General features: G+C 38.5%; 3 protein-coding genes across 3 annotated transcripts; 1 reads left to right on the top strand and 2 right to left on the bottom strand.

The window, feature by feature from the left end:
- Positions 1 to 31,033: 31,033 nt before the first annotated feature.
- LOC138907414 (uncharacterized) lies at positions 31,034 to 31,546 on the bottom strand. Its single transcript, XM_070198012.1, has one exon. It carries the CDS (start codon positions 31,544 to 31,546, stop codon positions 31,034 to 31,036), a length of 513 nt encoding a protein of 170 aa, XP_070054113.1.
- Positions 31,547 to 31,921: 375 nt separating this feature from the next.
- Positions 31,922 to 32,566, bottom strand: LOC117280320 (uncharacterized). The gene has a single exon (XM_033660024.2). The coding sequence runs from the start codon at positions 32,564 to 32,566 to the stop codon at positions 31,922 to 31,924; it is 645 nt and encodes a 214-aa protein (XP_033515915.2).
- Positions 32,567 to 47,148: 14,582 nt separating this feature from the next.
- LOC138907413 (uncharacterized) lies at positions 47,149 to 48,383 on the top strand. The gene is made up of 3 exons (XM_070198010.1): positions 47,149 to 47,412; positions 47,554 to 47,891; positions 48,083 to 48,383. Exons 1-3 carry the CDS (start codon positions 47,149 to 47,151, stop codon positions 48,381 to 48,383), a joined length of 903 nt encoding a protein of 300 aa, XP_070054111.1.
- The last annotated feature ends 23,706 nt before the right edge of the window (positions 48,384 to 72,089 follow it).

Raw genomic sequence — 72,089 nt, 5'->3', positions numbered from 1 at the left:
TTTTAGTTTTAATTAAAGATCGAAACTTTATTATCCGGAATTGTTTTCTATGAGTTTTATTTATGATTTGAAGTTATTTTGGCTAGATTTGAGCAGTCCGGAGGTTGTTTCACTCGAGAAGGTCATTTTAGAGTAACAATTTAGCTTCTTTGAGGTAAGTATCTTGCCTAACTTTATGTGGGGGAATTAATTGATTCATGTTCTACCCTTATTGCCGATTAAACTCTTGTGTGCCTTAACTGAAGTTCTTGCCTCTTTTATTGTCATGCTATCTTTTTCGTAATTGTCTATCCTTAATTGAAGTTATTATTATTTTTTTCGTAATTACTTATCCTTAATTGAACTTGTTGTATCTCTCCCGTAATTGCTTAACCTTAAATGAAGTTTTGTTATCCCTTTTCATTGTTGACTTATCCTTAGTTGGAATCATTGATTCATGTTATCTTTCTTATTGTCAAATTGTACTTTTGTGAAATCCTTGCTACACATTATCTCATCCTTGTTGATACCATTATTCCCTGTTGTGTCTTTCTTTGTGAGCTCGTTCTACTGTTTCCTTGTGTTCTAAAGTTCGTGAGTTGATTTACTTGCCGTATCCTCATGTTATTATTGTTTGTTGCTATTGTATTAAGTGTTGTTGAGACGAGGGCTATGCATGGTTGTGATATTGAAACTGTTTTGAGGAAATGTTATGGTATGTGGGCATATATTGTGAAAGTCATTTTGTTGAGTTGTTATGTTTTGGCACACATGATATTGTCGAGAGGATTGTTATGATGTTTGCATGAGGTTTCTGCTGTGCTGTTGTTATGATGTGTGCACGAGGTTTCTGCGGTGCTGTTGTTATGATGTTTTCACGAGGTTTCTATCGTGATATTGTAATTATTTATATGCATGCGGTGAGATAAGGTGGGCTTGATATGCGTAGCTAGTAGGGGAACTGCTAGAAGCCATGCGGTGTGATAAGGTGGGCTAAAACGCGGGAAACTATTTCGAAAAAAAATAATTTTTAAAAATAAATGTAAATGCTCCCGCGGTGATATAAGGAAAGATTGTGATTCATTTTATGATTTGAGACTACGAGGCGGTACCATGGTAGTGACTCTTGTTGACATTTTCCCATTCTTTTGTACTTGTCTTCAAGTTTCAGCAAGCCAACACCCTGACAAAAGTTGAAGTAGAGGGCATTTGTAGACATCAAAATTTTAACGGATCAAGCTAAATCCTAAATTCAAGATACTACAAGATAACTCTTGAAATTCTAGGAGTCTATTAGGGTTGCTTGAAGGTTACTCTACCAAAATCCTGACTTGGAGACTACTCTATCCTATACTAGGTTAGTCTTATAAAAAAGGTTACAGATTACCTTTGAAAAGATCTCAAATTTTGAGGTCATCTAAAAAAATCCTATAAATTCTTGATATATTCCCAAAGGGATCAAGACATAAAATAATGTCGTTGTCAATAGATGTTCTTCTTGATAATTAAATACTTCAAGAAGAAGATACACACAATGCTCGACTTTCATGGATATCAAAGACATCCAGAGAGGTCCGCATCATCCTATGTTCGAGAATACGTTGATCCAACTCTCGAATTATGTAGAACAATCAGGAGGAAGAATCAAGGAACAAACAGAATTGTACCCGCATTGTTTATCACTAAAATTATATTTCTTCATATTAATATTGTGATTATAATTTATTTTTTGTATCACAAAAAAATCTGTTGCAAACATATTGGAATGCCCGATGCGATAATCTCTACCTCTCATCTCAACTTTTCAATCATCAAAGTTCAAGAACATCGAAATGGTTTCACAGAAAATCAACTCCAGATCAACTTCCATTAAGGCTGCTTATTCCAAGTTCTATGATGATGTGGGAAGTATACTTGATATTAACTTTGGAAGCTTTGGGCCAGTTACAAGGAGCAAAGCAAGATCTTTAGGATAACAAGCACTCCAAGTATCATCCTCTAAAGGAGCAAGATATTCTGTTAGCACGACCAGAAAAGTGAACGACGTTGCATAAAGGATCGAAAAGGTTCTTGCCCAACTTAATTTGTCTAAGTCAAAAAAACCCTTCATGAAAGCCGATGATGATGATTTGAGTGCTGGATCTACTCTAATCTCCATTAATGCGACCTCTAAGCTCTATCCCAATTGATCTATATTATTCTTCATCCTCTATGGCGATCATGTAAGCAATGGTTATTGAAGCTTCTACTATAGAAGAACAACTTGAAAGATGCTAAATTTTTCAAGTTAATAAATAAATTGGATAGCATAGTAGAAGGAGAATCCACACAAATACCTTTATATATTAAAAGGTCATGAGAGAGAGGAGATTCCTTCGAAAATCAAGCAACGACAACCAATGATATCCAAGTTCCACTGAAGGTCTGATTCCCATTGAGAAATTGAATAATTTCATCATAGAGGCTATCAAAGATAAGCCTGAATCGTCGTCCAAAGTATCTCTCACATATGTAAAGCCGTATACGCAAAATATTGATAACTTGAAGATGCATGCTGGTTATCAACCTCCTAAGTTACAACAATGTGACGACAATGGAAATCTGAAACAATATGTAGTGCACTTTGTTGAAACTTGCAACGATACTGGAACGTATGGAGACTAACTTGTCAAACAGTTTGTTCGATCTCTCAAAAGTAATACATTCGGTTGGTACAAAGATCTCGAATCTGGTTCAACCGATAGTTGGGAATAGTTGGAACAAGAGTTTCTCAATCGTTTCTGTAGAATAAGATGCATTGTAATCATGATCGAACTTATAAACGCTCATCAACAAAAGGATGAGCCTATTATTGACTTCATTAACTGCTGGAGAAGTTTAAGCCTCATCTGCAAAAGATCGCCTTAGCAAAATTTCTAGCATCGAAATGTGCATTCAAGGCATGCATTGAGGTCTTCGATATTGAAGGTAGGATAGAAACCCGTATTTTTGTCATAGTATTGCACTCTAATTACTGCATTTTACATGTGTTTGAGCTTAAATGATAGTGAATTACACTTATTACATGTTTTATGCCTTACAGGAAATGATTCCAAGCTATTAAGGTAATTTGGAGCTATATGGAACAAGTTGAAGCTTTGAAGTTTGAGTAAAAGCCCAAGAAATTAAGCTGGGATCACGATCAGGGGTCAAGGACCAAGTCCGGATGTCAGAAAGTGGACGAAATGATTTACTCTGAGAAAATATCACTACCGCGCTGCATGGGGCACCGCATGGCATGGTACGACTATGTAAAAGGGATGCCTGTCAAAAGAGTATGCTCTCTGAATATCCTCATAAGCGTGCCGCATGGCGCGGCACAGGTGAACAAGTTTTTCAGAGTTATTTTCTGTTTCGGCTAGGAAAGGGTATTTTCATCAGTGCCCATTCCTACAAGGTATAAATACACCAAAAATATATTTTTGAAGGGGCTTTGGACCTATGAAAGATTGAATAAGAAACAAAGGCAAGAAGACTTAAGAATTCATCAAGATTTCAACTAATGATCGTGCAATACAGGAGTTTGTATCGAAGCATTATCATTGATGTCTTCTTTGTTTTTAAACCTTATTGAGATGCTTTTTCCATAGCTATGGAGTAATTTCTATTAGGGTGTTGACAAATACGGTGTTTTGATAACTTGATTAGGGATTCAATTCTTGATAATTGTTGGAATTAATTGATGAAGTTTTAATTCGTATTGTGGAGTTATTTCTTATTTTGCTTAATCGAAAGAGGAGCTTGATATTGATTTTATTTACATCTTATGCTCTAGTTTAAATTCGTGACTCAAATAGGTAATTGAAAGAGCCTCTTCTATTGTTAATCGAACTAGAAAATAGGAAAATATTCATGAGAAGTTACCCTTTAGACCACAACCATCATTTTTTTCGTTGCAATTGTTTACTGTGCTGCAATTGGATTAATTAATAAAATTAACGTTTAATCAAAAGAAGAACATTAACTTCAAGTGTAATCTAATTATCTGTTGAATTCATGAGAATCGACAGTATTATAGAGTGAACTAACTCAAGAATTGGATCCCGAGTCAATTATCTTGCACCTGCCTAGTCAATTACCTTTATTTCTCTCATTGATACTTCTTCGTTGCTCATATGTTGTCTTTTGTGATCAATTGTTAATTGCTTAATTTTTAGTAGTTAATCATAGTTGATAATCATCAAATCAAGTCTTAAATTTCCTGGATAGTAATCAACTGAAGATTATTCGAACACTATTTAAATCCAATCCCTGTGGAGATGATAATTAAATTATACTATCTTTGACTAGCGAGTAATAATTTTGTGTTGTATTTTGCGTTAGTCAAATTTTGATGCCGTTGTCGGGGATTGGCAATCAATAGTGTTCAAAATAGGTTTTTGGTGCTAATTCAGGAATTAATTTTATTTTATTCTTCATGGTTCTCTCTTCCGTGTGCAGGCAACATGTTAAGTTTTTCTTGTGTATGACTCGATCTTTTTCAAAGTAAGTCATACCTTACAAACCGGAGTTGGAAAAACACTTGCGACAACTGAAAAAAGAGAAAGAGCTCACCGGAAAATTCTTGGGGAAATCCTCAACCCAAGAGAACATGGCTAAGAATGGTGAGGAGACAGTTGATTTGGCTGCACGGGAAGCAGCCCAACAGGAAGCAGCCGAACGAGTAGCTAATGTTGCACCCTATTTTGCACTAGTCAAAACAAGATTCAACTTGTGGTTTCTCTGTTATTGATAAAAAAGAGTCGCCACATAATATTATAGGTATACTAGGGTACCTATTTAATTACTAAATCTTGTTCATTATTAGTTTGTTAACCAGTGAGATTATGGGTAAGGGTTCTTGTTCTTCTATGGGGGAGGTGTTAGACACCCCTTAAAATCTAGCTGAGGTAGCTCCATAGGACTTAGACTAGGTTTGGGATCAATTATTTATACTATACCTTAATCAGGATTTTAAAGACATGGCTTACCGTATATTAGGACATAATTCTTGCAAAAGGTAGGTGTAATTTAATGGGGGTATGAATTATAGAGAAAATAGCGTTTGTGTATACATATATACTTAAAAAGCCTTTGAAAAGAGATATAAGGATGTTTATACTTAAGAAAAGTATGTGAAAAGGAACTAACTTATTTTTAAAGCATGGAAGTGTGTATTAGTCTAACGAGATGGGATAAGCCTAAGATATACCTTGATTTGAGGATTTGAAGAAAGACTATTTTTGTTGAAAATCCTTTAAGGCGATAACACTTCATTTTTTGCGAAATTCTGATTTATCTCTTTGAAGATAAAGCTTGCGATTTGGATCTGTTTCCTGTTGAAAATGGGTTGCTATTTTTTACTAAGTACTGGGGCTTCAAAATCTTTTAAGAAAAAGGAAGGTGAGCGAAAATACAGTAATGATATAAGCAAATTTTAATTAGCGAAATGGGGATTAGTTACTAACTAATTCATTTTTTTTAAAACCCTATGTTGTTTAAGGCCTGCCTATGCTTTATATGACTTAAGGTGTAAAGTAAAGCATGTAATCCAATATATAAGTGTAAAATACATGACAACGAAGATGCAACAAAGCAACATGACAGTAGATTAAAGGTAACAAAGCAGTAAACTAAATTAACCAAGCGGTAAACAATAGTAAAGGAATTTAGAAGGAAAGGATTGGACTCTGGAAATGGGCCTCAAGAAGGCATACCCAACAGTAAAGGGATGGCAAAAACTGACTTCAGACTTTCAAAAATGCAACAATACTGGGCTTGGGCTTGAGTTCCTTAAGAACTCAGCAGGCCCAAACAAAGATACATGTTACAAAAAGAGAAAGTCATTAGATACCTATTCTATATGTTCAGTCATGCACCATACATATAAACAAATGATTGAAGCAAAAATGTAACAAAACTATCAATACTATAATGCTATGAGAAAACTTATACTTATGTGGTGGTTATACATGGCAAATAATTTATATTGAAAATATTTCGTTGTCATTAAACACTAAACCCCTAAAAAACCAAAGGTGTCAATAAATTAAGGTCTAAGGAGGGAGTTCTACTCAAGGTCGATGCCCCCTTTAAATCCCCCGACACTTCAAAGTTCCCAAGGGACTCAAGGCCTAGAGCAATGCTTGTGTCGGGGAGAGCAGTCCAACCTAGAGTTAAACTCTACTGCCAAATATCCCTAACCACTAACGACTAATTTTTTCCTATGGGTTTAAGTGCCAATGAGGCCCTTTCAATGTAAACTAAATGCTATAATGTCCCCTACCACAAAAGTATACTTTTCTCCTAACAGAATAACATAGGGACACACAAACAATCCTTATGACTACATTTCTAATACCAAATGAGCAATACAAACATCAAGTAAATTGGAAGGACAAACTTCGAGCACACATAGGAGAGAAACAGAAACATCATGGTATACTATTAAATGTCTAGCACTGGGAAATACATTCAAAGGAAATAATACAGAATTCATGCGTGCAGTTGTAATGATCCGACCGGTCGTTTTGAGCTCTAACGCGTCGTTCGGCGGTTTGGGGCCTTGGGTTGCTTCACTTTATGTATTATGACTTGTATGCATAGTCGGAAATGAATTTCGGGAAGTTCGGATGGAAAATTCTAAATTCGTAAGCTTTAAGTTGGAAGAGTTGACTAAGGTTTGACTTTTGAGTAAACAACATCGGATCGGAGTTTTGATAGTTTCGTTAAGTCCGAATGGTGATTTTGGACTCGAGCATATGCCCTGAATTTCATTTGGATATTTCGAGAAGGTTTCGACACTAATTGGCGAAAGTTAGAAATTTGAAGGTTTAAAATGTTCGTAGGTTTCACCGAGAGTTGACCTTGATGATATCGGGTTTGTATTGTGATTTCAGAAATTTAAATAGCTCTGTTATGTCATTTATGACTTGTGTATAAAATTTGAAGTCAATCGGAGTTGTTTTGGTATGAATCGGCATTAGTTTTCAAATTCGGAAGTTTATAAGTTCAATAAGTTTGATTTGAGGTGCGATTAGTTTTTTCGGTGTTGCTATGTGTGATTTGAGGTTTTGAGTAAGTTCGTGTTGTGTTTTAGGACTTATTGGTATGTTTGGATGGGGTCCTGGTGACCTCGGCTGTGTTTCGGGTGAGTTTTGAACAAGTTTGGGCATTTCAGCACTTTGATGATGTTTTGGATTGAGTGAAGTGCGGAGGGCACATTTTGGTGTGCTGAGGCAAAGCCTCATGTGTGGTCGCAAACTATTAGAGTGAGGGGGCGCTGGAAAATGTGCGGACCGCAATGGGGAAATCTGCAGGTTTGATGGTCTGACTTCGGAAGCTAATATCTTTTAAGCTATAATGATTTTAGAGATAATCCAAAAATAAAAGTTGTATTCCTTTGAGTCTAGTTTACAGAAAGTTAAACTATTCATTATTTGGACATTTGTAGTAAAAGTTATGGTCAATTTACTAAAGCCTGTTAGTGCAGATACTGCTGAAGTGCGGCCTCACAATTTGGATCGCGACCGCAAATCCTGGAAGTGCGGATCACGCAAAAAATGTGCAGTCTGAACTGTGGGAGATAAAATTTTGTACTTTATAAATGAGGGTTAGAGCATTATTTCACATTTGGACTTTAGGAGCTCGGATTGAGGCGATCTTTCATGGGTGTTTCAAGAAATTCATCGAGGTAAGTGATTCTAACTCGGATTTGGTTGATATACATGAATATATCATTGTTTTCCTCATTTAATTAGTGTTTAGAGATGGAAATTTGGAAAAAATTATAGAAACTTCATAGGCTGTAATTTGAGGATTTGAAGGTCGAGTTGTGATCGGATTTGACTAATTTTGGTATGGTTGGACTCGTGGTTGAATGGGTTATCGGATTTTGTAAGTTTCATCGGGTTCCGAGAAGTGAGGCCCCCGTTGACTTTTGGTTTACTTTTCGAGCGGAGTTAGGAACTTTTATAAATTGTTAAAGTATTCACATTGGAGTATATTTTGATTGATTTGCACCTTGTTTGACTAGATCTGGATCGTTAACTTTAAATTGAGGAGTTAAAGAGGAGTTGGAACCGGTTATGGAATTTCGGAGCGAGGTAAGTTTCCTTTCTAACTTTGTGAGGGGGAAACTACACCCTAGGTGATGTAAATGTTATGTGCTATTAGTTGTGGGTGCTACATACACACAGGGTGACGAGCGTCCATATGTAGCTAAAGCATATTTATGTCCGGGTAGACTTAGGATTTTATCATGTAATATTTGAATTATTCAAACTCATTTTGCTGGCTTAATTAATTGAAATTATAATTAAACTTTATTTAGAAATTACATATATATTAGGCTGAGCCTTATTACCTTAAGTTGTTGGCAAGTTGTTTTAGAATCGGTAAAGTTTCTTCTCACTTGTGTTCATATACTGTATTGCAATCATGTGCCTCGTAATTCAAAAATTCCTTTTCTTTATTGTGGAGCGGGCAGAACACCTCAGCAAGATCATGTACCACACTCTTATGTGAGCGGGTCGTTCGCCTCGGCAGTATAATAGATGCATCTATGGTTCATGCCACTCGACCCTCGGTAGTGTACACGTTGAGATGGGATCGGGCCGATCGCCTTGGCAGTATCATATTCCTTCTGAGACCTAGCCGTATGACCTCGGCATAAACATACGTTATATCACTAGCAGTCCAAATATTCGCGGGATTTTCCTTCCACGGAAGCCTAGCATTTTATATGGAAATTCTTATCCGATTGTTATTGGCACTTGATAATTCCGAGCTGTCGAGATAGAATACAAGATTGAGAAATTGATATTGTTATAAGAAATTTTGGAAGTTTGTGTTAGTTACAGATTTACCTCACTACTATTGTTGTGCTTCTTATCTGTTTATGATTTACCTTATTAATTTATTGGACCACTAGTAAGTGTCTATGCCGACCCCTAGTCACTACTTCTCCGAGGTTAGGCTAGATACTTACTGGGTACGCGTTGATTTATGTACTCATACTACACTTCTGCACTAAATGTACAGGATCTGACAGGTTCATTTGGTGATCAACTTGGCACGTAGGTGCAGCTGTTAAGGAGACTTTAGTTGAGCTGCATTCTAGGCTACGCATCGTAGTACACAAAGTCTCCATCGTACTATTTATTTTATCGTGTCTCATTTACATTCTAAACAGATGTTGTATTATTATTGTAGTTCTTAGTAAATGCTCATGCACTTGTGACACCGGGTTTTGGGATGTTCTAGAAGTTGTTTGTGATTTTTCTTAGCATTTACACACTTTTATTATCTATTCTTTTAAAATTTTAAGTTTTCATGATTTTAATGCGTTGATTTCTTTATCTAATAGAATTCACAATTTTGAAAATAATAAAGCTCATAATTAAGTTGGTAGTTCACTGTTGGGTTGCTTAACGTCGACGTTGGGCACTATCACGGCCTGTAGTGAGTTTTGGGTCATGACTACTTGGTATCAGAGCTCTAGGTTCATTTGGGTCTCACGCGTCATGACAAGTCTAGTAGAGTCTGGCGGATCGGTACAGAGATGTCTGTACTTATCTTTGAGAGGCTGCAGGGCTGTTAGGAGCACTTCCCTTCTTGATTCCTCTTCGTGCGATTTGATTCTATTGAAGCTTATTCCTTAATTTCTTTCCTACTCAATTATATGCGACGTGGAGCGCTTGTTATCAATCGGGCATCGAAGAATTTTAATGGTACTGCAGATGTGGTGCAGGATGTTTCTCCCTAAGTATTTGATTGGGCTATTATCGTCGCCTTGTGGAGGGATGCTATGTCATTTTCAGCACAATGTTAGTGTCGCCTACGGTTTTGCGGCTATGCACGATGCATTATGATGTTCATGAGTGGGTATCATGCATTGTTGGTGTAAATGGTAAGGTGCTTATTTATGTGCCACATAAATGAATGACTCGAAAGGAGGATTTCTCAGTACTTAGTTTAGAGGTTCAACATTTAATTCCAACGGAGGAGAGGCAATTAGACTATGGATGTTGAGGCTTTGGTTGACAGAGTAGCAATACTTGATATGCTCGAGCGTGGTGGAATTCTCATTTATGATGTGGTGTCGTCGTCCTTATTTGAATGCATTAAGGTTTGCCAATGTTATGGTCTTCTTTGATTTGGCTTCGGGGTAGGGTGTGGTGAAATAGTGCCTAAGAAGCGATTGTTAGAGATGGAGGTATGTAGCGGTTTCAGAATCGAATCGGTGTTTCGAATGCTGATGACTCGAGAGAGATGATCTTTGAGGAGGCTTAGAGTTCGTAGCAATTTATTAGTTCAGGTGCTATAGAGATGGATTTTGATTTGATGCAACATTTGGGTATCGAAGGATGAGAAAGGATATGGTGGGAGGTGTCTCACGGTGGTTGAATTGATAGCAGGTCAAGTATGAAAAGAAGAGGTCGGGGAGTTGCTTAAAGGAGATGGTTTAACCGAAGTGGGAGTGGCAGTGTAGCATATGGATTCTGTGGCAGGATAGTCACATGCCTTGAAAATTTTTTTTAGAGTGATTTGGGAATCATGGTGGACAATGACACGGTCTACAGATTTTATTTGGGTTGGTGGTTACTGTACTGAGGAACATTGAATATCGCAGAGAGGAGTTTGCTTAAAATGAAGAGGGGTGTGAAAACTTGATTATCGTTTTTGGGATGCAACGTGACTTCGAGTTTGGAATGTATTATCGGACTTTCAGTTGATGTCAATGAAGAATGAACAGACTTGTACAACTGGTGGACAAGCATGGGCTAAGGAGGGTTTACTAATTTTGTTGTAGTTGTACCCAGTGTAGCATCGTTAGAAGATATCGGTATGGAATTCCACATGTGGGTTATCTCCTGTGAGCAGGTTCGCGGTTGCGTGATTTTGATGAAGTTCCTACGAATAGTTCTACTTACTACCCGACAAAAGGTCGAATATGCGATTATGGCTGATAATTTGGAATGTTCATGAAAAGTTTAACAAGGGACTACGAGAAATCTGGTGGATTAACGGTGCGAGATCATTGTAATTGTGAAGGAGGAATCTTTGTGAATTCTAGACTTATGTTCTTGTAGCTTAAAGCTAAGTGGGGGAGCCCACCATCTACGATTGGATCGCGTGGTTGTTAGCTTGTGCAGTCTGTCGTTATCGGTGTATTGGTGGACTAATTATGACTGAGAAGAGAAAACATCAGGGAAAATTTGAGTAAAGAACTTGATGAATGTGTGCTATATTTTGCCTTATCGGTTCATGGGCAAGTTTTGGAAAGACTCAGAGTTTATGCTTCTTGTGGATGTGATGTACAAGGAAAAGAATTCAACCGAATACTTCTTTAAGGGTGTATTCACGTGCTAGCAGAGCATTGGAGCTTGGTTATATTCGGGACCAGGTCAGAGTGGGTGACTCTCAAGAATGGTCCTAGTGGGTTCAACAATTAAAGTGCAGTGCCTAAGGATTTTAGTTTCGTTGTGTGGCTGAAGACCAGGATTTTGCAGCAGAGTGTGAATAATACTTGAGGGAGTTTCCTATGTTATCATCGGGTCTGCGGGGTAGTATTGGAGGAATTGAGAAACAACTTCGGATTCTCGGAAGGTCTTTTAGAGTGGGTGTACCAGTTGGAGATGCTATTGTGCGCGTGATGAGGGTATGGGATGGTTCATGGGTATCGAGACGATGTGGTCTCGTGATTTGGGTTACTCGAAAAGAGTGCTGATTGAGTTCGTTATGTTTTTGAATGGAGCTATTATTATTTCTAAGGCAAGTCAAGAGTAAATTGAAAGAAGTTGGGTCGGATAGTAATTGTTTGAACCAGCATGATTGTGGCAATGATCAGTTCCTTCGGCGTGTTAGTTATACAGGTGGTTTGTGGTTCTACATGCGGGCTTGACAGCCACCATAGTTTGATTGATTTGGAGATATTTGATTATAATGGCCTGTTATGTGTTGATGGATCCCGGAAGAGTTATGGTGGTTTAGACCACAACTTGTGGTTTGTATTTTCTGCGGTTATGGGAATTCGGTTGCGTGTTGCCATAGTTCCTCTGAAATATGTTGAGTGAAAGGGTTCTAGACGATGAAGTGTTTATTCTATTGGTGGTTCAGGAGTTATGATGAAATTCTGGTACTCTCGTGTAGGGACATGGTAAATGTAGCGGGCGATGTGGAAATTTGGAAGTTGAGGACCAAGGTCAAGGTTTGGTGTTGATAAGAATGTCACGAGCTCAAAGGAGCGTGAGAAGACTTCAGAGGTTTAGAGTGCTGGTATTTTCTTTAGTGTCACCTGAGAACAATGTCATGTGTAAGAGGCTTTATGTATTGATTTACTTTACGGAATTAGACGGTTGGTGGTATGGAGATGTAGACTTTTCTACCTGGTGTGGAAGGTCGTGGGAGCATATCCCACTAAAAAATTGTATAAGTGTGACATGTTAGTCACTTGATTGATAAAGATTGAAACCAAGTATGGAGATTGTGGTACTATCGCTAATGTGAGAGTTTATGCCTATAAGGCGCTCTATTCCTTTGGTTGTGGACTGGGGGAGTTTGTTCCGGATTGGACGACTGCCCGTGTGTGTCATGAATAGGGCCGTTATGGATCCTTGAAGGGTTGTTGGCCCAGTATGGTTTGATCAAAATCGGCTTGAGGTCTATTGGTAGGTCTAATGTGAATGTGTACTCTACGTTAGGTTGGGTGTGTTCATTCAGCATAGCACTGCTTACGGAGGAGTCTTCGGGGGTTGGATGTTATTCCCGTCGTCAGCTATTCCATGTAATACTCTATTGTGCCAGGTGGGTTGTGAGACAGGTTAATTATTCGCACATGTGTTGTGATCCCGTGTAGCTTGTGGTGTTATATGAGCAGGATGGCTCTAGAGATGTAGGTCGTTTATTGCACCTTAGTCATGCTTGGATTTTATAGTGTATGGCGCTATCCGTCTCCCCAGGGTTGTATTATGCACTTGGTGTGCTTGTGGTCGATAGTCGGACATTTCGTAAGTATAAGCATTACGGCTTGATGTGTGTTTCCTTATTGATTGTTATGTGTGGATCGAGTGGCACGCCTCTATGGGTATGTGTGTGGATCATTTTGCGTGCCCGACGATATCACATTCGGATCGGATTGCACGCTGCAACAGTGTCATGTTTGGATCGGGTTGCATGCCACAACAGTGTTATGTTTGGATCGGGTTGCACGTCTCAACGGTATCATAGTTGGAAGTATGGTTCCTTAGACTTATTTCTGTGCATTGTTTCTCATCTCCGAGATAGAGCCATAACATCGGTTTGGCCGTTTTATTCATTACGCGGGCTGGGTAGTTCCTTATCGGAGTGTGTCCTTCCTTATGAGTCATTTTCGAGATGTATCTTATTGGCGCTTTGATGGGGCTATATGAGATTTTAGATAGTGTTTGAGGTGGCTTATTGCCCGAGTAGCTTGTACTGGGCGAGACAAGGTTGTGGGACCTGCGATCAGTGCGATTGAATTTAGGTAGGGTATATTAAAGAAAAAATATCATTATTCAGTTCAGAATGAAGTAATGGTTCTTGTTAGGTGAAGAGACCCCATGATTTATTGTTTTGGTAGGTGGTTATGAATTTCTACACATCTCTTTTGTCATGGAGGTATTGCGAGAGTTGGAATAGGGCTGACATGTGCTATGAGGCGTATTGCGGGCATCAGATTCGTGAAACTACAACTATTGTGGCCGGACGATGTTATTATGGGCATATGAATTTTGCGATGCATGGTGTGATTTAAGCAAAGGTGCATGATCATGTTTTGGTACAGTGTGTAGTGATTAATGAGATGTTCGTATGCTAGAATCGGGTCTCATGGAGAATTCCGGATATTGGAACCTGGTTTAAGGCTTGTTGGCTAAGAAAAAGGAAGGATCTTTAGTCTGGCTCGAGCTAATATGCTCACATGGGTTGGGGTGGCATGGGTAGGTGCACAAGGTGTTAAATAGTGATTTTGGGCAACTCTAGAATAATTCTTGGCACGTTCGAGGACGAACGTATGTTTAAGTGGGGAAGAATATAACGACCCGACCGGTCGTTTTGAGCTCTAACGCGTCGTTCGGCGGTTTGAGGCCTTGGGTTTCTTCACGTCATGTATTATAACTTGTACGGGTAGTCAGAATTGAATTTTAGGTAGTTCAAAGTTGATTCGGATGGGAAATTCTCAATTCGGAAGCTTTAAGTTGGAATAGTTGACTAAGGTTTGACTTTTGAGTAAAAGACCTCGGATTGGAGTTTTGATGGTTCTGTTAGGTCCCGATGGTGATTTTGGAATCGGGCGTATACTCGAAATTTCATTTGGATATTTCTCAAAGGTTTCAGCACTAATTGGCGAAAGTTGGAAATTTGAAGGTTTAAAATGTTCGTAGGTTTCACCGGGAGTTGACCTTGATGATATCAGGTTCGGATTGTGATTCCGGAAATTTGAATAGCTATGTTATGTCATTTATAACTTGTGTGCAAATTTGAAAGTTAATCGGAGTTGTTTTGGTATGAATCGACATTAGTTTTAAAATTCGGAAGTTAATAAGTTCTATAAGTTTGATTTGAGGTGCGATTCATTATTTCGATATTGCTATGTCTGATTTGAGGCTTCAAGTAAGTTCGTATCGTGTTTTAGGACTTATTGGTATGTTTGGATGGGGTCTTATTGACCTCGTGTGTGTTTCAGGTGAGTTTTGAACAGGTTTGGGCATTTCGGCACTTTGATGATGTTCTCGATCGAGTGAAGTGAGGAGGGCACATTTTTGAGTGCTGAGGCAAAGCCTCATGTGTGGCTGCAAACTCTCAGAGTGCGGGGGCAGTGGAAAATGTGCGGACCGCAATGGGGGAAATCTGCATGTTTGATGGTCTAACTTCGGAAGCTTATATCTTTTAATCTATAAGGAATTTGGAGATGATACAAAAGTGAAAGTTGTAGACCTTTGAGTCTAGTCTTCAGAAAGTTAAACCATTCATTATTTAAACATTTGTAGCGAAAGTTATGATCAATTTACTAAAGTCTGGTAGTGTAGATGTTGTTGAAGTGCGGCCGCACAATTTGGATCGCCGCCACAGAACCTGAAAGTGCGGACCACACAAAAAATATGCGGTCAGCACTATGGGAGATCAGATTTTGTACTTTATAAATGAGGGTTAGAGCATTATTTAATATTTGGACTTTGGGAGCTCGGATTGAGGCAACGTTTCATGGGTTTTTCAAGAAATTCATCGGGGTAAGTGATTCTAACTCGGATTTGGTTAATATATATGAATATATCATTGTTTTCATCATTTAATTAGTATTTTGAGATGGAATTTTGGGGAAAGTTGTACAACCTTTATAGGCTTTAATTTGAGGATTTGAAGGTCGAGTTATGATCGGATTTAACTTATTTTGGTATGGTTGGACTCGTGGCTGAATGGGTTGTCGGATTTTGTAAGTTTTGTTGGGTTCCAAGAAGTGGCCCTCCCATTGACTTTTGGTTGAATTTTCGAGCAGAGTTGGGAATTTTTTTAAATTGTTAAATTATTCTCATTAGAGTATATTTTGATTGATTTGCACGTTGTTGTCTAGTTTTGGATCGTTGGCTTTGAATTGAGGAGTTAAAGAGGCGTTGGAGACGGTTATGGAACTTTTGAGCGAGGTAAGTCTCCTGTCTAACTTTGTGAGGGCGAAACTACCCCCTAGGTGATGTAAATGTTATGTGCTATTAGTTGTAGGTGCTACGTAGGCATAAGGTGACGAGAGTCCGTATGTAGCTAAAGCATATTTATGTCCGAGGTAGACTTAGGACTTTACCATGTAATAATTGAATTATTCGAACTCATTTTGCTAGCTTAGTTAATTGAAATTATAATTGAACTTGATTTAGAAATTACATATATATATATATATATATATATATATATATATTACGCTGAGCCTTATTACCTTGAGTTGTTGGCAAGTCCTTTGAGAATCGGTAAAGGTTCTTCTCACTTGTGTTCATATGCTGTATTGCAAGTACGTGCCTCGTAATTCAAAAATTCCTTTGCTTTCTTGTGGAGCGGGCCGAATGCCTCGGCAGGATCATGTATCTCACTCTTATGGGAGCGGGCCGTTCGCCTCAGCAGTATAATAGATGCATCTATGATTCGTGCGGCTCGACCCTCGGCAATGTACACATTATGATGGGATCAGGTCGATCGCCTCAGCAGTATTATATTCCTTCTGAGACCTAGTCGTACGATCTCGACATAATCATGCGTTATATCGCTAGCAGTCCGAGTATTCGCGAGATTTTCCTTCCACTGATGCCTTGCATTTTATATGGAAATTCTTATCTGTTTGTTATTGACACTTGATAATTTTGAGCTGTCGAGATAGAATACAAGATTGAGAAATTGATATTGTTAAAAGAAATTTTGGAAGATTGTGTTAGTTATAGATTTACCTCACTACTAATGTTGTGCTTCTTATTTGTTTATGATTTACCATATTGATTTATTTGACCACTAGTAAGTGTCAAAGTCGACCCCTCGTCACTACTTCTCCGGGGTTTGGCTAGATACTTACTGGGTACGCGTTGATTTACGTACTCATGCTACACTTCTGCACTAAATGTGCAGGATCTGATAGGTTCATTTGGTGATCATTTTGGCGCGTAGGCGCAGCTGTTGAGGAGACTTTAGGTGAGCTACATTCCAGGCTATGAATTGCCGTCCACAGAGTCTCCATCGTACTATTTATTGTATCCTGTCTCATTTACATTCTAGACAGATATTGTATTATTATTGTACTCCTTAGTAAATGCTCATGCACTTGTGACACCGAGTTTTGGGATGTTCTAGAAGTTGTTTGTGATTTTGCTTAGCATTTGTACACTTTATTAGCTATTCTGTTAAAATTGGAAGTTTTCATGATTTTACTGCGTTGATTTCTTTATCTAATAGAATTTAAGATTTCAAAAATAATAAAGTTCATAATTAAGTTCATAGTTCACCGTTGGCTTGTCTAACCTCAACGTTGGGCACTATTATGGCCTTTAGTGAGTTTTGGGTTGTGACAACAACAACCTAGAAAATATAGATATTCCTACCCTGATAGACTAATTATAGATTGATTAGATTATGTCTTGACACTAGAACATGCATGGGTTAATAACACTACTTGAAACCTTTTAAAAGGGCATCGGTAAAGGTTCAGACAAACAGTTACAACTAACCACTTTTACAGAAGTTATCAGAGATATCAGAAACGTGATCAACACTCTCAATATGACTGCAGGTTCACAGATTTGAACATGGAATTCCTAAGGTGCTCAACAGGATCACATTCATAACAGTATTAACCTTAAATAAACTATTATGTTCAGGTAGTATTAATAAAGAACTTCTCATAAGATTTAAAAATCTAATTCAGTTCAGGTTGACACTAAGGAGAGGACTGAGTACTATTTTAAAACAAAGGCAAGGAATCATGAAGCCAAAACAGGGAAACATATAACATTAACTATGCACAGATACTTTAATGATTTTACAAAGGTAGGGTAAGCTTTACAAAGTTAGCCATGCCATGAGGAGGTTAAAGACAAAGAAAGGCATTATGCCAAAATAAGCTCAACTCAGATATACAGACTGAGATTTTATATCTAAACATGCGACAACTATGTTTAGATTAATAGCAGTTACTATTCAACTATAACAAACAAAACCCATGACCTATTGTTATGAAAAAGGGTAACTTAACCTTACCAGAATATGTACAGAAGGATTATTGGTATTCCTAAGAGTTCAGGTTAGTAAAACTATCTCATATATATGAATCCAATCGATCAGACATAAACATAATAAAGAAGACTCAGAGAGCTATTCTCAGAATTAACAAACACAGATATAAAGGAATAGAGCATTTAAAACACTTCCATTTCTCAGACTTCAGTTAAATGGTGAAGGGTGTAAACTATGAACTCTCAGATTTTGTCCTAATGAGGATTATCAGACAGTGATCTCGACATAAGACAACAAGATGCAGGAAAATAATGTATAGAGATGAAGATCATAATAGAACTATTGACAGAAACCCTGAAGTTTGAACAAGCATGTGAGTCATTAGAGCAAATTAAGGAAGTTTAATCATATTAGCTATTTGAAAATCACTATGGCTCATAAAGGAAACTTAATCATATAAACTGTTTAAGTTAAAAAATGCAAGTCATTAAGGTCTTGTAACAGTTTAATCAATACCAATTAAAGAGATTCAGAAAAAACATAATGCATGACCACAAATCAACAAACTAGGATAACACTTTATATGCTAATGACAAACATTATAAGCTAATACAATTAATAGAAAAACAACAACATGTACATAACATTCAAGTAAAATAATTAGAAGAAAAGAGGGTGAAGGTGCACTGACCTTTCTTAGGATAGCAGACCAAATATGACTCGTTTAACCATTAGCATCCAGGAACTCAGAGACTTCAACCAAATGACACCTCAGAGCAAAATCAGAATTTGAGTAGGAGCTTAGTCAAAGAGATTCTACAACTACTATACTGATTTTTGCTTTTGCTAAATGTTCTTGGTGTATTATTTTCAATGTTAGGTGGTTGTGTAGATGATGATAGGTGAGAACATTAAATGCCCTATTTATAGTGCCATTAAGGCTCTAGGGTTTCAACGGATTCAAAATCATGAGTGGAAAGTGACGAAAGATTGATGATGATAGCAAAATCGAGTGAAAAAGTTTAGAGACAGAGGGGAGAAATGATGAACAAATTTACCTGAGTGAAGAAGGTTGACCGTTGAAGGCAAAACCCATCGGTCAAAGCTCCAATGTCCAGAGGTCATTGCATTTGACCTTTGGACTTCGAATAATCATGATGAGGCTCTGAAATATGCTCATGCATGCTCCGATTTAACAGAACATGAAGGAAATCTGGAGATTTGAAGTTGCATCTTTGAGTCTAGGGTTTCAGATTAGGGGGTTCAAATTTAATCAACGAAAATGGATAGTGAAATCAATTGGATTCATAACCTAGGGACAAAGCAGGCGAATTTGTAAGTTGGATTTGAAAGATCTAAGGAGAAATCAGGCCAACGATATTTTGAGCATAGGGTTCTAGAATTGGGTTTTGAATTTTGAGTGCTGAGATGGAAAATAGCTGGTTGGATTCACGGATAGAGAGACAGAAGAGATGATTCTAAGTGATTTCGAGTGACATTGTACAAATTTGTGTAATGTTTTGGAGATTGATGGGTTATAAAGATGAGAGAAAAGAGAGAGGAAAGGGAAAGAGAGGTGGCCAGGTCTTTGAGTGAATGATTAGGGTTTTGGGGGAATTGGGGTTGGTCTCGTGGGTTAATGTTGAGAGATAGAACCTGAGTCGTTGGATTATTAGATCAACGTCTCTGATAATTTAGTCAATTAGGATTTTTAAGGGGGATTTTTGGTGTCTGTTAGATTAGGAGATTTTAGACGGTGGGGATGAGATCTCTGGGGCGGGTGTTTAAAATCAAAATAAATTTGGAGATAAAATGTGAGCCGTTGATCTGAGGAACAGACGACTTGGATTCACTGTGTTTCTAGTGTGAGTGTTATGGAGAGGTGACGTGGCGCGAGCTCGTTGGCTCAAAGAGAGTGGCCTGGATTGCCACTTTGGAATGGAGATGGGGTATTTGGATTTGGTATATTTCGGACTGGGCTTGCACGTTTGGGCAAAAAATAATTTAAAGAGATGGTCTTTTTGCATTTAATTGAGAATTGCAATTGTACCCTTTTGTCTTTGATCCCTTTTTGAAATTAATTTAAATAAAATTAACAATTTTTAATAAAATATGATAAAATTATAATTATTATATATACTACTAAATATTTTAATTATTTACTTATAAAAATACTTCATTTTCTAAATTGTAACACTGATTTCGAATTTTTAACATAGTAGTCTAATTAACTAAAAATTAAAGAGTAATTCATTAAATTAACTATAGAACCAATGTAATATATATATATATATATATATATATATATATATATATATATATATATATATATATAAAAAGTTATTTTAATAATCTTTAAAATAGTAAATATATTTGTAATTACATAATATTAATACTACGTGATTAATTCTAATAATTAATTAATTTGTAAAAAAAGGTTTTTATTACTAGAGAACGCTTTAAAAATATTTATTGTAAATTATTAAATATAAATAAATTAATTTAAAAAGGGAGGGTCAAAATTGGCCGTCAACAGCTGTTCCTCTTTGACCGGAGACGATGAAAGAGTTTTAGGGCAAAGAAATTGAACCAAAGCCAATTTAATCCCGACTTTAGGCGTATTGCAGGAGTGGCATGAAGACTATGAGTTGCGGGATTGGGTTAAGGAAGATTCTGGAAAAAAAATTGGAAAACATTTGGAGACATTGGGGCTAAATTATGGCTTTGAATTGCTTATACACATCGGGCTTAACTAGGATCAGGCCTCATGTAATTTTGGAGTGAAGATTTTTTTGGGAGCGACACTTGCAGGAATTTCCCCTGTATCATATTATGATGATACGATGAGACAGTGGGTTGGGCACTCATGATAGCTTGAATTTTGCGGCTTCATTTGAAGTGTTTGAAAAGTTTGAGTTTCACTGGTCGTCTTGAACTTGGATCCTGGCCTGCTAATGGGTTTGTTGTCCCCAGAGCATTGTAGTTTGGTTGGCTGCTTAGAAAAGTTCCACGCTGCGGTGTTTGTTCCTATAAAACAAATGAAGTATACGCATACCAATATATTATAATGCATAATATATTAAAATCTGATGTAAATGATGCATGAATGATGATGTCTGGCTTCCAGTGAGCCGTTATTTGGGATCGGGATGATGGGATACTTGATTTTGACTCGATTTGTTAGCCAGGATGTGTACCGTTCCGTAGCTGTCGAAGCATTTGAAAATTTATCTCCGCTTGTTGGGAGAGCTTGATTGGTAGAGTGTGTCTGCTCTTGTTGGGAGAACTTTGTCCTGTTGATGTCGATTTTCCGTGATGCTTCTGACAAGGCGGCTGCTTGCTGTTGCGACTACGTCCTAATTCGAACTAATGCATTACAAGGCTTTCCTAAGGTTATGATTGAACCCTTTCAGGTTGCCTACATATCCAAAACGGAATCAGGTCTGAACGTAGTTCGTGGATTATGATAAAATAAGATGAAGATGACCGAGCCAGACTCAGGCAGCCTACGTATCCAAATGGAATCAGGTCAAAGCGTACGATTACAACAGATGTAAAATGATGAGATTAAGAATGAAAATTGCCGAGTTCGACTCAGACAGCCTACGTATCCAAATGGAATCAGGAGGGAATGTAGTTCAATTACTAAAGATGACTAAATACTGTGAGTATTGCCTACGTATTCCTTTATGAGAAAATCAAGTCGGCGTAGTTCCTTGACGAGCTTAAAACACACACTAAAATATGCTCACTAGTCAAATATAGTAAATTATAATATCGTATCCACAGGGATTGGAGTTACACAGTATTATCGTAGTTTGTATCTATATTGCTATCCAGGATGATCAATAATGGAGATTTATGTAGATTAAACTAAATTTTACTAAGAGTCTTAACTATCGACTAATGATAATCAATGCAAGTATTGAGCAAAGGAAGTTATCAATTGGGAGAAGATAGGGTTGATACGATAGGTGCAACACAAATATTTGGGATTTAACTCTAGATAATTTACTTCTAATATTCAAGTGAGTCTCTCGAATTCACTTGGTTATTAGTTCAATTGATTAGTAGAAACTCCTCTCTCGATTAAGTCTCAACCTCACAAGGTGAACCAATATTAAGCACGTGAAGATATGCAAGAATCCGTAGTGGATTGGCTTTTAGGAGAACCTCTCTCGATTGTCCTCCTAACTAAGTTTAATGAACAATTCAACTAGCTTCTTTTGATTACTAAAAAGAATCAATGACTTTAACCAACAAAATATAATGCAACAATATCACAAGCTATGCCTCTCTCGATTACATGAACAGGTGAATATAGATATAACAGTTAAAACATCCAAAACGATTCAATACATAAAAACTAGAGTTAATTATCCACAAACAAGTATCAAGACACCAAATCCATCAAACCCTAAAGAGAACTACTCCATGGATATGGAGTAATTCATCATAACAATGTTTAAGTTAAAGGAAAACATTAAACGATCCATACTCTTGTCTTGAGTAAGGATTGGATGATGAAATCCTTGAGCTTTTGCTTCTCCACCTCGTCCTTGGCTTCCTCAGGTCTAAGATGTGTCAAAAGTCCAAAAAATACCATTTTATATGTATTTATACTAAGTAGGGTCGGGCCTAGACGAAAATACCTTTTCCTGCGCGAACTTGGATACTAACTCTGTAAAAATTGCACAGGCACACCGCATGGGGAGACGCGCCAGGCGGGGCGGTTGTGGGGAAATCCAGAGAGCTTGTAATTTGACAGGAGCAGAAAAATGTGCAGCCGCGGCGCCCTATGCGCCGCTCCACGTGCCGCGGCTGTGAATGTTTCTCAGAGTACAGATTTTTCTTGCTTTTAAACTACCCCGACGTGGTTCTCGACCCCCGAACGCGATCCCAGCTTATTCCCTTGGGCTTTTACTCACACTTCAAGGCTCCAAATTACTAGGATTAATTCCATATCATCCACATAGCTCGGAATCACTCCTACAAGGCATAAAACACACAATTTGTGCAAAACACTAGTGATTAAAGCTCAAACTCAATTAAAGTGCAGTAAATTGTAGTGCAATAAGCGACTAAAACACGAGATTATTGTCACGACCCAAACCGATGGGCCACGACGGGCACCCGGTACCTTACTCAACTGAGTACCAATGTAACGTATCTCTTGTATCATACTATCATAGGTAAATGAGCCTGAGAGGCTGTCGTGAGATAAGTAGAATAAAACATGAAATACCAACTTGGGCCTATAAGACCAAAATGATTACTCGTACACTAAACATAGGCCGACAAGGCCATACAATCTTTTACGTACATGGAATATGTCTACAAGCCTCGAAGAGTAGATAAATACCATAATGGTCGGGACAGGGCCCCACCATATTAAACAATACACGTCTGAATCATACTGACCAAATAAGTAACTCTGGAGCAAATGGAGCGCACCAACATCTTCCGCTGAGATGATAGCCTACTTGGGTAACTCTCAACCTGTCTATCAGGACCTGCAGGCATGAAACGCAGCATCCCCAGGCAAAAGGGATGTCAGTACAAATAAAGTATCGAGTATGTAAGGCATGACAGTAGTATATAAAAGACATGAAAGAAACATGGAGTAAAGAACTCAACCTGTAATTCTGAATAGCTTTGTGTATCATGAAAATTTATAATATCATGCATGTGCATATAAATTCCATACCATGCATAGGTATATGCGTACATAACATCATCAAGCCTCTGAGGGCATCCCATCATATCATCTCAGCCACTGTGGGCAAAATCATCAACGTATACCAGCTGATCAGGTGGTGGTGCGTATATAACGCTGTAACCTTTTCCCATATCCCATATACATATAATATATGCGTATATAATACCTTCTGGTCATGGGTCAATGTACATGTATAAATGCATGAAATGCATAAGAAATACATTAATAAGATTTCTCGAGTATCATAAAATCAATATGCCTTTCAGACAAACTTTATCAAATACATATTTTTCTGAGACCCGTGAATAGAGGATATAATAATAATTCACATGGGGAATCAAGAATGTAGACACCCCTAGTATTTCTATAAATAGAGTCATTTATGAAAGTTGCGTATTTTGCTCGTTTCGTTTGTATCATTTGGATCATGCCAAAAAGAAAGAAGGGATAGCCTTAACATACCTTAACTCCATTGAGTCCTTAATACCTTCCAAGAAATTCTTCAAACAACTCAACTCAATCTATCATAGCATAAGGAGATTTAAAATCAGTGTTGAGTAAAGGCTAAGTCTACAACTTAAACTAGTAGCTCATTTACGTAAATTTGGGCAGCATCTCCCCTGTAACTAGGCCCTCCTCCAATACCATATACCAACAACAACAAGACCACAACAATAACAATATATAAGTATCATTTTTCAACCTTATCTCCATCACAAAATACCACAAAACAGCCCACACACCCTAATCACTTCATATATAAAACGACAACCAAAGTAGTGTCAAACAACTTAAACAATGTAACGACGAACCACCAGCCCACCATTCCGTCATTATGTGGTATTTCTCCACACAATTTGTCCTACAAAACTCCATTAAACATTGGAAAAATATACAGCCCAAAGGAAACATGAAATAGCCCGCAAAACAGTCCACAAAACAGTCTACTACAAGTCAAATAACTCGAACTCACGGCTTCCGATCACCGTCACATGAGTTCTAACTATTAGGAAACGAACTTATCAAAATTCCTTGACATTTAAACACTTAAATACAGAAATTAGGAATTTTATTAACTATTAAATACATTCCAAAACTCAAACTACAAAGAAAAAGAGAGGCGATATAGCGATACTTACGTCGTAGGGATCATTTTAATGTTATCGCTTCTTGATTCCGTTCCCGGGATGATACTATTCTTTGAAACACTATTAGAGAGCTAAAGGACTGTTTTAATGGTGTTCTTTGGTCAGGTTATATGTAGAAATGAAGAAAGAGATGAGTTAAAACATATATATCAACTTTTGAAAAGTCAAAAGGTGCTAGCTTGGCACCCTCTCATTCGCCTATCTTCCGACGCTTGTATCTTTCTATCCGGATGTCGTATGAATGAACGGTTAAGAGCGTTGGAAACTAAATTCCAAGAAATTAAATTTGGTATATAATATTTCCCAAAAAGACCTCATATAGAATACATAATATATTTCTCAAAAAGCTCTATTACATGGCAAATCCTTAGTTGGCTTTTCCGCAACTTTAATCCGATTTTTTCCAAACTTTATATGTTTTATCCAAACATCATATATAGTCATATTATGATTTTAAACTCATTTAAATCATGATTAACAAGTCTCACATTCATTATACGTCACCTTGGGACGCACAGGGTGTAACAATTATAGCCTACCATCAACACCCCACACTTAAACCATTTCTCGTCCTCAAGCAATCAAACCACACTTTATATAGACACAACCTTATTTAGCAACTCCCCTAATTCATTACACCAAGAATATTAAAAATAGACTAAGCACAATAGCGTAACATCCTTGCCTCAAAATTTGACTCAAAAGTATTATGCATTATTCACAACTCACTTACTTACTCAACATAGAGGTCAAGCATTACCTTTTCTTCATGAATCAAGTGCCCTCACAACAATAGTGAGTAGTTCCACACACCATCAAATTTAACCACAATCAGGAACTCAATATAGAAAGAATTCATTCACTCTCAGAAATAACATTCATATGCCACAAAAGATGAACCATAGGCTTGCCCGTAGTGTACTACTCAACTAATCGAGATCATTCAGTCAAGGATCAAGTAGGACTTTAATTGGTTGCAATGTAGGCTGCGGGACGGGTAGGATACATATAGATATAAGAGTGACTACACCTCCTTAAGCACTTTAATGCATACATTTCATTGTTCAAAACCCCACATTTATGTCAAATCATAACTCCACCTTCACATCAATATACATTAACTCCCACTTCTTTAAGCACAATTACAACAAGAGTTACCACTATCATGGAATATTTTACACAATCATACAATTAACTTTTTTTTTTTCTTTTTCAATTCAAGTGGCTCTTACTTTCTTTCAATACAATGCACCTTTCTCCTAATTCAATGGTTCCACTCAAAAGCCAAATCAACCACCTTACACTTCAACTTTTACAAAGTTCATAACAAATTCAAGTGCCCACGAGAGGTAAAATGGTTCAAATAGATGGCCAATTCAAACATCTGAGTAGGGCTTGCAATGTGGTTGCCAAAGAAATATGATTACAGGCTCAACGGGGTTAACTAAAATACATAACAATTAGGTGGGTAATAACATATAATTGGTTCAATAAAGAAACGCCTATATCACTTCCAAGACCGAACTTTTATTTCGCTTTGCAAACACAGGGGGCAAGTTCTAGACATCAAATACAATACATATAAATAACACAAACCTCACACACACATGGCACATAACTCACTCAAAATCAGACTATCAAGACACTCTAGTCGAAGTAGTTAAGCAAAGTTAAGATCATACAATTTAAGGTACTTATACAAGAGTCAAAAACTGAGCCTAAGCGTCACAACTAAAGCACTTACTATTCTCAAGGAATAACCAAGTCAAGAGATATTCTCTTTAACTCCAAACATAGCACAAGGTTTCCTACACCTAACAAAAATAAAAATTAACTACACCCGGTTCAAACAAAACCCTTGGAAAAGAACCGCGACAAAAAAAAAAACCAAGGGGTGATTAATACACTACCTACAAAAGAAAATCTTTTTGTCTTTTTCTTTCGACTTTACTCCCTCAAGAAACCCGTCAAATGATATCCGTCGTCAGGAAAAGTCGAAAATTTTAAATTTTTTATGGGTTTTCAATTTTTTCTAACAACTAAAAAGCATTAAAAGGCAAAAACTAACACATATACATACAACATATAATTATCCCCCACCCCACACTTTAAGTTGTGGCATGTCCCCATGACACACAATTAAAAATTATATGAGTAAAGAAAACTTCCCTGAACTTTCAGTCGGGGTCTGAGTCGAAGTCGGGCTCCATTCCACGTGCTCGAACTAATGCGCATATCCATGCAGACAACTTCTTCTCAGCCTTTTTGGGGTACACCCCACACTTATCTTTCTTAATCACTGGAGCCTTCTCTTTTGAACTCTTCATCTTCCACTCAACACTTGTAGCTGGATTCTCCTTTTTCAATCCAGTTGCTACATTTATCTCAAACTTCACCGTCTCCTCACCCACTCTAAGCATGAGTTTTCTATCATGTATATTCAATATAGCTCTACCCGTTGCTAAAATTGGTCTTCCTAGGATGAGGGGGACCTCCTTGTTCTCCTTCATATTTATCACTATGAAATCTACAAGAAATACAAACTTATCCACCCGAACTAAGAAGTATTAAACTATCCCCTCAGGTATCAAAGTACTTTGGTCGGCCAGCTGCAAGGAAATTGGTGCGGACCTTATCTCTCCAATCTCATGTTCCAGCTTCTAGAAAATAGACAAAGGCATTAAATTAATTGAGGCACCAGATTTATCAAAATTTAGAGTGCCTAACGAGCAAGGTATAGTAAAACTCCCTAGATCTCCACACTTTTGTGGGAGTTTGTTTTGCAATATTGCGCTGCAATACTCTGTGAGCTTGACAACTTATGTATCCTCAATCTTCCTTTTCTTTGTGAGGATTTCCTTCAACAATTTTGCATAAGCTGGCATTTGTGAGAGAACCTCTGTAAATGGCAAGTTTACATTAACATGTCTCATTATATCTAAGAATCTCTCAAACTGCTTGTCCAGCTTTTCTCTATATTATCTTTGGGGAAAAGGTAGAGCAGGCATGTGCTTGCTCTCTTCATTAGATTCCTCCCTTCTTGAAGTTTCCTCCTCCTTCTTCTTGTCAGTTCCCTTCTTGCCTTTCTTCTTTTTATCAACTTCAATTTTCAGCTTCTCTTCACTTTTGTTTTTAAGTACCACCTCTTTTTGTACTAGGGTAGGCGCTTCCAATACTTGACCGCTTCTCAGAGTTACAACATTTACAATTTCTTTGGGGTTCCTTTCAGTATCAGCTGGCAAAGTACCTGGGATCCTCTCAGACAATATGGTAGCAATTTGTCCCACTTGCTTCTCCAAATTTCTCAACCCTGTGCCAAGTTCTTTGATAGCTGCACCATGAGCATCTAATCTCTCATCTGTCTTGACAATGAAGGACTTCATCAGATCTTCTAACCCAGACTAAATATGCTGTTGGGGCTGAAATTGTTGCCTCTGCTGATTTTGGAAAACATGCGCCCCTTGTTCCTGAGGTTTGGCGTTATTTTGTTTCCATGCATTTGCAGTACCCCAGGTGAACTCCATGAAAAACCGGGGTGTTTTTGACCCATTTCATTGAAGTTATAATTTCCCACAGCACTTACTTCCTCGGTTGAGGCATGACAGTTATGAGTAGGGTATCCTCTTCCACATATATCACAAGCTGCATGATTCTCACTTTATATTGAAGCTAAGGCCAGTTTCCTTATCTCTTTCACCATAACATCAAGTTGTACCTGCACAGATGTATTAGCATCAACCGGGTGAACACTATTCGCCCTTCTTTTTTTAGCACTTTCAGAGGGCCACTGATTTGCATCTTTAGATAATTCATTGAGAATAGTGACTATCTCCTCTGGCGTCTTCTTCATTAACGGACCTCCAACTGCATTGCTCAACATTGTTGCGTGAGGCCAGTGTCAGACCATCCCAAAAATCATGGAGTTGCATCCAGAGTTCAATACCGCTATGTTGAAACTTTCTGACTATCTCTTTAAATCTCTCCCAAGATTCGAACATGGTTTCATTGTCATTCTGGAAGAAATTATGGATATCTCTTCTAAACTTGGCCGTTTTAGCTGAGGAGAAATATTTATCAAGAAATTTTCTGGTCATCTCCTCCCATGTTCTAATTGATCCTTGAGGCATGCTTCGAAGACACTACTTCACATCATCTTTAAGCGTGAAGGTAAATGCCCTTAGATAAACTGCATCTTGTGAAACACCATTCTATTGAAAGGTGTTCATGATCTCTTCGAAGTTTATTAGATGACTGTTTGGATCTTCGTTCATCTTTCCTCTGAAGACACAACAGTTTTGAAGAGTTTGGAGCAACCCTTGCTTCAATTCAAAATTATTTGCTGCAACTGGAGGTGGCCTAATGCTTGACAATCCCTAGTTGTAGACTGGTCTAGAGTAATCACCAAGTGGTCTCCCAGTACCGGGACCTATGTTTCTGAACTAGCATGCACCCATAGGTTGATTTTGATTAAGTCTGTGACCCATCTCTTCTTCATAAATACGTTGTGCTTCTCTAAAAGCTGCTTCTTCAGCATCTCGTACAACTTTTTCTCTTTGTTGGGCTGCCTCTCTCGCAGCCAAATCTACATTATCTTTACCGTTCCCAGCCATATCTTTGGTTGAGGATTGCCCAACCTTTTCTAACGTCTCAGTGATATTTCTTTCCTTCCTTAACCGTCGCAGTTGTTTTCCAATTTCCGGCTCGTATGGTAGCAATTCCTTCCCAGAAGATCAGGTCATGCAATAATCTAACCTGTAACCTATGCACAGTCAAAGAACACCAACCGTAAAAGGGAAAAACAAATAAAATAAAATAAAAAAAATTCCTGAATTAGCACTACAAACTATTTCAAACACTATTGATCGCCAATCCCCGACAACGACGCCAAAATTTGACGAGCTTAAAACACACGCTAAAATATTCCCGCTAGTCAAATATAGTAAATTATAATATCGTATCTACATAGATTGGAGTTACACAATATTATCGTAGTTTGTATCTATATTGCTATCCAGTATGATCAACAATGGAGATTTATGTGAATTAAACTAAATTTTACTAAGAGTCTTAACTATCGACTAATGATAATTAACGCAAGTATTGAGCAAAGGAAGTTATCAATTGGGAGAAGATAGGGTTGATAGGATAGGTGCAAGACAAATGTTTGGGATTTAACTCTAGATAATTTACTTCTAATGTTCAAGTGAGTTTTTTGAATTCACTTGGTTATTAGTTCAATTGATTAGTAGAATCTCCTCTCTCGATTAAGTCTCAACCTCATAAGGTGAAACAATTTTAAGCACGTGAAGATATGCAAGAATTCGTAGTGGATTGGTCTTTAGGAGAACCTCTCTCTATTATCCTCCTAACTAAGTTTAATCAACAATTCAACTAGCCTCTTCCGATTACTAAGAAGAATTAATGACTTCAACCAACAAAATATAATGCAATAATGTCACAAGTTATGCCTCTCTTGATTACACGAACAAATGAATATAGATGCAACAGTTAAAACATCCAAAACGATTCAATACATAAAAACTAGAGTTAATTATCTACAAACAAGTATCAATACACGAAATCCATCAAACCCTAAAGAGAACTACTCCATGGATATAGAGTAATTCATCATAACAATGTTTAAGTTAAAGGAAAACATAAAACGATCCAAACTCTTGTCTTGAGTGAGGATTGGATGATGAAATCCTTGAGCTTTTGCTTCTCCACCTCCTCCTTGGCTTCCTCAGGTCTAAGATGTGTCAAAAGTCCATAAAATAATATTTTTACATGTATTTATACTAAGTTGGGCCGGGCTCAGACGAAAATACCTTTTCCTTCGCAAACTGGGATAATAACTCTGTAAACATTGCACAGGCGCACCGCATGGGGCGACGCACCAGGCGCGGAGGTTGTGGGGAAATCCAAAGAGCTTATAATTTGACAGGAGTAGAAAAATGTGTAGTTCCTGTGGAAGTTTCTTAGAGTATGGATTTTTCTTACTTTTTATCTATCCCGACGTGGTTCTCGACCCCCGAACGCGATCCCGGCTTATTCCCTTGGGCCTTTACTCAGACTTCAAAGCTCCAAATCACTCGAATTTATTCCATAACATCTACATAGCTCAGAATCACTCCTAAAAGGCATAAAATACACAATTAGTGTAAAACACTAGCGATTAAAGCTTAAACTCAATTAAAGTGCAGTAAATTGGAGTGCAATAAGCGACTAAAATACGAGATTATAGCCTACCATCATTCCTGAGCAACATACAAAAGTGATATTTGGTTTTTCTATTACAAGAGAAAAAAGGGGTTGCCTATGTATCCCTCCATGCGAAGTCAGGTTGAACGTAGTTCTGTTACAGCAAAAACCTAACTCTATTTATCTTCAAACATAGTATCTCTTGATTGTGTTTGAGTTGATGGGATTCGTGTTGACTCTTCTATTTATTTTTGCCAAGATTAGAGCTCCACCCATCAGTGCTCGGTGAACTACGTAAAAGACCTTGCCAGTTTGGTGCGAACTTTCCTTTGGCTTCTTCTTGGTGGGGGAAGATTTTCTTTAAGACCAACTGCCTCAGTGCGAACTGGCGAGGCTTCACTCTCTTGTTAAATGCACTGGCCATCTTGTTCTGATACAACTGACCATGGCATACTGTATCCATTCTTTTCACGTCAATGACCATGAGGTGCTCTTGCCTGACTCGTATCCACTCTGCATCATCTAATTTTGCATCTTTAATGACCCTTAAAGATGGCATTTTGACCTCTGTAGGTATCACGACTTCAGTGTCGTATACCAACATGTACACTGTTGCCCCAGTGGATGTTCTCATGGTGCTTCGATAACCTAGTAAGGCGAAAGGTAATTTCTCGTTCCATTGTCTGTGAAAGTCCACTATCTTCCACAAGATTCTCTTGATATTCTTATTGTCTTCCTTGACTGCCCCATTCATTTGTGGTCTGTAGGAAGTGGAATTTCGGTGGACGATTCGGAATGTCTCGCAGATTTCTCTCATGAGATCTCTATTGAGGTTAGCGGCATTGTCAGTGATAATAGACTCCGGTATCCCAAATCTGCAGACGATGTTATTTCAGACAAAATCCGCCACTACCTTCTTCGTGAGGACCTTGTAAGTAGACGATTCGACCCATTTGGTGAAATAGTTTATAACTACCAAGATGAAGCAATGTCCGTTTGATGCGGTAGGCTCTATATGTCCAATCATGTCCATAGCCCAAGCGACGAATGGCCACGGTAAACCCATTATGTTTAACTCATTTGGCGGAACCCAGATGAAATCCCTGTGAATCTAACACTGGTGACACTTCTATTCATAGAGGATACTGTCGCTTTCCATAATCATCCAAAAGTATCCAGCTCTCAAGATCATCCTAGCTAATGTGAACCCATTCATGTGGGGTCTGCACATTCCTGCATGTATCTCCTCCAATAGTCTGGTTGCCTCGGCAGTGTCTACACATCTCAACAAACCTAAGTCTGGGGTCCTCTTGTACAGGACTTCCCCGTTGAGGAAAATGTGGGTTGCCAGCCTCTTAAGGGCTCGCTTTTGACAATTAGTAACATTCTCCAGGTATTCTCTGGTCACAAGGAATTTCTTGATGTCGTGATACCATGGATTACCATCTGGTTCTTCATCCACATGGAAGAAATATGCATGTTGATCCCTGATTTCTACCTCGATAGGATCAATGCAGTTCTTGTCTGGATGCTGAATCATAGATGATAGGGTTGTAAGGGTGTCAACAAACTCGTTCTGAATCCTAGGGACGTGCTTAAACTCAATCTTTGTAAACTTCTTGCATATCTCCTTCACGCAGTGTAGGTATGGAAGTATCTTGACATTCTTGGTAGACCATCCCCTTAGACTTAGTGTATCAACAGATCGGAATCCCGTATGACCAAAAGTTCTTTGACGTTCATGTCGACTCCCATTCTGATCCCAATGATGCATACTTCGTATTCAGCCATATTATTGGTACAGGGGAATCTTATCTTTGCAGATGCTGGATAGTGCTGTACAGATTCCGAAATTAAGACTGCCCCAATTCCGACTCCTTTGAAGTTCATTGCTCAATCGAAAAACATTCTCCACTCAGGGTACGATTCTGCAATATCTTCTCCAGTAAATAATACTTCTTCATCGGGAAAATACGTGGTAAGCAGCTCGTAATCCCCATCCGCTGGATTCTCTACGAGGTGGTCAGTTAAAGCTTGTCCTTTGATAGACTTTTGATTTATGTTCACAATGTTAAATTTGCCGAGAAGGATTTGCCATTTAGCTAGCTTTCTGGGAAGGCATTGGCTTCTGGAAGATGTAATTGAGCAGATCGAGTCGAGATATCAAATGAATAGTGTATGCTGACATGTAATGTCTTAGTTTATGGGCAATCCAAGTTAGAGCACAATAAATGTGTTCTATCAGAGTATACTTAGCTTCGCATGGCGTGAACTTCTTACTTAAGTAGTAGATGACCTGTCTTTTCTCCCAGTTTCGTCATGCTGCCCCAACACACAGCTGAAGGAGTTATCCAAGACTGACAAATATAGTAACAATGGCTTCCCTGGTTTAGGGTGAACTAGAACTGGTGGATTTGAGAGATATTTCTTGATTCTGTTGAAGGCTTTCTGGCACTTTTCTGTCCATTTTGTAGCAGCATCCTTTTTCAACAACTTGAAAATGGGTTCCTAGATTAACGTGAACTGGGCTATGAAGCGATTGATGTAATTCAATCTACCCAGAAAACTCATGACATCTTTCTTGCTCTTCGGTGGTGGTAATTCCTGAATGGCCTTGATTTTTGATGGGTCCAGTTCTATCCCCTTCCTGCTTATAATAAAGCTCAACAACTTTCTAGCGGGGACTCCGAACGTGCACTTTGCTAGGTTAAATTATACCTTTGTAGGATTTGAAAAATTTCCTCAAATCGTCCAAGTACTCTGAACTCTTGCGATACTTTATGATGATGTCATCCACTTACACTTCAATCTCCTTATGAATCATGTCATGAAAAGGGTCGTCATGACCCTCATGTAGCTGGCACCGACTTACTTGAGACCGAATGGCATAATTCTATCGTAGTAGACTCCCCAAGGGTTGGTGAAGGCCGTCTTCTCTATATCTTCCTCCTGCATCAATATTTGGTGGTACCCAGCGAAACAATCCACAAAAGAATGTAGTTCATGCTTCGTGCAGCTGTCGATAAGGATGTGGATATTTGGCAGAGGGAAATCATCCTTTGAACTAGCTTTGTTGAGATCTCGGTAGTCCACACATATTATGATCTTTCCGTCTTTCTTGGGTACTGGGACAATGTTTGCCAACCAGCTTGGATAGTTGGTGACCCTTACTATATTCTCTTCTATCTGTTTGGTCACTTCTTCCTTTATCCTTAGACTCAAATCAGGTTTGAATTTTCTGGGTTTCTGCTTGACTGGCGGTCTGGTAGGATAGTGGGCAGTCGATGCGAGACAATGTCAGTGCTTAATCCCGGCATATCATCATATGACAATGCGAACACATTGATGTACTGTCGGAGGATCTCTACCAGTTTTTCCTTCTGCTCGGCTTCTAGATGAATGTTGATTCTAGTTTCTTTTACATTTTCTTCACTTCCAAGATTGACCACTTCCGTTTCTTCGAGGTTAGGCCTTTTCTTGACTCTCCGGCTGCTCAATCTCCAGCAGGAGATTGTCTGGCATCATACTCTCATCATACTCCTCATAATCTAGGTTGTTACGCTCAACAATTTCGTTACATGTCATAATCGCAGAACGCGGATTTTTAGCATTTTGATTACTGAAAAGAAAAGCTAAGTATAAATGAAGCGGTAAATAAAGTTGCAATATTTGAGAAAATGATTCTTTTTATTTCATCAAAAGAGAAATGTCTTAAGCGTTCAAAAGAGGGAAATTACAAAAAGGTACAGACATGGTGTATGCCTCAATTGACGGTGTGCTTTTCAAAAGAAAACCTTCACAGTTCCATACTACCAAGACTCCCGGTGAACTAAAGATGGACTGGCGGTCCAATTCCCTAGCTCTTCCCATGGTTCGGCATCCCTGATAGTCGGTGTCTTGATGTCAGTCCCCTTCACAACATTCTTTAATCATATTCCGGAAGAGCTTTTCCATTTCGTCGATGATATCATCTTTGGTTACTAAACTCTGTCCCAAACATGCAACATTTTGTGACACAAAAACCTTTTTACCTGAGCTAACAATATGAGCTTTCCCTTTCGGAGGCTGATATCCTATGTCGGCCCTTCCTTTCTGCCCATTATGATCAATTGGCTCTGTGATTCTATCTGACCTGGCTCCCAGCCCTGTTCCTGGTCTGTATCTATATTTCATCATCTCCCTCATATCCATCTTGTATCTATATGGCGACTGCATTCCCAGGTTTTGTTCAGTCTTTTCTATTTCGGTGGACTGCATGATTTCCGCTGCATGGAAAGCAACTCCGTCTAGCCCTTCAATGAACGGAACAACATACTCCAGATAAGCAGAGTGACCCCACTCTCCATGAACCACGATCTCCTCACATCCCCATTCAAATTTCATGCATTGGTGTAAAGTGGATAGGACCACCCCTGCCATATATATCTAGGGCCTTCCCCGTAGCAAGTTGTAGGAAGATGAGATGAAAACAATATCGGAAATTCGACCGGCCCGATGTGCAAGGCCAAATAAATTTCTCCAATAATATCCTATTACGAACCATCAAAGTCTCTCACCCTCATGTGGTTTTCCTTGAATTCCCTCAAATTAATTCCTAATTCCCGTAGGGTGGAGAGCGGAAAAATATTGAATCCTGACCCTCCATCGACCAGTACCTGTGACACCACTTTGTCCCCACATTTGATAGTGATATGAAGAGCCTTGTTTTGACTTGCACCTTCGATAAGAAGTTCGTCTCTTCTGAAAGTGATCATGTTTGCTTCGACCATTTTCCTAATTGTCGCGGCCAGTGCCTCACTAATGGTGTTAATTGGTACACTTACCCTACTTAGTACTTTCAATAGGGGATCCTTATGAATATTAGAACTCATTAGTAGATCCATGATTGATATTTGTGCTGAATTTTTCTTCAGCTCCTCCTCCACAAAATACTCTTGTTTTGACATTCTTCCAAAACTCGGTGACTTCTGGGTCTGTTATGTTCCTTCATTGAATTTGCTTTCTTCCCTCGGTTGATATCTTTAGGAGCGTAGCATCTCCCAGACCTAGTCATACCATGGGCTACGGCAGAATCTGTCATTTTGGCCTTTCCCTTTTGCTAGTACGTCCATGGGACGGTTTTATACTCCCGACTTTCTTTGTCTCATGTAGCGACGACAGGTTGTCGCTGATAGGTCTAAACAGTCACTGAAGGCCGCACTTGTACTGTAATCATTGGATCCCTTTGAGATGGGATCCTGGCAGCTTCTGCATTTCCTATAGTTACAATTGTTCCATTTAGGTCATACTCTTTGTCCAATGTGATCATGTAAAATCACTGGTTTTGGTGATTTGGCAGCGGATTGCGATTCATATTGGGCTGCACCGGAGGGCATTGGATGGCTCCTCTCTTGATCTACATTTCAATCTCAGTTTTCATCTTAAAACAATCTTCATTATCACGCCCAGGTACGTTGAAGTTGTACACGTACCTTTTAGTTGTATCAAAATACTTGGAGGGGTATTCAGGAACCCTTCTTTCAATTAGATGTATTAATCCTACTCTTCTCAATCTCTTGAACAATTGGGCCAGAGGCTCAGCAATCAGGGTATAATTTCTTGGCCCCCTTCTTCAAAGGTGGGAGGAGGGCGTGGTGCCTAAGCAGGCCGGTTTTGGTGAGTAGTTGTTTTGATATGAGTATATGGTGGTTGTGGGTTTTGGTTGTTGTTAGCTCGAGAAGGGTTGTATTTTGGTTGAGGGTGGTAATATCGCTGGGTGTTATAGACTGGAGCGTAAGTGGGTGGTGGTGAATGATTGTTTGAGGAATAGAAAGTGCTTCCGTGATGTGAGTTGGGTTGATAGTAAGGGACGACTGCTGATACCTCCTATTTCTTCTTCTTTCCGCTACTGATTGACCCTAATTGGATGTCCTTGCTGGACACTTGCAGTGCTGCCATGGATTACACATTACCAGATTTTATACCCTATTCTAAGAAATTTTCCATCTTGACCAACTCAGGGAATTTCTGTCCCATCATTCCCATCATCTTTTCGAAGTATATCCCTTCCTGGGCTTTGATGAAATACTTGGTTAATTCACTGTTGTCCAGCGAAGGTTGTGCCCTAGCAGCCTCTGACCTCCACAGACGTGAATATTCTTGGAATGACTGGGATGGTTTTGTCTGCAGGTTCACCAGTGCGAACCGATCGGGAGTGATCTTTGGGTTGAATTGAAAGAGATTCACGAAGTCCTCCACCATATCTTTCCAAGTTCTCCAATTTCGCGAATCTTGTCGAGTATATCAGGTGGGTGCTTCTCCCGTCAAACTTCTTATAACACTACAAGAAATCAGGTTTATTGTGGTGACTCAAAAACTTGCCACAATATTGACATGTTTAGTAGCGACTGTTTTATCCGCCACTTAATCAGTTTATATTCATAGAGAAAAAAGTAAATGAAAAGGTCAACTACTAAAAATTATTTATTGTACATACCTTGATAGTGACTAAAATGTTTCTATTGAAAGGTAAATACCCAGAAAGAATAGAATTTCTTATGCTCGCGATCTTTTAAGATGATGTTCGAATTTCTCAAATCAATTTTAAATTTTCAAAATGAAGCATTGCTTTCATTTTTATTTTTTTCCGATTTCAGGGACAACATCTGTTATGATGGGAATGTTTGGCAAGGAGTTTGAAGATATTGGCGATTCCTTTGTTTTCATGTGTAAATACCATGACATGTATGAAGTGTTTTCGTTGTATTATAAAATTTAAGTAATGAAAAGTTCTTATACTACTCTTCTTGAGAAATGTATTTGGTATTATCTTTGTATTGGTAATGGATTATTGTTATATATTAGATAATTAACAGTAAAATATATTTTGTATTAATCTTTTTAAACAAAAAGTTGGTATTAGTGGCGACTTTAGGGCAGCGAGCTAAAGTCCCTACTAAAATCCATATTTGTGTATGGATTTTAAACGGCGACTTACTTGAAATCCATATTTGTGTATTAGTTTTTGTCGCTTCTTTGTTTACTTTTAGTAGCAGATTTGGTCGCCACAAATAGTATTTATTGCATCGACCATTATGAGTCGTCATAAGAAACATTTAGTAACGGTAGTACTAGCAGCAACCCTAAGGTTGCTGCTAAAAACAATTAGTAGCGATAATCTGGTCTTTTGTAGCGACTTTAGGCGACACCAAAAGTCTGATTTCTTGTAGTGTAAAGAGCTTCATCCTTAGCTTCTCATTCCTCCCCACACTGACTAACTTGTCACAATATGCCCTCAAATGTGCGTGGGGATCACCCGTCCCATCGAAGATATCGAACTTTGGGGGTTTATACCATGCTGGCATATCCACATCCGGATGAATACACAGATCCTCGTAGTCCAAACTTTCACTTCCTCGGGCAACTTGGAAGCTCTTCATATGCTTCCTCAAGATCTGCAACTGCTCATATACTGACTCTTCTTCCTTGGCTTCTCTTTCCATCTCGATGTATAGGTCAATCTCATAAGGCACCCTGACCGTAACAGGTGTTGTAAAGATAGGTTAAAAAATGGCATATACGAAAGGAACATACCGCTCATGGGCAGCTGTATGTGCCACAGGTAAGTGTTGGTTAGTGGTAAAAGTAACTCTATCACGAGGAGGGGTATGAGTTGCATTGGTAGTAATAGGCGGGTTTTGTGGTGTCTGAATGTACTGTGGTACGTAGGGAGTGTGGATAGGGGGATTTGGTGGGTTCGCAGAGGTCACTGGAGGTATGACTTGAGTGGTAGGAGCTGAAGTTGGGTTGTTGTTGTTTTGGCGTGTTGGGGAAGGAAAGTTGTTAGGGAGTGAATCCAAAGAAGGGAATCGAGGTGGTTGAAGAAGTGTTGTCACGGCTAGGTACCCTAGTTTCCTGATATGTTGTACTTCCTCCCTTCGAGATTCCATTTCCTGGGCCATCCTGGCCACGTGTTCATCATTTCTGGTGTCGTCTTTTTCCCACATTTGCCCCGGGCTGTCGGCTATGACCAGAGCATGATCCGCCAGTTTTAGTCGGTACAAACCAACTTTCTTTTCTTTATGGGAGGTAATAATAAAGCAAAATAAAAATAATAAGAAAGAAAAGAAAAAGGAACAAGAGTCAATTTCTTCATTTATACAAGTAGAAAATCACACAGAGCAATTAGTTCATGCATTAAGGATAACGCATTTCCTATGATTCGCGAGGACCTCTCATTGTCAGAGGTAGGCCTAAATCGCAGATATTGACAAACATTTAGACTTGACACATTTAGATCCGAAATAATTTATTTACATCACTATTTCATGGAACTGCATGGGCTTGGACAAACCCTTTTGGAAAGTAAAGAGAGAACTGGGGAGAAAGGTACAAAGTGGAAATGAAAAGGAAATCAACCAACTCTAATAACCATCATCTAAGTCATTTCCCATATCATCTTCTTCTTCTGGCTCCTCTTCCGGATCCTCTTCTAGGTCTTTCTCAAATTCCTCGTCGTCATCGTTGAACTCTGACTCCTCCTCCGGATCTTCTTCTGGCTCTGTGCTAGACTCTATTTGGATGCACACCATTACCCACTCGTCGTCTTCAGTAGGTGGCAACATGTGATCAATGGATCTTGGGAGCACCTGACAAGGTAATGTGGCGGGATCTCATGGGAAATCTGCAAAGCAACCACTGCATCCTCTAATCAGGATATACCCTCTCTTCTTGGATGGGCCAACTCTTCTTCCTCGTTTATCCAGACATAATACTCAGAAGTACACCACGAGTTTTGACCAATAGGCATTGTGACCAGGTTGTTCCACTCTTCTTGGAGCTTTCTTATCCTGGGGATTGGAATCTGCCTGTTGTACTCATCCTTGTATAGTGTTGTCCTTGTCCACATAGGCATATCTTAGATCATCCCGAACGGTCTGAGGACCCACAGGGGTGAATATGGTTGAATACCTTCAAGTCCGATCAGCTCAATGAAGTATTTCTGAGTGGTCCTCAAGATTTCTCTTCCACCTAACCAGGATAGCTTCCAGTTGATCCATTCCCCACACAGGTTGGTCAGGATTTCCCTCCATTCTTCTTGCCTATGTGGGGATACCCAATGTCTCATTATTTCGTTGTGGTTGCGGATCATGTTATTGATGCCCACGAAGTAGTCGATGGTGGCCTCTCACTGGAAGAAATGTTTAGTAGCCCAGATTTGAAGGAGCAAGTTACAAACTTTAAAGAAATCATGCCCTCGTACATATGCGGACTAATCCCTTAGCATCTCAGCTAACAACATCGACACCAAATAGCTTGAAGATTGCCATGAAAGGTCGCCAGAACCACAAGTAATAGGTTGATGTTGATCCGAACCCTTCTCCGCGGGAAGACTAATAGCCCCAACATTGCCATTGAGAAGGTGATAGGCCTGAGACTCTCCCACATCGCTTGGTCATATTAAAACTCTCCTGAATACCACTCGTAGCTTTCACGGTGCCCAAATCTATCGAACAGTTGGTCGAGGCTCACCCATTCATCCTCGATACTTCTGAGACTCTTACTATTGGCCAGGCCTAAGGGATCCATGAACCGGTAACCGGGCATAGTAACTGGTAATATTGGCTTCCTTCCGTTAAACGACATCTCCATGTAACTTGTGACTTCTTCCAATGTCGGTACTAACTCACAATTGGCAAATTTGAACACCACCTTAGCCGGATCCCAAAATTCTATCAACAAGCGAGTGAGCACCCTATCTGCTCGTATGTTCAGTAATGAGGTTAGTGCCCCCAGGTGCGTCCGAACCACATCTCCGTGTTTCCGACGAATATTCTTCCACCGCTGTTTCAATTTATGTGGAGCTCTCATTACCATGCTAATCTCAGGGATGTTTTGGTTGATTTCCATTTTTGTGAGGTGGGTAACATAAAGATGTTCGGTAAGTATTTGCTTCGGATCTTTAAATGTCTTGTCAGGTTTGTTTATTTTTCCACAGAAGTCATGTCATTGGGTGCATGACCCGTTGACTTTAAGGTGGATTTCCTAATCGTGCGTCGGCGCCAAGGACTGACTCACCTAAGGTTTATGCAGTATGACCTATTTTACTTGAGTAGAGTGTTTCCTACTTTTGAGTTGGACTAAAGGCTGCGAGAAGTTATGCCAGTTGACCTGACAAAGCCATTCTTTGAAACTAGAGAGTTTTGAAAAGAAGGTTCAGACGGGTGTAAAAGACAACCCTCGCGTGCCATCGTGTGTGATAGTGTACGGCTAAGACTCGATAGGAAGAAATATGATGACAGTGTATATAAAGCAGTAACAGACAAGAGTGTAGCAGCAATAAGCATGATAATAAGTATAAAGGGCAAATAAAGCAGGTAAGTACGTAATTAAAATTTTATCTACAATTAAAGAAATGTTTAAACAAATCTAGATGCCAAATTAGTCTAAGTCTGCTAAGGTCAGAATCTAAGTGTGAATCCCCAGTAGAGTCACCATGTTGTTGCACCCTATTTTGCACTAGTCAAAATAAGATTCAACTTGTGGTTTCTCTACTGTTGATAAAAGACAATCGCCACCTGATATTTAAAGGTATAATAGGGTACCTATTTAATTACTAAGTCATGTTCATATAGTCTACTAACCGGTAAGATTATAGGTAAGGGTTCTTGTTCTTCTAAGGTGAAGGTGTTAGGCACACCTTGAAATCTACATGAGGTAGATCCATAGGACTTAGACTAGGTTTGGGATCAATCATTTATACTAGGCCTTAACCAGGATTTTAAAGACATGGATTACTCTATATTAGGACATAATTCTTACAAAAGGTTGGTGTAATTTAAAAGGGGGTATGAATTATAGAGAAAATAGTGTTAGTGTATACATATATACTTGAAAAGCCTTTGAAAAGAGATATAAGGATGTTTATAATTAAGAAAAGTATGTGAAAAGGAACTAACTTGTTTTTAAAGCATGGAAATGTGTATTACCCTAACGAGATGGGACAAGCCTAAGATATACCTTGATTTGAGGATTTGAAGAAAGACTATTTTTGTTGAAAATCCTTTAGTGCGATAATGCTTCATTTTTTGTGAAATTCTGATTTATCTCTTTGAAGATAAAGCTTGTGATTCAGATCTGATTTCCTTTTGAAAATGGGGCTGATGTTTTCTACTAAGTGTTGGGGCTTCAAATCTTTTAAGAGAAAGGAAGGTGAGTGAAAACACAGTAATGATATAAGCAAATTATAATTAGCGAAATAGGGATTAGTTACTAACTAATTCCTTTTTTTAAAAATCCAATGTTGTTTAAGGGTTGCCTATGTTTTATATGACTTAAGGTGTAAAGTAAAGCATGTAATCCAATATATAAGTGTTAAATACATGACAACGAAGATGAAACAAAGCAACAAGGTAGTAGATTAAAGGTAACGAAGCAGTAAACTAAATTATCGAAGCACTAAACAGTAGTAAAGGAATTTAGAGGGAAAGGATTGGACTTTGGAAATTGGGCCTCAAGAAGGTAGGCCCAGCAGTAAAGGGACATCAACAACTAACTTCAGACTTCCAAAAATGCAGCAATACTAGGCTTGGGCTTGAGTTACTTAAGAACTCATCATGCCCAAATAAAGGTACATGTCTAAAAAAGAGAAAGTCATTAGATACCTATTCTATATGTTAAATCATGCACCAGATATAAAAAGAAAAAATCGAAGCAAAAATATAAAAAAAACTATCAATACTATAATGCTATGAGAAAACTTATACTAATGTGGTAGTTATAGATGGAAAATAATTTACATTGAAAATCTTTTGTTGTCATTAAACACTAAACCCCTAAAGAACCAAAAGTGTCAATGAATTAAGAGCTAAGGAGGGAGTTCTACTCAAGGTTGATGCCCCATTTAAATCCTCCAACACTTCAAAATTCCCAAGGGACTCAAGGCCCAAGGCAATGCTTGTGCCGGGGAGAGCAGCCCAACCTAGAGTTAAAATCCACTACCAAATACCCCTAACCACTAACGACTTATTTTTCCTATGGGTTTAAGTTTCAATGAGGCCTCAATGTAAACTAAATATTATAATGTCCCATACCACAAAAGTATACTTTTCTCCTAACATAATTACATAAAGACACACAAATAATCCTTATGACTACATTTCTAATACCAAATGAGCAATACCCACATCAAGTAAATCTGAAGGTCAGACTTCGAGCACATATAAGAGAGAAACATAAACATCATCGTATACTGTTAAATGTCTAACACTGGGGAAATACATTCAAAGGAAAGAATACATAATTCAGGTGTGCAGCAACCAAGAAAATATAGATATTCCTACCCTGATAGACTAATTATAGATTGATTAGCTTATGTCTTGTCACTAACACATGCATGTGTTAATAACACTACTTGGAACATTTTAAAAGGGAATTAGTAAAGGTTCAGATAAACAGTTACAACTAACCACTTTTACAGAAGTTATCAGAAACATGATCAACACTCTCAATATGACTACAGGTTCACAGATTTGAACATGGAATTCCTAAGGTGCTCAACAGGATCGCATTCATAATAGTATTAACCTTAAATAAACTATTATATTCATGTAGTATCAATAAAGAACTTCTCATAAGATTTAAAAATCTGATTCAGTTTAGGTTGATAATAAGGAGAGGACTGAGTACTATTTTAAAACAAATGCATTGAATCATGAAGCCAAAAGAGGGAAACATATAACGTTAATTATGCACAGATACTTTAATGATTTTATAAGGCATGGTAAGCTTTACAAAGTCAGCAATGCCATGAGGAGGTTAAAGACAAAGAAAGTGTTATTCCAAAATAAGTTCAACTCAGACATACAGACTGAGATTTTATATCTAAACATGAGACGACTATGTTCAAAATACATCAGTTACTATTCAACTATAACAAACAAAAACCATGACCTATTGTTATGAAAAGGGGTAACTTAACCTTAACAGATTATGTACAGAAGGATTATTGGTATTCCTAAGAGTTCAGGTTAGTAAAACTATCTCATATATGTGCAGCCAATCAATCAGACATGAACATAATAAAGAAGACTCAGAGAGCTATTCTTAGAATTAACAAACACATATATAAAGGAATAGAGCTTTTAAAACAGTTGCATTTCTCAGACTTCAGTTAAATGGTGAAGGGTGTAAACTATGAACTCTCAAATTTTGTCCTAATGAGGATTAGCAGACAGTGATCTCGACTATAAGACAATAGGATTCAGGAAAATAGTGTATAGAGATGAAGATCATAATAAAGATCATAATAGATTAACTATTAACAGAAACCCTGAAGTTTGAACAAGCATGGGAGTCATTAGAGCACATTAAGAAAGTTTAATCATATTAGCTATTTGAAATTCACTAAGGCTCATAAAGGAAACAAAATCATATAGACTGTTTAAGTTAAAAATGCAAGTCATTAAGTTCATGTAACAGTTTAATCAATACCAATTAAAGAGATTCAGAAAAAACATGATGCGTGACCACAAATCAACAACACTTTAATATGAACTGGGATAACCCTTTATATGCTAATGACAAACATTATAAGCTAATACAGTTAATAGAAAAATAATAACATATACATAGCATTCAAGTAAAATAATTAGAAGAAAAGAGGGTGAAGGTGCACTGACCTTTCTTAGGGCAGCAGACCAAATAGGACTCATTTATCCATTAGGATCCAAGAACTCAGAGATTTAAACCAAATGACACCCCAGAGCAAAATCAGAATTTGAGTAAGAGCTTAGTCGACGAGATTCTACAATTACTATATTGATTTTTGCTTTTGCTAAGTGTTCTTGGTGTATTCTTTTCAGTGTTAGGTGGTTGTGTAGATGATGATAGGTGAGAAAAATAAAGGCCCTATTTATAGTGCCATTAAGGCTCTAGGGCTTCAACGAATTCAAAATCATGAGTGAAAAGTGACGAAAGATTGATGATGATAGCAAAATCGAGTGAAAAATCTTTGAGACAGAGGGGGAAAATGATGAATAAATTTACCTGAGTAAAGAAGGTTGACCGTTGAAGGCAAAACCCATAGGTCAAAGCTTCAATGTCTAGAGGTCATTGCATTTGAACTATGGACTTCGAATAATCATGATGAGGCTCTAAAATGTGCTCATGCATGCTCCGATTTAACAGAACATGAAGGAAATCTGGAGATTTGAAGTTGCATCTTTGAGTCTAGGGTTTCACATTAGGGGTTTCGAATTTAATCAACGAAAATGGAAACTGAAATCAACTAGCCTCATAACCTAGGGACAAACCAGACAAATCTGTAAGTTGTATTTGAAAGAACAAAGGAGAAATCATGCCAGCGATGTTTTGAGCTTAGGGTTCTAGAATTGGGTTTTGAATTTTGAGTGCTGAGATGGGAAATAGCCGGCTGGATTCATGGATAGAGAGACAAAAGAGATGATTCTAGGTGATTTTGAGTGACCTTGCACAAATTTGTGCAAGGTTTTGGAGATTGATGGCTGGTGGACATGAGAGAAAAAGAGAGAGGAAAAGGGAAAGAGAAGCGGCCAGGTCTTTGAGTGAATGGTTAGGCTTTGGGGGGAATTGGGGTTAGTCTCGTAGGTTAATGTTGAGATATAGATCTGGGCTGTTTGATCATTCGATCAACGAGCGTGATAATTTGGTTAATTAGGATTTTTAAGGGGGATTTTTGGTGTCCGTTAGATTATAAGATTTTGGACAGTGGGGATGAGATCTCTGGGGCGGGTGTTTAAAATCAAAATAAATCTGGAGATAAAATGTGAGTCGTTGATCTGAAAAATAGACGGCTTAGATTCACTGTGTTTCTTGTGTGAGTATTATAGAGAGGTGACGTGGTGCTAGCTCATTGGCTCAAAGAGAGTGGCCTAGATTGCCACATTTGAACAGAGATGGGATATTTGGACTAGGTATATTTCGGACTGGGCTTGCACGTTTGGGCCAACAATAATTTAAAAGATGGCCACTTTGCATTTAATTGCGAATTGCAATTATTTAAATTATTTATTTGTAAAATTACTTTGTTTTCTAAATTGTAACACTGATTTCAAATTTTTAACATAGTAATCTAATTAACTAGAAATTAAAGACTAATTCATTAAATTAACTATAGAACCCATGAAATGTATATATAAAAGTTATTTTAATATTCTTAAAAATAGTAAATATATTTGTGATTAGATAATATTAATACTACGTGATTAATTCTAATACTTAATTAATCTTTAAAAATATATTTTATTATTAGAGAACACTTTAAAATTATTTATTGTAAATTATTAAGTATAAATAAATTAATTTAAAAAGGGAGGGTCAAAATTGGCTGTCAAAAGCTACTGAAGTAGCTCTCAGAGCTGATGAGATGGTTGATGGGAATGGAGGACGGAGATTCAACCCGAACCGACCTCTTGTTGAAGACGAATTTGAAAATAATATGCCAAGGCCTGGACGATCACTGGGAGACTACGCCAGGCCAGTCTACAACCAAGGAGTATCTAGTATGCGACCCCCTCCAATTGCAACCAATAATTTTGAGATCAAGCAAGGGCTACTTCAGACCATTCAAAATAATTGTGTCTTCCATGGAAAACCCAATGAAGATCGAAATACTCATTTGATAGATTTTGATGAGATTATGAATACCTTCCAGCACAACGGAGTATCGAATGATGCTATCTACTAAAGGACATTTCCCTTTTCACTGAGGGAAGATGCTAAGCACTGGTTGCGGAGTTTGCCGACTAGGTCAATTCAAACTTGGGAGGACATGACAAAGAAGTTCCTTGAAAAATATTTTTCGGCTGCAAAAACAGGGAAAATTCGAAAAGATATACACAACTTCGAACAGAAAGAGACCGAAACAGTGTTTGAAACATGGGAAAGATTTAAGAATATTGTGAGAAGATATCAGCATCATGGAGTAGACTTATGGATGCAACTCCAAGATTTCTGGGATGGTCTGACACCCTCTGGTAGGAGGACGCTAAACAACACAATTGGAGGTCCTCTTATGAAGAAAACTACTGAGGAGATTGTTGCAATTCTGAATGAATTATCTGAAGATACAAATCAATGGCATGCAGATGATAACCATAGAAGAAAATCAGCTGGGGTGCATCAGGTAGACTCTAATACATTAGTGCAAGCCCAGCTAAACATCATGGCCAGAGAGATAACAAAGTTAACATTGGCCAAGGTACAAGTGAGCCATAAGCAGCATGTGACATTTTTGAAATGGGACACCCTACACACGAGTGTCAAGCTTCAGCTGAAGTAGTAAATGCTGTGGGGAGCTTTGACAGAGGCAACTACCAAAGTGACAATAATTTTAACTCCATGGGGCATAGGCACCCAGGTTTTTCTTGGAGTTCACCAGGTGGTAATGCAAATACATGGCAGCAAAATAACTCCAGACCCCAGGGGCAGGAAGCTACATGTTTTCAAAATCAACAGTGGCAGCAATATCATCCTCCACAGTCTAATCAGTCTAGCACGGAAGATCTGATAAAGACCTTTATTATTAAGACAGATGCGAGGCTTGATACCCATGGTGCAACTATCAGAGAACTAGGCATGGCCTTTCGAAACTTGGAAAGACAGGTGGGGAAACTAGCAAATCTTGTGTTTGAGAGAGTTATATGAACTCTCTCTGCTGATACTGAAAGAAATCTGAAAGAGACAATAAATGCAGTGTCTTTGAAGAGTGGGCATGTATTGGAGGATCCCTGGGTAAAATAAAAGGATGAGCTGATTGAAAGACATATAGAGATTGTGGAGGAGCAGAAAAATGACAACATTCAAGAAGTTGCAGGGATGGTGGATGATGGTCTAAAGAAGAAGGGGGAGACTAGAGCTCAGAAGAAGAAGAAAGATGAGAATGCAATAAATGAGGAGACTGAAGAAAGTAAATCTATGCATGCTCTACCTTTCCCGCAGAAGCAGGGAAGAGAGAAGTGGGACAAACAATTCGGGCGCTTTCTACAAGTGCTCAAGAAGGTGCATGTGAATATACTTTTCACAGAGGTGCTATCACAGATGCCAGCTTATGCTAAATATTTGAAGGAGATATTGTCCAAAAAGTGAAAAGTGGAAGAGACATCCGTTGTCAAGATTACAGAGCATTGTAGAGCCATTCTGCAAAATAAGCCCCCTCAAAAGTGTAGAGATCTAGGGAGTTTTACTATGCCTTGCTCTTTAGGAAATACTAATTTGAAAAATCTTTGTGTGATTCGGGTGCTTCTATTAATCTTATACCTTTATCTATTTTCAGAAAATTAGAGGGAGAGATTGGAGAAATCAGGTCGACACATGTGTCCTTGCAGCTGGCGGATCAGACCACGATCATACTTGAAGTAATAGTGGAAGATATGCTAGTTTGGGTGGACAAATTTGTGTTCCCTGTGGACTTCATTGTGATGAACATGGAGGAGAATAGGGAGGCCCCTCTGATTTTAGGAAGACCCTTATTAGCTACTGGTAGAGCAATTCTGGACATTCAAGAAAGGCAGCTCATGCTCAGAGTGAGGGAGGAAAGGGTGATCTTCAAGATGGAAAGAGCAAGGGGGGCCTAAAGGAGCAACTTGATAAAGGGACTCTTCAAGATGGAGAGAGTAAAATTGATAAGTGTGGGGTGTACCAAAGAAGGCTGAAAAGAAGCTTTCAGCATGAATGTGTGCACTGGGTCAGCCATGCAAAGGAGATTTCGACTTTGATTCAGAGCCCGACTAGATGAATCAGGGGAGTTTCCTTTACCTCTTGCTTTTTATTTGTATATAATGGGGACATGCCATAATTTAAAGTGTGGTGTAGGAGATGTAAATATGTAAATGTGTGTTTGTTTTCGTTTCTTTTGATTGATTTTTTTTTGTCTTTTCCCGACGATGGATTTTCTCGACCGTTTTCTTGAGAGATCAAAGTCAAATAAAAAATATTTTGTTTTTCCTAGATAGTGTAACAATTCTTTCTCTGTTTTTCTTTGGGTCGTGGTTCTTTTTTAAGGGTTTTGCTTGAATTGGGTGTAGTTAGTTTTTCTTTTGTTAGGAATAGGGAAGTCTTGTGTTGTAGTGTTAAATGGAGATAGTTGTTCTTGACTTTGTTGTGCCTTAAGAGTTATGAGTGTCTTAGTTGTGACTTATAGGCTCATTTCTTGACTCATGTATAAGTGCCTTAATTTTTTTAATCTCGACTTTGCTTAACTGCTTTGACTAGAGAGTCGAGATATACTCGATCCTAAGTAACTTATGTGCCAACATATGTGTGAGATTTTGTTGATATTTTGTGCATGTCAGTTGATGTCTAGAACTTGCCCTTTGTGTTTGTAAAGCAGAATAGCAGTCTTGTTCATTCTAGGATATGATAGAGGCATTTCTTTGTTGAGCCACATATATACTTTTACCCACCTAATTAATGTGTATCGTAGTTAGCCCCTTGAGCCTATAATCCTACTTTTTTGGCAACCACACTACAAGCCTGATCCACTTTGTTTGAATTGACTATTTGTTTGAACCTTCTACCTCTCTTGAGCACTTGATTTTGTTATGAGCTTGTAAAGCTAAATGAGGTATGGTCGGGTTTTTGACTGGAATTATTGAAAAAGAAGAAAGGTGCATTGTTTTAAAAATAATTGTGAGAGCCGCTTGTAGGGAATTGAAAGAAATAAAAGTGAGTTTGCTTGAAAATAAAAAAATCAGAACTTAGAAAAGAAAAAAATGGATTACATGTTGTAGCGACCCGGCCAGTCATTTTGAGAATTAGCGTCCCGTTCGGCAGATTTAGGTCTCAAAGTCTTCAAATCTTCTTTCTTTACTCCTTTCCGCAAAGGGGCTGATAATTGGATAAGCTTCATATTATGTGTTATGGCTTGCGTGCGTGGCCGAGTTCAGTTTTCGGAGGATTCAGGGTCAATTTGGAAGAAGGATTCTTGTTTTTGAAGCTTAAGCGGTAGGAGTTGACCAGAATTTGACTTTTGTATAAACGACTCCGAAATAGAATTTTGTTAATTCTAATAGTTTTGTATGGTGATTTTGGACTTAGGTGTACGTCTGTGTTATGTTATGGAACTAGTTGGCATATTTCGACAGGGTCCCGAGGGCCCCAGGTGCGTTTCGGATGGGCCACAGACCATTTTCTTATGTTTTCGAATGCTAAAGTTCTGGTGTCTGATGTCCTTCTACGCGATCACTTAGGTTGTTTGGTGAGTGACCCAATTTCCTTCTTCGCGTTCGCAATATAAGGTTCACGATCGCGAACGTGTACATTCTCCTTCATCATGTTCGCGTTCGCGTTCGCGTTCGCGTAGCTCAGGTTTAGCAGCTGGTGTATTTCTCTTCGCGATCGCACATTTTGGTTCGCGATCACGTAGTACATTCTTGGGGCAACAATTGTTCCCTTCTTTGCGATCGCATGCATTTGTTCGCGATCGCGTAGTATAATTTCTGGATAGTGGTCATTTCCTTCTTCGTGATTGCAATTGCATTTCCGCGATCGCGATGTGTAAATCGCTGGGCAGCAGAATATATTTCCAAAATCATGGATTTTGTCCATTTTTCATCTTTTGAGCTAGAGACCTCTGATTTGAGCGATTTTTGAGAGGTTCTTCACGTGGTTGATTGGGGTAAGTGATCTTTATCCCGTTTTGATTTTATTTCATGGTTTTATCTTTGTTTTCATCTTTAAATTAGAGAATTAAGTCGGACATTTGGGGAAATTTGTAAAATCTTTCAAAAGTGTAAAATGATGATTTGAACGATGAATGGATATCAGAGGTTAATAATTTTGGAATGGTTGAACTCGTATCGAAATGAATGTTCGGGTTTTGTGAATTTTATCCGGTTCCGAGGTGCGGGCCTAGGGGTTGACTTTTGGGTTAATTTTTTAGTTTTTGTTAAAGATTGAAGCTTTATTATCCAGAATTATTTCCTATGAGTTTTATTTATGATTTGAAGTTATTTTGGCTAGATTTGAGCCGTCCGGAAGTTGCTTCACTCGAGAAGGTCATTTTAGAGTAACGATCTAGCTTCCTTGAGGTAAGTATCTTCCCTAACTTTGTGTTGTTGAACTACCCCTTAGGATTTGAGTCTTTGGTGCTAATTGTGTCATGTGAAGACCGTATACGCAAGGTGACGAGTACGTGCTCGGGCTTATTGTGAAAATTTGACCGTTTAGGGCTATTATGTTCTTATGTCCATTAAATATGAAATTGTTTTGTCATATTAAATTTTCCATTTACTAAATTCACCCTTACATGTTTTATTTGGAATTAATTGCTTCATATTTACCCTTATTGCCGATTAAACTCTTATGTGCCTTAACTGAAGTCGTTGCCTCTTTTATTGTCGTGCTATCTTTTCCGTAATTGTTTATCCTTGATTGAAGTTATTATTATCTTTTTCGTAATTGCCTATCATTAGTTGAAGTTATTATTATCTTTTCCATAATTTGCTTATCCTTAATTGAATTTGTTGTATATCTTTCGTAATTGCTCAACCCTAAATGAAGTTTTGTTATCCCCTATCATTGTTGTTTTATCCTTATTTGGAATCATTGATTCATGTTATCCCTTTTATCGTTTAATTTTACTTTTGTGGAATCATTGTTACACATTATCTCTTCCTTGTTGAGCTATTCTTGTTGATACAATTATTCCTTGTTGTGTCTTTCTTTGTGAGCTCGTTCTTTCGTTTCTTCATGTTTGAAGTTCCTAAGTTGATTTACTTGTTGTATTCTCATATTATTGTCGTTGGTGCTGTTGTATTCAGTGTAGCCAAGGGCTATGTGTGGCTGTGATATTGAAACTGTTTTGAGGAGATGTTGTGGCTTGTGGGCACATATTGTGAAAGTCATTTATTTGAGTTGTTATGTTGTGGCATACATGTTATTGTTGAGATAATTGTTATGTTGTTTGCATGAGTTTTCTGCCATGATGTTGTTATTATGTTTTCACAAGGTTTTTGCCATGTTGTTTCTATTGCGTTGCACGAGGTTTCTACCAGGTTGTTGTTATTATTGATACGCATGCGGTGGTATAAGCTCTGAGTGTTGAAACGCATGTAGTGAGATAAGGTTGGCTTGAAACGCGTGGCTAGTAGGGGAACTACTAGAAGTCATGCGGTGTGATAAGGTGGGCTAAAACAAGGGATTCTATTTCGGAAAAAATTATTTTCAAAACAAAATGTAAAAGCTCCCGCGGTGATATAAGAAAAGTTTGTATTTCATTTTATGATTTGAGACTACGAGGCGGTATCTCAGTAGGGCTCTTGTTGTTATTTCCCCATTCTTTTGTACTTGTCTTTGATTGTTGTCTTCTTAGTATACTATTAATTGTCTTCCTCCGTATTGCACTATTTGCTTAGTTCTATGTAGCTAATCTTATTGTGCTAGTCGTTGCTTCAACTTCATTGCTGCCTTTATTACACTGTACATTTTGTGGTGATCGTTTCCTATGTGCCACTGATTGTCTCTGCTCTTATATGTTGACTTGAATTGTGGTTGAACACTTGCAAATGCATACACGTAGTTAAATCATCCATATCAGTTTTAGAAGATGAATCCTAACGTCATTGACCATCGTACATACTCTTGTTTACTTGCCTTCTGCGTGAGGGTTGTCTATTGGCATGTGTTTCGTCCGTGCGATTATGAGTTATAATGTGGGCATAAGATGCCAAGTGATTAGGGTTCATGAATTAAGACCTGTGAGCTGTGATTATAAGGTTCGGCACCTCATGGAAATGCTTGAACAGATCTGGTGTGAAAGCAGTTGTTCTTACTGAGATGTTGCTCGTTTTCCTTTATTTGGTTTCAGCGGATTTACACTGTGATCAGCTTACTCTACAACATTATTACCTGACTGCTTCCTGTTAAATATTGATGTTACGAGTGTATCATTGCAAGTATCATTTTGTATTCCTTATCATGCTTAGCTTTATATTAATATTTTTTCTCTATTAGTTCACCTCATGCTTGTTCAGGTCGTTTAGTCCAGTAGGTGTCTTGATTGTCTCTCGTCACTACTCCACCGAGGTTAGTCTTGATACTTACTGGGTACCGTTGTGGTGTACTCATACTACGCTTTTGCACATTTTTGTGCAGATCCAGGTGCCACTGTTATTGTTCATTATTAGTTGGTTGGTCGAGTATTGTTGTGAAGACTCAAGGTAAACCTGCCATCGCATTTGCAGGCCTCGGATTCACCTTTTGATATTTTACTTGTACTTTTTAAATTCTATTCCGAACAATTGTGTTTAGGAATTTTCTAGCAAATTCAGTAGAGCTTATGACTTGTACTACCAGTTTTGGGGATGTTATTTCATGTTGTAAAGGTTGAGTTCATTTAAAAATGTTCGATTTCTGCTTAATAGTTCTTTTGGTAGACTTTTGTCAACTTATTTAGTAAGTGCTAGGCTTACCTAGTCGTAGAGACTAGGTGTCGTCACGACATCCTACAGAGGGAAACTGGGGTCGTGACAAGTTGGTATCAGAGCTCTAGGTTCATAGGTGCTACGAGTCATAAGCGAATTTAGTAGAATCTTGCGGATCGGTACAGAGATGTTTGTACTTATCTTCAAGAGGCTAAGAAACTATTAGGGCAATTCACTTCCTTCATTCCTATTGTGTGATTTTATTGATCTCGGAGTTTGAACATTTGTCATTATATTCTCTCACAAATGGTGAGGACACGAGTTGCAGTTACGGATGACGTTGTCCCCAGAGCCAATGTTGCCAGGGGTCGGAGGCAGAGGCTGAGGCAGAAGTCGAGGAGGAACACGTGCTACAGCAAGAGCACATGTTAGAGCAATTGTTGAGGATCCGCTAGTAGCTCCAATTGGGAGATAGGTACCGGAGGTGCCTTTTGCGACCCCAGGACTTCAAGAGACTTTAGCACAGTTCCTAAGCATGTTTGGTACATTGGCTCAGGCGGGGTTGATTTCGGTTGCGCCAGCTACTTCACAAAGCGGGGGAGGAGCTCAGACTCTTGCCGCCCATACCTCAGAGTAGCGGGGTCACATTGGTCAGGTTCCGGGTGTGGTGTCGGCACAGCCAATTGTTCTAGTTCAGCCCGTGATTAAGGCAACAACATCTGAGGAAGAACAACTCAGACTTGCGAGGTTCAAAAACTATCACCCTCCTACTTTCAGTGGTTTGGCTTCGAAGGATGCGCATGGGTTCCTAGGGGAGTGCTACTGTATCCTCCACACTATGGGTATTGTGGAGACGAGTGGGGTTGCTTTTACTACTTTCCAGCTTAAGGAAGCGGCATATCAGTGGTGGTGAGCGTATGAGTTGGGTAGTCCGGCTGATGCAGCTTCACTTTCATGGACTCAGTTTTCAGAGGTGTTCTTGAGAGAGTTTGTTCCCCATACCCTTCGGGAAGCATGGTGCGCGGAGTTGAGAAGTTGCACCAGGGCACTATGTCGGTGTCAAAGTATGCCGTTAGATTCAGTGATTTGTCCAGACATGCACCTGTTTTGGTTTCTACAGTCAGAGAGCAAGTCTGCATGTTCATTTAGGGGTTCAGTCATGATATACGATTTAGCATGGCTCGGGAGTTGGAGTCAGATATTCCATTTCGGCAGGTAGTAGAGATCGCTCACCGATTAGAGGGCATGCAGGGTCAGGAGAGAGAGGGCATGGAGGCTAAGAGGCCTCGTAGACCAGGAGGATCTACTAGTCCCTATTTCTGGAGGTAGGGTACACCATGGTAGAGGTTTTGTGGCTCAGCCAGTTCAGTTTGCACTTCAAGCTTCTCATAGTGCTTCAGATATCCATGGGTCTCAAGATACCCATACCGGACAGCTTTCATAGCCACGTCAGCGGAGAGGTTGCTTGGGTATGGAGATACCACCCACATGGTGAGAGATTGTCCTAGACTCCGGACAGATGTGTCACAGTGGGGTATTCAGGCTATGAGTTCTGCTCCAATTGCTGATATCCTTACACTGCCAGCTTGGGGTGCAGGTCAGGAGAGTAGAGGGCACCCAAGAAGGGAGGCTCGGCCCGTTGATGTATTTTCTGCGGTAAGGCTAAGACCGCTGCACCAGATGATGTTGAGCGGGTATGGTTTCGATTTGTTAAAGATGAGCATCATTCGTATTTTGTTTTGGTTCTGCTTATCGGGTTGAGTCTTCCTATATTGCTTCACATATGGATGAGTTTCGTAATATTATACTCTGCTTATATGTTTACCCCTATTGCGAGATTCTATAGTGGTATCACATGTCTATCATTTTGTTTTATTCATTGTTCAGAGCTAGGAGACTAGGAATGGCTTTTTGATACCCATTACGATAGGTTTTTATGCGATTTCTGGGTGATGGGTTACGACTTGTGATTTAGATGCTCTACTGGTTGGTATGATGTGTATTCTACTTATGATTCATAGTTGAGGGTGAGACCCTAGCGGTTGCATGTGATTCGATGTGTTTGAACCAGGCTACGTGCCACGATGGAGTTATATCAGGATGCGACCTTTGTGATTAGTTCATATGTTTTGATTCTCCCTCATGAAATTTATTTGTAGTATGATATTGATAGGTAGTGGTTCCTGTCGGGCTTGTTTGATAGTTCTCTTATGTGTTTCTCCTTACATATTTAGTCGTATTCGCGTTGTGCTTATCGGGATTTAGCTTACAAGGTTTGTGCCCGGGTGGCGTTAGATATGGCTTGTTGATTTGGGTGTATAGTTAAGAGGTTTTCATGTTTCTTGCATCCTTGTCAGTGTTGCAATGGTATAAATACACCAAAAATATGTTTTTGAAGGGACTTTTGACCTATGAAAGATTGAAGAAGCAACTAAGGCAAGAAGACTCAAGAATTAATCAAGATTTCAACCAATGATCGGTGCAATAAGGGTGTTTATATGGAATCATTATCATTGATGTCTTCTTTGTTTCTAAACCTTATTGAGATGACTTTTTCCATAGTTATGAAGTAATTTTCATTAGGGTGTTGACAGATACGGTGTTTTGATAACTTGATTAGGGATGCGATTCTTGATAATTGTTGGAATGAATTGATGGAGTTTTAATTCTTATTGTGGAGTTATTTCTTATTTTGCTTAATCGAAAGAGGAACTTGATATTGAATTATTTTTCATCTTATGCTCTAGTTTAAATTCGTGATTCAAATAGGTAATCGAAAGATCCTCTTGAATTTTTAATCAAACTAGAAAATAGGGAAACATTCGTGAGAAGTTACCCTTTAGACCATAACCATCATTTTATTCGTTGTAATTATTTACTGTGCTTCAATTGGATTAATTACTGAAATTAACGTTAATCGAAGGAGGAATATTAACTTCAAGTTTAATTTAAGTATTTGTTGAATTCGTGAGAATCAACAATATTATAGAGTGAACTAACTCAAGAATTGGATTTCGAGTCAATTATTTTGCACATGTCCAGTCAATTACCCATATTTCTCTCATTGATATTTTTTCGTTGCTCATCTGCCATCTTTTGTGATCAGTTGTTAATTGCTTAATTTTTAGTAGTTAATCGTAGTTGATAATTATCAAATCAAGTGTTAAGTTTCCTGGATAGTAATCAAATGAAGATTATTCGAACACTGTTTAAATCCAATCCCTGTGGAGACGATAATTAAATTATACTATCTTTGACTAGCGAGCAATAATTTTGTGTTGTATTTTGTGCTCGTAAGATATATCTTACAAGGTATAAAGCCAAAAATATTTTTAAGAACTAGCAACTCGTGCTCATGTTATGAAACTAAGTATGGCCACAAGTGGAGATCAAGGGCTACCTATCTTTGACCCTTACGACAAAGAAGAAGAACTGGAAAGCGAGGTTGGGGGCAAGTTTTCATTCGAAAATAAAAGCGAAGAATCTATGCATGTTACTATGCTCCTCAATACATGAGCCTAAACTGTAAGTTATAATGATCCTCAATGTACGAGCCTAAACTGCAAGTTATGATGCTTCTTCTCATATGAGCCTATATTGTATGTCACGAAGCTCTCCAAATTTGAAATAATATTTAAGATGTAAAGATCTTCAAATTCGAGCAAAGTCTTCAAGTTGTAAATCTCTTCAAATTCGAGCAAAGTATTCAAGTCGCAAAACTCTTCAAATTCGAGCAAAGACTCAAGTCGAAAACTCTTCAACTTTGAGCTAAATCTTCAAGTCCCGAAGCTTTTCAAATAGAAGCTGAACTTTAAGTTGCAAAGAACTTTAAAGTTGATCAAGTCTTCAAGTTGTGAAGCATTTCAAATTGTAAGCTAAATCTTCAAATTACAACGCTCCTAGACGCACGAGCCTAAATTGCATATCATGAAGCTCTTCAAATTTGAGCAAAATATTCAAGTTACAAAGCTCCTCAAAATACAAGCTTAAATTGCAAGTCGCTACGCTCTTTGAATAGTATAAACTACATGTTACTCTTAGCCTGCAAGAGTATAAACTGTGTATGGCCCAAAAATAATTTGCTAGGTTGAAAACCTCGAAAGATCCGGCCTAGGCAAAAGTTAGGATACAAAAAAAAATCCACCCATTCTGAACTACGGTATGACTTAGAGTTTCATTCTAAGTTCAGTCACATGACTTCAAAAGATACATATTGCCCCAATTGTTGTTCAAATTGAAGTATAATGGAATATAATCCACTTGATGGGTACTTGAAAATCGGGCTCCCATATATTCTTTTCACAAGCTTGGTGTGTTATTAAATATGATAGTTCAACAGGGGAAAGGCTCGATAGCAGATGGATATCTCCGACGGGATGGTTATAGTCAGTTTGGAGGAGGTGAAATCTTAAAGTTGAAGTTTTTAATTCCACCGTCCTTCAAGTTGAAGTTTGCAAGTCCGCCTATCTTCAAGTTAAAGTATTCGAGTCCTCCAAGTATTCAAGTATGTCGGTCTTCAAGATGAAGTCCTCAAGTTCGTGGGTCTTCAAGTTGAATTATTTAAGCCCTTCAAGTCTTCAAGTTAAAGTCTTCAAGTCTATCGATCTTCAAGTTAAAGTCCTCAAGTTCGTGAGTCTTCAAGTTGAAGTCCTCAAGTTCGTGAGTCTTCAAGTTGAGTTATATAAGCCCTCTAAGTCTTCAAGTTTAAGTCTTCAAGTCTACTAATTCTTCAAGTTGAAGTTTAGATGCCCATGCTCTTCAAGTTGAAGCGTCAAAGTCCACCAAATTTTCAAGTTCACCAAAATCTTCAAGTTTTTCGGTCTTCAAGTTGAAGTCTTCAAGTCCACCAAGTCTTCAAGTTTAGGCTCTATAATTTTTCAATATTAAGGTGGACGTTTAAGTCCCTCTGCATATTAAGTTGGCATCTTCACTGGTTTGTCCTTAAAAGGAACTATGATTTTACAATCATAAGGTGGATATTTAAGTCCCTCTGCATCTTAAGTTGGCCTCTTCGTGGGTTTGCACTTAAAAAGATATGTAATTTTTCAATCTAAAGGTGGACATTTAAGTCCTTTTGCACCTTAAACTGGTCTCGTTACGGATTTGATCCTTCTATATGCTATTGATAATTTGTCCTTCTATATATTGCCATGAAATTGTCCTCCTATATGTCGTGTGAACCTTTGCGCCCTAAAGTTATCCCTCCGATTTTTGGGCGGGGATGAGTATCTATCCCTTCATACCCTAAGTTATCCCTTCGATTTTCGGGCGGGGATGAGTATCCATCCCTTCACACCCTAAGATTATCCCTCCATTTTCGGGCGGGAATGAGTATCCGTCCCTTCACACCCTAAGATCACTTTCTTCATGCATGAATAATTCCTCCGAGTAAAGAAAGCACAGATAAAGGATATTCACAACTGCAGAGCATGCATCTATGCATATATATATATATGTCGAGGATGGGTTGCAAAGACATATAGCGATGTGGGAGTTAGTAATGCAATTTGTCTCCTAGAGGGACTTAGTCAATGGCCACTTCAAGTTTAAGTGGGATTTGGAGATTATCAAACACTCCATATATGCTTGGTAATGTGCGGACGACGGCAGTCCTATGTGAATAGGAGTCTTCTAACCATGGATGTCCACGTAAAGAATTGCTATGTCAAATAAAACTTTTCATTAATGCAAAGAATGGAAAAAAGTTTCATGAGTACTTTGTCCTACGTGATGAATGATGGTTTGGTCATTATGTATATTTATAAATGCCATTAGTAATATGGTAATTCTTTTCTTAACTCGAGGAAAGTAAAGATTCAATTTGGGATAACACTTTTAAGAGGATAAATATATCTACTACGTGTACGTCAAGCGTAATCTTTTGAGTCTCAATTATTTTACACTCCGATAAGTCTTTTAGTAAGGGACATTTGTAGGCATGCAAAATTTATTAGATTTAAATTTAATAAAATAATTTGAATTATAGTTTAAATATTTAGTCCAAATAAATATTATGGGCTAATATGATTGGATTAGTTATATAAATTCAATATATATGGATTAAATAAATAAGTCTGAATCCAGTGGGTTAGCCCATTTAATTGGGCTACAAGTGATAAACTCATTTTATTAGGCCCGAGATGTCATCTTCCTAGAGGCCCAGTTTGGTGCCACTTGTCAAATGACGTGCCACACCAAGTCAAATGGAAGAGCTAAGAGGATTGTACCACGTGTCAAAATGACAAGGCATGCCAAATCAAATTAAAAGGCCAATGAAATCACACCACATGTACAAGTGACATGTTCTAGCTAATCAAATGTGGCCTTGTCATGCTTCAATCTGATTAGTCGAAAAGAGTTTGTTCTCATCACAACTCTTCCGTCCCACAACTATAAATACGGGTTTTCATAACTCAGAAAAGACACAAGAAATCATAACAAGAAACAAGAGAGAGTTCGTGGATCAAACACCGCAAATTTCTCTACAAGCTTCAAGTTTCAGGCAATCAAGTTCAAGTTCAAAAAATCTAATTCAAGCTCAAGAACGAAGAACAAATCAAAGTTCAAGGAGTACAAGTTCAAATCAAAGTTCGTGCTAGTTGAATTTAAAATCATCGTTCGTAAAAATAAGCATAAATTCAAGATCAAACCCAAAAGCCCTTGACTTTATATTAGAAAATAAGAATCAGAGGAATCATAGAGATTGTAACACTCAAATTATTTGAAAATAAATACTACGATTCTCGCAGTATTTTTCAGTGTTAATTATTTTCTTGACGCAAATTTATGGTCTATACATGTAGTCAAAGTCAACTATTTTGAAATTGAGTTTTCATTGTTATTATTGTTGTATTCAACTAGTCTTTCATGCCAACTCTTCCAACTCCTACATAATCCTTACTTCTCACCTTGGTTATACTGAATGAATTGCATCAAATTATGTTATTAAACTAATCGACACATTGTGTTCACATGCTATAAATAAACAATAACCCTATTGTTCAAGTCACCACCAGAACAATTCCTCATGGAGATTGGCACCATCGCATAGGATATCCCCACTCTAGAATTCGAACTTTGTTCTGAATAAATTTTCTTTGGCAGTTTCAGAAATAGACAAAGTTTTCCCTATGTAATTCTTGTTTTTCAAATTTTAAGGTTTTCCCATCGTTTGTCTCTCATGATAGAATTCGAGGGTCTACCAAACTATATAGAGAACAAGGTTCTCTATTAGCTTCTACATATTACACGAACATAGCAGAAAGTAAATAACACTGAGAGTTTTTACGAGGAAAATTTCCAGCTCAACGGGATTAAAAACCACGACCTACCCTTGTAGGATTTCAACTTCACTACTGAGCAACTTTCAGATTACAACCTATGCAACCTAGGAATTAACCTCTTAATCCCTCACTAACTTGTAACATACTATTACAAGTCACTTTGTAATAACTCTATTACAAAGACTTTACAACTCGACTAACTCTAGCCAAGACACAAACACAAGGGTTTATGATTTACAAAGGGTTTCCTACGGAATGCTTCTAAACAAGCTAAGTAGGAATTACATTTGAAGAACTATTACAAAGTTACAACTCAACTAAGGACATACAATAACTTAATATGGAGAACTGGTTTGTAGCAGTGTTGTTCTTTGTTCTTGGTACACTTGAGAATCATTTTCTTGATGATCAATCACACAGAGTGTTTTTAAGAAAATTCTCTAAGTGTTCAAGTCATTTGTTTTACCTTCCTTGATGTTAATAATGCATTTGTGACATCACTAGGATGATGTAAGCAAGGTAGGTAAAAGACACTCCCCATAAAGTTGATTGTTGCACTGTTCCTGCACTGTAGCGTGTGCAGGCGGCAACTTTACAGTTGGGACAGTTGACTTGTGCAGTTTCTTTGGGAAGCGGTAGCTATCTGTTCCCTCTGTTGTTCCTTTGACTCTGAAGAGTTGAAGCATATCCCATGCTGGAACCTTTTGATCTTAAGGTCTTGAGAATGTGTAACAAGTTCCTTATCTGGTTCTTGACAGTAAGTTTGTTAGATCATCAAAATATAACAGGGATATACATATAGCCTATCAATTTCCCCCTTTTTGATGATGAAAAACTTATAATGGCAAACTTATAATTCAAGTTCCCCCCTAAGAACCAGCTCCTGAATTCCCCCTGAATCTATTTTCCCATCCTGTTCCCCCTAAATTATTTTTCCTCCTTTTACATCATAAAAAGATTAGTAATAGGCTTATAGTAGAAAGAAGTCTAGCTTGAGTTAACTCATACCACTTGTGTGCATACAACATGACTAAAAATAGAGCATAAAGATAAGGCATATATAACAAAAAAGGAAAAAGTTTCCATTAACAATTTGGATTTAAAAACAGGGAGTAGAGTCAATGTTACTGACAACCATCCACAATTCAGAACAACAAAAACAAATACCACAAACATCATAAAAAACTAATCATAGGAAACCAATACTTAAGACTTGACACTGAGGGGACAAGATTTAGGGAGCACTGGAAGGAGAGGGCTTAGAGGTAGAGGCAAGGGTTTGGAGGACGAGATCCATTCGAGCATTAGCCGAGATTTTCTCATTGAGCAGTTTCTCTTTCAGGTCCTCCACCTGTTTCTTGAGCTCTGCATTCTCGTTGTTCAGACGGGCAACCTCTTCACTTTGAGAGATACTGGAACCAGGTTCCTCCTGAAGCTGACCCAACTGACTCTCAAGAATAGCATTCCTTGATTTCAACTGCCTTATCTCAGCAGTAGCACTGTTCTGAGCATTGATCAACTGAGAAATGGTAGAAGTGCTTCCAACTCCTCCAGCCCTATCAATGCACTCATATTCTTCTAGAATAGACTTGGAGAAAGTTTTCTTCTTAGTGTCCACTTTAGCTTGTCCCAGAGGAACCTTGAGGTACTCAAAGACCTTGGTGAGAAGGAACCCATAAGGCAGCCCATGATTACCATCTTTAAAATCTGCCACTTTTTGCATGTGCTTTATCATGATCCTAGGCAGGTTGATGGTAGTGAAGTTGTCCAGTGCTTCCATAAGGAACAGGTCTGCACGAGAAGTGATAGATCTTCTCTCAGCATGAGGGAGCAAGACCTTGTTCACAATCTCAAATAGCAGTTGGTACACTGTAAGGAGGGCCTTCTTCTGTACCCGTTCCCCTTGCTGAACTGCTCTGTCTTCAGGATGGTGTTTCTGAAATTTGAGAACAAGATCCCTGAACACTAGACAGTCCTTCAGCAGGCACACCCAGAATAGATACCAACAAAGCAGAGTCCATTACCATATCAACTTCATTCATCAGCATGCAGATGTGATCATCCTCAACTTTGAAGAGGTCGGCATAGAAACTTTGAACTTCCTCCTCATACACCTTTGGAGCATCACTTGTGAACAAATGTGTCCACTGTTGATACTCACACATTTCAACCAGCTGTCTCATACCAACCTCCTCCAAAATGTCAGGGGCAAATGTATGGCCCCATAGCACCTTTTGATTCCTCAACTTCTCTTTCCTAACACTCCTCGGATCACCAACTTTGGCATTCTTTGAGGAACCAGGTTCTTCATCAGTATCAACTTTTCTCTTAGCAGACTTGCGAACATTCTTTCCTTTTTCATCAGACTTCACAGACGTTTCAACCAATTCTTCCATCACCCTGGCAGCAGACTCTTCTACCAACTTATCACCTGATTATTTCACCATATTTTCACTAGCGACAGTATCATCAGACTTGTTCAGACTTTCAGCAGACACAGAAGATCCCCTTTTTGGTTTGGGGAGACCATGCTTCTGTGAGCGCTTTCTAGTCAAGGAACCGGGTTCCTCTTCTACTTCATCATCCACATTCACAACTAGCATTGCCTTCTCGCTTATAACTTTCCCATCTTTCACTAATTTTCTTCTCTTTGACTTAGCTTGGCTGTAAGCGCAGACTCAAGAGCCTCATTCCTTTGTAACCTTATAGTAGGTCGCTTAGGAGTAGACTCTTGAGCAACCATTGGTCTACGCCTAGTCAATCTAGAAATTGGCATATCATCAGAATCCTCTTCACTTTTCCCAACTACTTCTTCAGAACCAGATCTCATCTTAGGCATGACCACAGACAAAGGCTCAGCATCGAAAAGAGGGGAGGGAGCAGGATCAATACTGACCTGGGGATTTTGAGAGGACCCCTGATTTGGATCATCTGAGGAGGGATCAGGTCCCTCATTTGGGACCCCCAGTAGTATTGTCCTGTGCCGATTGTTCAACATGCACAAACTCTCTACCCTCTACCAAAGTCTTAAACTCTTCTCCCTAAGCCTCAGACCCATCCGTACTTCCTTCTATAACAACCCCTTTATTAGCTATAGATAACATGTTCTCTATTGCTTCTTTCTCTTGTAACTCCATTGAAATCGTAGAAGAAGAAGAAGTTGTACATGTAGGCTCAAGATTGGGAACTGAAGCATTCTCAAAACCAGTAGTTGGATCTACTTTTGAGCCTTCATCCAAAGGAAGACTAGAGATTTCCTGATTCTTTTCTTCATCAACAGGACCTTTTTCAACTAGTTTTTCCGGCGAGGCAGGAGGAGAGCTTGTAACCACAAATCTTTTAGGAGTTGAGATTTTGCGACTCCTATGAGAATCAGAACTCGATTGGGTAGGATAAGAGACGGAGTATGGGGGTGACTCTGCCCTAAGGTTTTGGCTAGTGGTGGTGTTGAGGGAGGAGTCTAATATCGGTGTTTGAATGGCTGAGGACGCAATGGGGGTATCACTTGGGACACTTGAGGTTTTGTGATTTTCAGCCATGGAGAGAAGTGATGAGTTGAGGAGAAGAGATGGGTAGTTTGAAAGAGAGAAAGAAGAAAGAAAATTTTAACGTTTGATATGAGGATTGTGACAGTGATGGATGTATTTAAGATTGATGAGGGACAGGTTAGGAAAAGGCGGCAGTTTTGGGAGTCGGGTTGATTTCTAACGGGTGAGACGTTTTGGTTCAAAAGACGCAAAGAAAAGAAACTGACACACTGATGATGTGGAACTTGTTTTAACCGTTCAAAATTGTGCATGAGAGAACATAGAAACTACTAACCTGTGTCAGGAGAACCAGATTCCCTGACTAATCTTGCATCTGTAAGCTTTTCCCTTTTTACCAGCGTGTACTGCATCAACTGCCTATTTGCTCTGTAATCATCATGCGTGTTTACCTGTAACGGTATATAGATGAGTTAGACTTTGCCAGAAAACACTATTTAGCTAATTTTACCTGAACATTTCTTTCATAGCCAATCTTCGAGGGACCAGGTTCTCAGTTGGGTTTTATCAACCCAGTGCCAGAAGATTTCTTTCAAAATGCTCTACTCAAGGGCTTGGTAAATATGTATGCAATGTGATCTTTTGTGCTACATAATTTCATGCAAATGAGCCCCTTTTCAGCATTGTCTCTGAGGAAGTGGTGACGTACATCAATGTGCTTGGTTCTCTTATATTGGACTGGATTTTTGGCCATATTGAGTGCACCTGTATTGTCGCATAGGAGAGGCACACAATTTGAGAACACTCCAAAGTCTTCCAGCTGCTGCTTGATCTACAGCAATTGAGCATAGCAAGAAGCATCTGCTATATATTCTGCTTCTGCAGTTGAGAGTGCCACTGAGTTTTGCTTCCTTGTACCCTATGAGATTAGGCAAGAACCCAGGAAATGTGCCATTCCAGACGTGCTTTTCCTGTCCACCATATATCCTGCATAATTAGCGCCAGCATACCTAATAAAATCAAAGCTATCACCTGAGGGATAGTAGAGAACCAAGTCTTGCGTTCCTTTGAGATATCTCAATATTCTTTTGGCAGCCTTCAGATGAGATTCCTTTGGATTGGATTGAAACCTTGCACAAAGGCCCACGCTAAACACAATGTCCGGTCTGCTTGCAGTGAGATACAAGAGTGACCCTATGATCCCTCTATACATGGTCTGATTTACAGGAGAACCAGGTTCATCCATGTCTAGACGAGTAGCTGTGGCAATAGGAGTGTCAATAACTTTTGATGTTTCCATGTCATACCTTTTTAGCAGCTCCTTGATGTACTTCTGCTAACTTATCATTGTTTCCTTTTGAGATTGCTTCACTTGAAGTCCTAGGAAGGAATTTAATTCTCCCATCATACTTATCTCAAACTCACTCCCCATGAGTTTTGCAAACTCTTCACAAAGAGAGTCAGTTGTGGCTCCAAAAATGATATCATCAACATATACCTGAACAATGAGCAGGTTCCTCCCTTGTTTCTTCAAAAAAAGAGTGTTGTCAATTTTCCCTCTTGTAAAGCCATTTTCTAGAAGAAACTTTGAAAACCTTTCATACCAAGCCCGGAGAGCCTGCTTTAGCCGATACAATGCCTTGTCCAGCTTGAATACATGCTCAGGATGCTCATGACACTCAAATCCAGGACGCTGCTTGACATAAACTTCTTCTTTCAGGTAGCCATTTAGAAATGCACTTTTGATATCCATTTGGAACAATGTGAACTCCATATGAGATGCAAGGTAATAAGAATTCTAATAGCTTCCATTCGAACAACTGGAGCAAATGCTTCATCACAATCAATCCCTTATTCCTGATTGTAGCTTTGAACTACAAGCCTTGCCTTGTTTCTTGTTGTATTTTCAAACTCATCAAGTTTGTTCCTGAATACCCTCCTGGTCCCTATGATATTTAGATATGCAGGTCGAGGAACCAGGTGCCATACCTTATTTCTTTCAAATTGATATAGCTCATCTTGCATGGCTGTGATCCCGTCTGTATCTTTCAATGCTTCTTTGATATTTTTGGGCTCTATTTGGGAAAGAAAGGCTGAAAAGACAAGTAAGTTTCTTGCTTTTGATCTGGTTTGAACTCTTGAGTCAATAGGGGTGATTATGTTGTCAAGAGGATGTGAGCTTTTTTGCTTCCAATTTGGTACCTGAATCTCATTGGCAGAGGACCCAGGTATGTTTGACTGAGGTTCTTGGGCGCTTCTTACTTCAGCAAGTGGAGTACCTTGGAATGCATCAACAACTCTAGTTTCAGCTTCAGTTGGTGTGATCAGGGGACTAGGTTCCTCTCCAATAGATGGATATGTACTCGCATCAGCTTCACTGGATTCCTTTACATGACTCATCATGTCTGCTTTTTCATTTTCCATGTCAATAACTTCTCCTGGAATAGATAAAGGTTCTCTATCTTGATTAGCATGTCTGTCCTTCTCACAGGAGAGGTGAGATTCATCAAAGATCACATGTATACTTTCCTCAACACATTGAGTCCTTTTGTTGTATACTTTGTAAGCTTTGCTTTGAGATGAGTATCCCAGAAATATTCCTTCATCACTTTTGGCATCGAATTTTCCAAGAGTTTCCTTTCCATTGTTGAGGATAAAACATTTACACCTAAAAGTCCTTAGATGTGTCAGCCTGGGCTTCCTTTCATTTAACAGTTCATATGGAGTCTTGTTCAGAAGGGACCTGATCATGCACCTGTTCACCAAGTAGCAAGCAGTATTGACAGCTTCTGCCCAGAAATTCATTGCAATTCCACTATCAATCAACATTGTCCTTGCCATGTCTTAAAGAGTTCTATTCTTCCTCTCCATAACACCATTTTGTTGAGGTGTTCTTGGAGCTAAAAATTTGTGAGTGATACCATTTTCAGTACAGAACTCATCAAATTTGGCATTGTCTAACTCTGTCCCATGATCAGACCTGATGCAAGCTACATTATTACCCATCTTCACTTGAATCTTTTTGACGAAGGCAACAAACACTTCACAGGTTTCATTCTTGGTTCTGAGAAACAGAAACGAGGTGAATCTAGAGTAATCGTCAACTATAACGAAGATATATTTCTTTCCTCCCCTGCTTGCCACACTCACGGGTCCATATAATCCATGTGAAGAAGATCAAGTGGCCTTGAGGTACTGACTTCCTTTTTGGTCTTGAATGAGGATCTGACTTGCTTTCCTTTTACACATGCATCACACACTTTGTGATCCTTGAAACTTGACTTTGGCAGACCACGAACCAGGTCCTTCCTGACCAATTTGTTCAGTAACGTGAAGCTTGCATGACCCAGCCTCTTATGCCATAATTCAGCATCATCATCATCAACACTTAGACAGCTGAGATCACCATTCTGCAGAGACTCAAAATCAGCAACATAGATATTTTTGTATCTTTTTGCTACTAACACCACCTCACCAGTCACTAGGTTTGTGACTGTACATAATTTTGACACAAATTCCACCTTGTTTCCCTTGTCATAGATCTAGGAAACACTTAGAAAGTTGTACTTCAACCCGTTCACGTAGTACACATTTTTGATTGAGTGTGAGAGAGACTTCCCAATCCTTCTAACTCCAGAATGTATCCTTTCTTGCCATTTTCAAAGGATACACTCCCTCTTTGCAGGGCCTTAAGTGAAAGGAAATCATTTGTACTTCCAGGCTTATGCTTTGAGCAGCCACTATCCACGTACCATTGTAGGCTGCTTCCTTTCACTGTTCCCTGCACAAGAAAACCAGGAGTTAGACTTAGGAACCCAAACGAGTTTGGGTCCCTTGTAATGAGGAAAGGGATGAATGAGGGATCTTCTGATCCAAGCAGGCATTGTGCGTTTTTTGTATGAGGGATCAGCTTCTCTACCAGTAGTTACTTTTTCAACAAAAACATTATTTTTCTGCTGTGACTGAAATCTGGCCATACAGTTTTCTTTAAAGTGCCCAGTGTTACCGCAGTGAGTGCAAAGCCAATTGTCAGGTACAGTAACATACTTGCTATGAGGGTTGTAGGGAATCTTTTCCTTTTGGAACCAAATCCCCTGCCCATTTCCCCCATTATTGGTGTACATGACAGTGATAGCATCAGAGGACCAGGTCCACTTGAGTGATTTTTCAAGATCACTTTTCACTCTACCTAGTTCTTCCTGAAGTTGTTCGTTTTTCTCAAGCTCAGCACACAGATTAGACTTCACTAAATTTAACTCACTTTCAAGCTTAATGTGTGCCTCACTTGCAACTTCCTTTCCCTTTTGAGAATTTTCAGGCCTACTCTCCATTTTAAGTTCCCCAAGTGTTTCCTTCAAGTCCATTACCACTACTAATAGGTCATCTCTCTCATGCTCAATGTTAGCAACTCTCTCAGCTAAGACTTCTTTTTTTCTTTCTTACACACTCAAATGTCTCTTTTAGGTCTACCACAACGACCATTAGATCATCTCTTTCATGTTCTATATTTGCAATTTTTTTTCATCTAAGGCATCCTTCTCTTTATTCAGGTTTCTCAAATGTTTCCTTTAAATCAACAACAACGACTACTAAGTCATCTCTAGTTTGTTCTGCTCCTCTTAACTCCACATTTAAAGTATCTTTATCATTTATAAGACTGTGATAAGCATCAATTAACACATTTTCCAAAGACGTGAGTTTTTTATGAGAATAAGATTTCAGATTTCTCTAAACATCCAGAAAATTTACCTCATCATCGTCGTCATCTTCATCATCATCAGACTGGGCCATCAAGGTAAAAATTGAGTCATACTCAGTAGCTTCACTTTCCACTGCCATCATTGAACTATCACCATGATTATTTTCTTCTTCAGATTCGCTGGAGGAGTCTCCCCATGCAGCAAGAGTTTGCTTTACAACATTGTCAGCGACATTCTTTCTCTTGAAGCGTTTATCAGAACCGAGTTCCTCTTGGCTGCTTTGTCAAAGTTGTTTTTGTACTGATCTTACTTTAGGAGAGGGAAATCCTTGATGAAGTGTCCTGGCTTGCCATTTATAACAGAGGTCATAATTTTTTGGCTTGCTAGAACTTCCCTTTTTTAGAATGCCTCTATTCCTGCGAACCATCTTCTAGAATCTTCTTGTCAAGTAAGCCATATCACCATCCTCACCACTTGAATCATTAATGTCTGTCTTGAGGACCAAGTTCTTCTTCCTTTTGGGTTCTCTTCTCTCATTGTCCTTCTTCTTCTTCTTCATTTCATATGTTTTTAGATTGCCAACAAGCTCATCAATGGTTAGCTCCTGCAAGTCCTTCTCCTCTGTAATAGCGTTCACTTTACTTTCCCAAGAACTGGGCAACACACTAAGGATTTTTCTGACAAGCTTGTTTCTTGGAATAATTTAACCAAGAGAGTGAAGCTCATTACTGATAGAGGTGAAGCGAGTATGCATATCTTGGATGGATTCATCATATTTCATCCTAAAGAGCTCGTATTCAGTTGTGAGCATGTCAATCTTGGATTGCTTTACCTGTGTTGTTCCTTCGTGAGTTGTCTGAAGGGCTTCCCAGATTTCCTTGGCTGACTGACATGCCGATATCCTGTTGTATTCATCAGGACCAATGCCACAAACAAGAATTTTCTTCGCATGAAAATTCTTTTTTACGGCCTTTCGATCAGCATCATTGAATTTCTTCCTCGTCTTGGGAATGGCTACAGCTGGGTCGCCAAGATTCTTGGTAGGAACAAAGGGTCCATCACAGATAACATCCCATAGCTCTGAATCTTCAACCATGATGAAGTTGTGCATCCTAGTCTTCCACCATCCATAATACTGTCCGTTAAACCTAGGTGGTCTGTAAGTAGACTGGCCTTCTTTGAAGTTTGGCGGAGTAGCCATGAGGATCCTTTCTAGGGTGTTAGCCTAATAGAAAGAACCTGCTATGATACCAATTGATAGAATTCGAGGGTCCACCAAACTATAGAGAGAACCAAGTTCTCTATTAGTTTCCATAGATTACACGAACACAGCATAAAGTAAATAACATTGAGAGTTTTTACGTGAAAAATTTCCAGCTCAACGGGATTAAAAACCATGACCTACCCTAGTAGGATTTCAACTTCTCTACTGAGCAACTTTCAGATTACAACCTATGCAACTTAGGAATAAACGTCTTAATCCCTCACTAACTTGTAACATACTATTACAAGCCACTTTGTAATAACTCTATTACAAAGACTTTACAACTCGACTAACTCTAGCCAAGACATAAACACAAGAGTTTATGATTTACAAAGGGTTTCCTACGGAATGATTCTAAACAAGCTAAGTAGGAATTACAATTGAAGAACTATTACAAAGTTACAACTCAACTAAAGACATACAATAACTTAATATGGGGAAATATTCTGTAGCAGTGTTGTTCTTTGTTCTTGGTGCACTTAAGAATCGTTTTCTTGAATATCAATCACATAGAGTGTTTTTAGCAAATTCTCAAAGTGCTCAAGTCATTTGTTTTACCTTCCTTGATGTTAATAATGCATTTATGACATCACTAGGATGATGTAAGCAAGGTAGGTAAACGACACTTCCCATAAGGTTGACTGCTTCACTGTTCCTGCACTGTAGCGTGTGCAGGCAGCAACTTTACTGCTGGGGCAGTTGACTTGTGCAGTTTTTTTGGGAAGCGGTAGCTATCTGTTCCCTCTATTTTTTCTTTGACTCTGAAGAGTTGAACCATATCCCAAGCTGGAACCTTTTGATTTTAAGGTCTTGAGAATGTGTAACGGGTTTCTTATCTGATTCTTAACAGTAAATTTGTTAGATCATCAAAACATAACAGGGATATACATATAGCCTATCATCTCATAATTCACAAGTACTGCACCACTACTAATACTTATTAGTGAAAGATTGTCTCCTTTTATTCTGTCAAAAGCCTTAGTGATCCATATCTTCATTCAACCAGAATTGAACACCCTGTATCACCTCCTCATACTCCGTAAAGAGTGTCCATAGCCAAGCATCATAAATGGCACATTATTTAAATTGTCAAAATATTGTTATATGAGGCACTCAACCTTCAAAGTTTAGGTGGTTTGCCTTCCAACATGCAACTTATTTATTTAATAGACTACCTACACTACCTCTAAAATATAAATCACCTTTTGAAAAATTACTTTTTTTCACACCCACTTATGATTCACTTAGAATCTTTGGCTGCCTATGAAATGATACACATGGCTTAAGCCTTACACCATCCATAAACTTGAGCGCAAGTCCACTCTGTGCATATACTTGCGATTCTCCTAGGTCATCATGCACACAAATGTTTTTGATCCCATTCATTCTAAATTTTATATATCACGAGATATAATATTTTTTGAAAAAAAAAATCCCCTTTCAAACAATATTCTCACGTATAAAAGCTAAAATTTCTATTGCCACGTGAGAAAGTGCTACTAACATTCCTAAGCAAATTCCAACTACTTACCTGATATTTCTCTGCTTCCTTCCCCTCTTCCACTTTGAGATATTTGTAACAATGCCCAAACTTGTGAGTTCGACTCCCCCGGCCAGAATCATGCGTATTTCGTCGGTTCGGCTAATTTATTTTCCTACTTTTCCTTCACCTATTTCTTTGCAACGACACCATTCTCTTACCCCTTCAAAACATCAACTCGCAACCTCATCACCTACTATTGTCCGAGCAAAACCCAAATGTACAACTCGTGAACTCTCTTTCTCGTTAACCACACTCACATACTCTTCCTCGTCTACTCCTATTGTAACGATCTGACCGGTCGTTTTGATTATTTGCATTCAGTTCGGTGGTTTGAGGTTATGAGTAGCTTCATATGGTGTATTACAACTTGCGTATATCGTCAGTTTTGGTTTTCGAGTGTTCGGGATTAATTTGGAAAAATGATACTCATTTTAGAAAAGTTAAGTTTGAAGAGTTGACCAAGTTTGACTTTTGTGTATTTGACCCTAGATCAGAGTTTTGATGGTTCCATTAGGCCAGAATGATGATTTTGGACTTGGATGTATGCCTGAATTTGCATTTAGATGTTTATAGAAGGTTTTGGCTCTAATTGGCGAAGGGTGGCAATTTAAAGGTTTGGAAAGTTCATAGGTTTGACCGGAAG

The sequence above is a fragment of the Nicotiana tomentosiformis genome, chromosome 3 (genome assembly GCF_000390325.3).
Source record: "Nicotiana tomentosiformis chromosome 3, ASM39032v3, whole genome shotgun sequence".
In the NCBI taxonomy this organism is placed as follows: Eukaryota; Viridiplantae; Streptophyta; class Magnoliopsida; order Solanales; family Solanaceae; genus Nicotiana; species Nicotiana tomentosiformis.
Note: the sequence above shows the minus strand (reverse complement) of the source record. Positions and strands in the feature narration are given on the sequence as shown.

Coding starts and splice junctions, on each gene's coding strand:
- LOC138907414 (XM_070198012.1), bottom strand. CDS start 31,546: ATGAATGGGGCAGTCAAGGAAGACAATAAGAATATCAAGAGAATCTTG.
- LOC138907413 (XM_070198010.1), top strand. CDS start 47,149: ATGGGGCATAGGCACCCAGGTTTTTCTTGGAGTTCACCAGGTGGTAAT. Junction 47,413..47,553: donor TTCGAAACTTGGAAAGACAG/GTGGGGAAACTA, acceptor GTAAAATAAAAG/GATGAGCTGATTGAAAGACA. Junction 47,892..48,082: donor AAGGAGATATTGTCCAAAAA/GTGAAAAGTGGA, acceptor ATCTATTTTCAG/AAAATTAGAGGGAGAGATTG.
- LOC117280320 (XM_033660024.2), bottom strand. CDS start 32,566: ATGCATCATTGGGATCAGAATGGGAGTCGACATGAACGTCAAAGAACT.